Raw genomic sequence first — 72,089 nt, forward strand, 5'->3', positions numbered from 1 at the left:
AAAAAAAAAACTGCTTTCTACTATTTACAGAAATATGTCTGTATACCTGAGATATAATTTGCCCTAATGAACTGCACTGCTGTGAATATTTGTGAGATTATGCAATGCTGTTGCTTTATTTACACCACAACTGTACCCCAAAGTATAACACTGGTATTTTTTATTTATTTTTTATATTTATATATATATATATATATATATATTTTTTTTTTTACTTCATATAAACAAGCACAACAGACTTATTTAAAAAAAAAAAAAAAAAAAAAAAAATTTTATATATATATATATATATAATAATAAAAGAGGATACTGACACAAAACATAACCAATTTAATCTCAGTCACTTAATTCACAAACACCATCTTGAATATTTGTCTTTAAATATGTCTATCTGGTGCAGTGCTATGCAGACATTAAGCATGAGATACGGAGAGATGGACACAACAAGAGAGGAAAGGACATACATCTGACTACATCTGTTCGACAAGATAATTCCAGTCATTTGTCTGTGGAGCAAAAAGGGGTGAACCTGGGCATAATTGAGCTCCAGACCTTTAATAATTTAGTGAGAATCATTCAAATGGTTCAGTGAACAGAGCTTAAGTTATTTTGTGTCTGGGGAGCCTAATTAACTAACAAATTAATTATTAATCAGTTGAAATTTCGCTGTTCTCTGTCTTCTGTTAGTAGTAAAGAGGCAGAGGAAGTGTGAGTGTCAAATGCAGTGATCTTACAGTTCTTTTGTTTGTTTCTGTATTCTGGTATTTTTAAGAATGTCAGAAAAAATTGATCAAGGATCAACAGAATGTACTAGTTAGGTAGTTTAAATATGATGGTTATACAACATTGGTGGATCTCCAGTAGAATCTCAGTCAGGACAGAAAATGTTTAATTAATTAAAGAGCCAAGTGTTGCAATCACCAGCTGGAGTGCCCTTGATAGCCACCAGAGGGCACTCCTCCCTAGACTATTGTTACTCGGTCATGGACTGCATTACCCATCATCCTTTGCCCGGACTCAACACTCATTGCATTCGGCTGCTACCCATTACCTTGTTTACTCACCTTATATAAACCCTGTCTGTTCATTATCTCATTGTGAAGACTCACAGCATTTCCTTGTTTTCCAACACCATGCACCTCGGAACCTGGCCCACCACGATCACCAGCAATCCTGTTTTAATGATCGCTAGCCCTATGCTATATGTACCTTCCTTCCCTGTGGTTCCCACGCCAGAGGCGTTTCACAACATAGCCGCTACACCAGAGCCGTTTCACAGCATGGCTGCCACACCACAGCCAGTTAACAACATGGCTGCCATACTAGAGCCTTCAGCCAAGATGGCCACCATGCCTGAGTCTTCAGCTACGATGGCCGCCATGCCTGAGTCTTCAGCCAAGATGACCGCCACGCCAGTGCCTCTAGCTGTCATGGTCGCCATGCCAGAGCCCGCAGCCGACATGGACGCCATGCTAGAGTCTCCAGCCATCATGGGTGTTATGCCAGAGCGTCAGTGTTCCCGGGCATCATGAACTTTGCACATGAAGCCATTAAGCTAACCCCTAGGCGTTTGAGACTGCCATCTAGCCTAGAAGACACACCACGGATGCAGCTGGTATCTCTGCAGTGGCATCAAGTCTGGAGGTCTCAGAGGTGGTCCCACTGACAACTGTACTCCCTGTTACGTCAATGGCCATTTGGTGTGTTTGGGCCGTGCACTGCACTTCAGTTTAAGAGTCCACTCCAGAGTCCACTTCAGTCCATGAATCCACTCCAGCTACTGTCCCAGAGCCCAGCATTGTGGTCCATGAACTCATTGTCTGCCTTGTACTCCTTGATGCGACCACGGAGGTCGGCCAAGAACTTCCTGTTTGCCCTGATGCGACCATGGAGACCATACACATTCATTTGTACTTGTAAAGAATATATTAAATTTGAATGTTATAGATAGATTCCAACATCACTACCAATATCAGCACACTTCTGTGGTTTAAAATGCTTTCTTTAATAAAAAAAGAAAAAATGACTGTGAATCAATTTTGTAATGGACATTTTAAATAAAAAAATAAGTTTGGTATAAATATGGGTAAATAATGGCTTTTGGTCTATCAGCCACATGGACCATCAGCATGTTACAGAACTTGACCATACAAGAATTGCATAGGCCTAAGGTTCACAGATGGGCCACAACTGTTTTTTTCTGAATTTGCTCACTAGTGGCACAATTATGGCACTGTTTTGGTTCAGTTCTGACTAAAAAGAAGAATTTGTTGACTGCACAGCTTTAAAATTAAGATATTTTGGTACCACATTACAATAAGGTTCATTAGTTAACATTAGTTAATGTATTTACTAACCTGAACTAACAATGAGCCATACATTTGTCACAGTATTTATTAATCTTTGTTAATGTTAGTTAATAAAAATCCAGCTGTTCATTGTTTGTTCATGTTAGTTCACAGTGCATTAACAAATGTTAACAAATACAACCTTTGATTTTAATGATATTAGTAAATGTTGAAATTAATATTATCTAAGATTAATAAATGCTGAAGAAGTATTGTTCATTCTCAGTTCATGTTAATGAACCCGTTTCAAGTCAAAATCACTTAATTTGATCATCTTCTGCCCTCTTGAGGATGAACAGTGCACCTGCATTCCTTTATCTTCCAGTTATGCCAGATTTCCCGAGAAGTTGAGGTACACGTCAGAATGGAACCTGTACTGGTGAGCGGACGTGTACAGTGACCTCAGCAGTTTGTGCGTATCAGCTGACACAAATACAGACGGGAAGACATGGAACGCGGTAAGACCTGCCATGCCGATAAACCACAACCTTTGAATAGAATGGAATCTTTGATTGTAGTCTTAAATCTAGAATCTATAGAATCTATTCTATTCAACGTTTGAATAGAATAGAATGCATTGATTCTATTCTTGAATCTAGAATCATTAGAACCTGTTTTATTCAGATTCTCTGTAGTGCGGACTCCGCGGAGATATAGTCTTTACTTTTGCATTGCACTACGATGCTAAGCGACATCATACAATTAACTACTGTAAAAGCCTAGGCTGCACTGCTGTGTCAAGTAGTCAATAAAGGCACCATGACGATATTTATTATAGAAAACAGTGTATTTGTCTTATTAAAAGTAGCATGTTAGTAAAAAATAGTGGTCAAAACTCAAAATAGTTATGCACAAAGACAAAATTGACAGAGAACTTACTGAACTGAGCTGGACAATGACGTCTGTTTTCTCCAGATAACTATGATTTTTACAACGGAAATGAATCAACTTACTGGACAATGACTTTCTTCAAGAGCTGCTGTACAGCCAAAGCAATCTTTGTTGCATTAATTTCCCGTTATCACTGTAAAGCTGCTTTGAAACAATAGTCTGTATTATATAAAGCGCTAAATAAAGGTGACTTGACACAATATAGAATAATGCATAGGCAATAATTACAGTTGTGTTTCTTTACTAGTTAAAGTCTGTACCATACTATTGGACCAATGATGCATTCAAGTCCTCCTGGGAATTTCGTATTTTATGAGTTAGGAAGTCCTGATTAGGACGTCAGGTGCGTTTAAATTACTTAGCCTACTTACTTATTTACGGAGCAAGATGGCGGTGCACATTCTCTTAATGAACTACACAATTTTAATGTTTTTAATTATAATTTATGGAAGCCACTGTAAAGTTTATATATATATATTATATATATATATATATATATATATATATATATATATATATATATATATATATATTACAATATATTATATTATATTATATTTTGTTATTATATTATAGCCTATATTATATTTTGTGCATAAAGTTCAGGTGATGGCTTTGTGGTCTACGCTACAACATGTGCTTCACACGGTCTGAGTTTGAATCTCAGCTCTACTATCCTCATCATTTTGTTTGTAGTTTAATAGGCTATTTGTCAAAAAAATAAAGACTGCTGAAATGTTCATATTGATTCGAAACACTTTTCGGAGCTTTGTTATTCATTTTCTATTATTTTTATTATTAGGCGTTTGATAACATTGAACCTAGACTATACCTAGCCTACATGCTGTTAACCGATGTTGGCCGACAGCGTTTATGTTTTACCGTTCTTGATGCTTAAATAGGTAACAGATTATTAAAGTCAAGCGTTTTGTTTCATTAATAATGGCACATTACAACATAAATTTGCTACATTCCAGTTGAGCCTCTGTTGCGCTGTACAGACAACAAAACCCGAAGGTGCTGTTGAAGGCAGATTGTCAATTATCAGCCGATCGCACCAGAAAATGAAGATGACGATCCTCGTCTTTAATCTGCTAAATTATTGTTTTGTGAATCATTCACGAAATTGAGATGACTGACAGTGATACCCGGCTTTAGCAACGAAAGAACATTTTCAAAACAGATCCATGCATTGAACAAATCAGGAAAAAAATACTGATTTTGTTTACTTCTACAAAAAATAGCAGACTACCCAGTGGGCAATTGATGTTGAAAAGACATCAAATTGATGTCAAAATCAACGTAAAAAAAAAAAGGTCAAATATGCAAATCAAATTGACGTCAAAACCAATGACATTGATTTGATGTAAACTGAATGTCCAACATATTGACCTACATATACAAACCAATTTCAGTGAGGGTATTAACTTTCTCTTTTCACCTAATTACCACTGGAAGACATTGCCTTTCAAACTGACCTTAAAATGATATGCAGTATCTTGATCAAGTCTTGACTAACTTTTGACGTCAAATTGATATCAAGGTGCCCGCTGGGTATCTAAATAGTATTGCTTTCAATAAAAAAAACAATGAAAATGTAAAAACACTAAAATTAATTCAGTTTAAAACCGCATCGCACATTTCAAGGTTTAAATAAAGAGTCGGGACAGTTTATTAATTTAAAACAAGTCGAGTTTAGCGTTTCCATATGCGAAGCAAAATGAAAAATACAGAACCCTATTCTTGCGACATTTTTTAATATTGCCAAAAAAATGGCAGCTTTGCTGTGTACAATTAAAACAGTAGGCTACAAAATGAAAATAGTACAAAACAACATAAAGTAATATCGGGCGTTTTTCTTTGCCTCTCTCTCGCAGATGCGGTGGTTCTCTTTTTAACAAGTTTATTTTGTCTCCCTCTGCATGCGCTGGGTCTCTATTGCAATTAAATGTTTCAGGGTAGAAACACATCATAGGCCTACAGCTAATAATACTGTATATGGCACTGCATGTCATCCACACCAATTACAAAAAACGACTGTAACAAATTATTTAGACTTTGTTGCTTCAAAGAAAAAAGAATGCCTTGTTGAATTCACCTTAGGCTACAATAAAGTGAGGTTGATCGCAAATTAAAGTGCACTGTATCATTTAGTTGGCATGAACGCGTTTCGTCAACAGTTCATGTTTAAATAAGGCCAGATTGTTGACAATCATACACACTGCTCTAACATTCTAAAACTCTTCAAAACCAGTTGAAACAACTGGATTGAATACTTCAATTGATTTTTTTAAAGGTGCTCTAAGCAATATCACGTGTTTTTTAAGCCAAAACATTTTTTGTCACATACAGCAAACATCTCCTCACCATCCGCTAGCTGCCTGTCCCCTGAACACACTGTAAATAAACGCGGTACGTTTCTGTAGACACTCCAGGCTCCACAAACGGCAAGAAAAACAAACTGGGCTAACCCACACCATGAAACACAACAAACTGTTCCAGCCAATAACGACAAGAAGGATTTGGGGGTGGGGTTTGGGGGGTTAGTGCGTGGATGAGGAGGAGGGAGGGTCTAGCTAGCCTCCGTTTTGTTTGACTATACTTTAAACGTCAACAAGAAGTGACGTCACCCAACATCACTTAGAGCACCTTTAAATGAAAAACCTTTAAATAGCTACATTAGCTGCAATATTTATAATTTAATTCAGATAGGGCATATTTGGACACATCGAGAGATTTATTCTGAAAGGAATTTTCATTTAATTGCATTTCATTGAAATCTAAGTTCTACCACTCAACCCCGAATTTACTAGAGAGCCCAGAAGTGGAGAGAGAATCGCTCTTCATTCGTCTCATTCTTCAATAGAATAGTAAAAATAATCAGCGTCATTGCACTTTATTTTCACTGACTGCGAGATATGATGGTATTTTGGTGTATTTTTTGTTTGTTTGTTTGTTATTGCGCTGCTCCCCCGAGGAATAGGCTTCTGTTGCCCACCAACGTCTACAATATGAAATATAGGCCTCAGCTATATTGTTGTCGTCTCTATTTTTAACTTTTGATTCTATTTTCTGTGCTAAAAGTTTGTTCTATTCGGTTTAAAATTTACTATTACATATAAATTTTTGCTTTCGATAAATTTAACCAAATTCTGTTGTAGCCTATAGGCATAGACTATTTAATTTGTTTTATTTTATTTTTTGTTCTAAAAGTTTGTTTTATTCTGTTTTGTTTGTTTATAAATATATATATATATATATATATATATATATAAATATATAAAATCAGTCTAATTCTTCTGGAAATAATGAAAAAAAGTGTTGTTGTTTTTTGTTTTTGTTTTAAATAAACAGGTAGCCTACAAACAGAGATATAATAGTTCACTGTTCGTTCAAATAATAGTCTATGTTTGTATCGTTTGTTTAAACAACATTAACCAAATTTTCTTTCATTTAATAATAAAATTGGCCTATTACTATAACATGCAGTTTCAACTACACCAAATATTAGGTTGTTTCATTATTGTAGGCTACAGCAAATGTCAATAGCTCTTTTTTTTTTTTTCATGTTTGTTGTAGGCTTATTTGGAAATTACCATATAGTTGTAGTAGTTCATCCTTACTGTTAATTGACATTAGCCCCACTTACATTTCAAAATGCTGCAATTGCAACTGTTTTGCAAAATGTCCCTTTGCGCCACGTGCCGGTCATTTCGCGAACAACTTTGAAATGCGACTGGTTTATTTTTGCCGTGGTGACTTTGGTGACCTATTACGGCAGCTAGCTTGGCGGTAATAGGCATTCTGGTTGACTACCTACTGTATATGTAAATATGCATTACTTTAATTACAAGATAAGGCGATGTAGCTGTTGTGAAATAACTAATAAAGAATACCAGTCACAGCAGCAATCGTTCTCCCCTCCGTCATCTTTAATGTTTATGGCACGCCCAACTTGGGAACTTGGGTATCAAAATGATCCCCGAGCTTCCCAGTGGTAAATATGACATGAGAGGCCGTTGAAATCCAATTTTTAACCTGGAAACTCGTATTTACAATTATTCCGACGTGAAGGAAGCAAAAATCCCTATCTTACCACTCGTACTTGACTGACGGCGTTTATGTGCATTCAACTGGTAAATGCGATGTTTTCTACATGACTTGAGCACACCATAAGAAAAAAAACGTGTACAGACTATAATTGTATCCTCACTTTAATAACAGTGTTACTAAGGTATATTAATGCTGATACAGTATATGGAAGAATATTCACAGATATGCATCTTTCTGTCCATATGCAGGTTTCTCTCTTGCAGGACCTTCTTCTAATCCCCGTAAACGTCAGGTGCGATTTTCAGCACGTCATGACATCCTGCTCCTACGTGAGGTGATAGCACAGAATCCCTTCACTTCTAAAGAGTCAGGCCGGATCTGGGCAAGGGTGGGTGAAATTATTACTGCTACCCTTCAGGACGAGAACTTTGAGGTGGATGGACGCAGATGCAGAGAGAGGACTATGCTACTACTCGATTATTATAAAAAACAGGACTTTGCCAGTCTGCGCAGGTTAGGAGAGGTCAACTTCACTTGTTTACCTGCCTTGAAGCTGCACTAAGTACTTTTTTATATTTTAAATAAGTGAATTGAAGAAAAACCCGACCCGAGACAGACCCGATAAAATTAGGCAGAGTCCGACGGCATTTTATTTCTAACCTGACATGGCATTGACGTGTCCACAGCCTGCAGCGTGTCCTGCTGACTGATTTGGCCGCTGCTCCATTACTTTTATTTATTTATTTACTTATTTATTATTACTTAATATTATTGCCTAACCAATAAATACAAGTTATTTCTGATTTTGGCTTTTAATTGGGACCAGTGGATTGGAAAAATAAAAGTGATAGCGTGATAAAAACTAATTTAGATGACTATTATACTAGTATAATACATAATAACATTAGTGAAACTATTAAAACAGAAGATATAATAAGGTTAAACAGAAAACTAGAGTATGAACTGTCACAAACTAAGCTAGGTAGTTTGTTAGCTTGAGAATACTTGCCCTCAAAGTTGTTGACATAGCTTGAAACATCTGATGTAAAGCCTTTCTCCTTCTTACTAGAGGGTGTGAGAGATGTATGGGGATAAATTGATGCCAAAACCATTGAAAATGGACAGACTAAAATTCACAAATAGATATTACAACTTGTAAACACAAAACACGATCTACAAATAGATTAAAAATCTGCAAACAAAGTCCTCATGATCCGCAAATGTAAAACAAGATCTACAAATAGATACAAAGTCCTCAAACAAACTCTTTGTGATCCACAAATATAAAGCATGATCTACAAAAAGATTAAAAATCCACAAATAAACACATCCTGATTCACAAATAGAAATCAGTGACTTGTACTTGAAAACCAGAATTTGAATGAATGTAAAGTGACTTGTTTGCAGGTGAAGATCATGTTCTGTTTGTAGATTGTGTCACATTTGTTTTCAGAATTCTGACACTATTGTATCGCTGTTGTGACAAAATAATGCCATAATCATTGAAAATGAAGAGACTACGAGTCAAAAATGCATATTACAATTTGTAAACACAAAACAAGATCTACAAATAAATTTAAAATCTGCAAACAAACTCCTCATAATCTGCAAATGTAAAACACAATCTGTAAATAGATTCCAAATCTGTAAACAAACTCCTCATGATCCACAAATGTAAAACAAGATCTACAAATAGATTTAAAATCCGCAAACAAACTCTTTATGATTCACAAATAGAAATCAGGGACTTGTACTTGACAACCAGAATTTGAAAGAATGCTAAGTGATTTGTCTGCGCGTGAGGGTCATTATATGTTTGTAGATTGTGTTGCATTTGTTTTCAGAATTTTGGCACAACTGTTTCGCTGTTTTTTCCCATTAAAAATCTACAAATGCCCTCCTTCACCATTTGCAAACACACACAGTCTAACTTGTATTTTCAAACCACTGTAAAAAGACATTTTTACACATTCTGTGCAAAGCTCAGCATGCAAGTGTTGAATCTGCGTTTGCAGATCACAAGGCATTCACAGATCCCTCTGCACACGTCTACAGATCTTTTTGGCACTATCTTTCCGCAGAGTGTGTGACTACGATCCACACATGTAGTCAGCCAATCAGGGGTATTGCTTCAATGTGATGTCACGCCCCCTCAATAAGCCCTTTTCAAAATAAGAGCTGACACTTCTTGGATGGGTGGGCTGGGCTCACTGCCATTTACCGTTGCAGGTGTTGTACCGAAATCCGACTCCCCGGAAAAATCGCACTCCCCTTCGGGTGCACGCGCAAGCGAGTTTAAATGCACTTCCTTTGCTATATCCATTTATCGATCAATTTTTCACACAGCAAGCACTCAGATCCTGCATGGAAGCTTTGTCTACACTTAAATAAATTAACAGAAAATGAACTAGTGTGGATAAAAGATGCAAAAAACAAACACAAACAAACAAAAAAACATGGCAGATCGATTCAAACTATAAACTTAGACGGGTAAGGAATAAAGCTACCAGCTATCAAAACAAAACTGTTAATTTCACTTAATTTAACTGAACTTATCGTTTGTGTTAAACACGCTGTGGTTCATAGGAAAATATTGTATTACTCTCCCCATTGCACATGAATGCTATTAAAAATAATAATATTTAACCTTTTTTCACGAAGATAGGCTTTAAGAGTTCATCAAATACATATTGTGTATATATATATATATATATATATATATATATATATATATATATATATATATATACAGTGAGGAAAATAAGTATTTGAACACCCTGCTATTTTGCAAGTTCTCCCACTTGGAAATCATGGAGGGGTCTGAAATTGTCATCGTAGGTGCATGTCCACTGTGAGAGACATAATCTAAAAAAAAAAATCCAGAAATCACAATATATGATTTTTTAACTATTTATTTGTATGATACAGCTGCAAATAAGTATTTGAACACCTGTCTATCAGCTAGAATTCTGACCCTCAAAGACCTGTTAGTCTGCCTTTAAAATGTCCACCTCCACTCCATTTATTATCCTAAATTAGATGCCCCTGTTTGAGGTCGTTAACTGCATAAAGACACCTGTCCACCCCATACAATCAGTAAGAATCCAACTACTAACATGGCCAAGACCAAAGAGCTGTCCAAAGACACTAGAGACAAAATTGTACACCTCCACAAGGCTGGAAAGGGCTACGGGGAAATTGCCAAGCAGCTTGGTGAAAAAAGGTCCACTGTTGGAGCAATCATTAGAAAATGGAAGAAGCTAAACATGACTGTCAATCTCCCTCGGACTGGGGCTCCATGCAAGATCTCACCTCGTGGGGTCTCAATGATCCTAAGAAAGGTGAGAAATCAGCCCAGAACTACACGGGAGGAGCTGGTCAATGACCTGAAAAGAGCTGGGACCACCGTTTCCAAGGTTACTGTTGGTAATACACTAAGACGTCATGGTTTGAAATCATGCATGGCTCGGAAGGTTCCCCTGCTTAAACCAGCACATGTCAAGGCCCGTCTTAAGTTTGCCAATGACCATTTGGATGATCCAGAGGAGTCATGGGAGAAAGTCATGTGGTCAGATGAGACCAAAATAGAACTTTTTGGTCATAATTCCACTAAACGTGTTTGGAGGAAGAAGAATGATGAGTACCATCCCAAGAACACCATCCCTACTGTGAAGCATGGGGGTGGTAGCATCATGCTTTGGGGGTGTTTTTCTGCACATGGGACAGGGCGACTGCACTGTATTAAGGAGAGGATGACCGGGGCCATGTATTGCGAGATTTTGGGGAACAACCTCCTTCCCTCAGTTAGAGCATTGAAGATGGGTCGAGGCTGGGTCTTCCAACATGACAATGACCCGAAGCACACAGCCAGGATAACCAAGGAGTGGCTCTGTAAGAAGCATATCAAGGTTCTGGCGTGGCCTAGCCAGTCTCCAGACCTAAACCCAATAGAGAATCTTTGGAGGGAGCTCAAACTCCGTGTTTCTCAGCGACAGCCCAGAAACCTGACTGATCTAGAGAAGATCTGTGTGGAGGAGTGGGCCAAAATCCCTCCTGCAGTGTGTGCAAACCTGGTGAAAAACTACAGGAAACGTTTGACCTCTGTAATTGCAAACAAAGGCTACTGTACCAAATATTAACATTGATTTTCTCAGGTGTTCAAATACTTATTTGCAGCTGTATCATACAAATAAATAGTTAAAAAATCATACATTGTGATTTCTGGATTTTTTTTTTTTAGATTATGTCTCTCACAGTGGACATGCACCTACGATGACAATTTCAGACCCCTCCATGATTTCTAAGTGGGTGAACTTGCAAAATAGCAGGGTGTTCAAATACTTATTTTCCTCACTGTATATATATATGAGGCAAATACCTGTCTTTTAGTTTGTTTTTTGCTTAATTGCGTCTTAAAAATAGAAATAAAACAAATTATTAGTGATAATTGACACTTAAAGCTAAGAATGTAAAGAAACCTTAGACATTTTTTTTTATAAATTAATAGTTATTTTCCAGCACATTAGGGCCTCAAAAAGCATTATTTATTTCATTCATTCTTTCAATTTTACATCTTACATAGCTTATGGATATACAATTAAAAAAGCTGGAGCAATTGCTTTGCGGTCAGGTGCCCTTTTTTAAATAAAAAAAACCTGCTAAAAAACAAGATGGGTTTAGCAGGGGGAGTGGGATTTTCACAGCATTAAAATACGGACATGTGAAATCACACTCCCCTCACCAGCACAGGTGTATAAGGTCATAGACTCACCACACTACTGCCGCTGTCACATCTTGGTTTAGAGATTGTGTGGTGACAAAAGCATTTGATTTTAACTTCATTAAGATGGGTTTAGCAGAGGGAGTGGGATTTTCACAGCATTAAAGGAACACTCCACCGTTTTTTGAAATAGGGCTTATTCATATTCTTTCATACATTTAGATAGGTGGGTAAATGCATTTTTGTCTCAGTGCATGCATTGTTTTAGTTTGACAGGGTCGGCGCTAGCTTAGCTTAGCACAATGAATGGAATCCTTTGTTGCCAGCTAGCATGTCCTGAGTAAAAGTGATAAAAAAAATAAAAAAACCCCACGTAATTACTTCTTGTGGCCTGCGTATTCACAACGAGTATAGCGATGCAGATTAACACTAGGCGATTTCTTAGGCAGATATTGACTTGGGACTATATTATGGGGAAGCACAGGCGAAGCACGGCTACTTAGGCGAAGCACAGCTACTTGGGCGCAGACATATCACGCAACACATGAAATCCCACGACTTCTGTCAACATACCGGTGTGCAAGGAGTCAAAACACAGAAGAACAACACACGTGATCTGCACCGAGTGTCTTCGCTTTTGGATTGTTGTTTTTTTGAGAAGTTACAGCTACAGTTACAGCAAACATGGTAATTATCTGCGTAGCAAAAGGTTGTGAGAACAAGCAAAGGACATACACGAATAATGTTTCACAGAATTTCATCGAATGTGGAACTGAGAAATAAATGGCTAGCTGCTCTGGAGATCTGTACTTCAACGCCTCTTTACAGAATCAAACAGTATCGTGTTTGCAAAGAGCATTTTGCACCGGAAGACTAAGTTACTTTGAAAAAATGGAATATGGGCCCAGAAAGACGGTACTACGTCTGAAACATACGGCTGTCCCCATCCCATCTATTTTCAAAGCACAGGCAGAACAAAGTGCACATGTAAGTTGTCTTTTATTACTCTTCCTTATGTTAATCTGTGTCTTTATTCGGTTGTAAGATAGATGCTGAGAAGCTGTATATTGTGACGGCTGTATACTTTGTATTGTCGTCTTTGCCGTGTTTGGGTGTGTTTTGCTCCTCCTACAGATGCGCTGCGGAGCTGAGGCAATCAGGTGGATTGGGTGCACCGGTGCACAGGTGTGCCTGTCATTAAAAGCTTCCTGTTTGGCGTCCTCATTGAGCGTTCCATTTTGTCACATCGATCCCTGGCCAGGACCGAGATGTTGATCGGCGTTGCGGCGTATTGCGAGAACTTGAGAGACAGTCTGTGTTATGAAGAATGTGAAAATAAAGAGAGTATTGTAACCGGCGTAAACGTTTCCTCCTCCTTCATTGTTGCTCCCTAATAAGGGCGTAACAATTGGGGACTCGAACTAAATTTGTGTTTGGATTCGTGCGAATGATTTTGAAAAAATGTTGTCTTTGAAGGAGGGTAAAAGGTAGGATATTTGAATTGAACATATTTGTATATTATCCGCCTATTTGTAAATTGAAAAGTTGGAACGCTCCATTAATTAGTTAGGCTCTATGACATAATTTGTTGGGAGTATTTAAAGAACAAACCTTCCGGGTAGGTTTAGTGCGTGTCTTTGGGCACGTAGTTTTTTTATTTTTGTTTGTTATTTTTGGTTGGCTCGGGGCTTAGAGCAGTTGTTTCGGGGGCACATCCGAGGTTTGGGGGGCGACTCGGCAATTGGTCGTCTTCCCAAACTTGCGGGATTTAGTGCGTAAGTACCCGGTCTTGGGCCAACTGAAGACTAGGGTTTATTTAGTTTAAATGGATGGTTTAGTTTCTTTAAATAAACCTTGATTTGTCATTTAAAAAAAAAAAAAAAAAAAGAAGTATTTTCTTCTCTCTCTTTGTGCGTAATATTTGATGAGCGTGTGTTTTGTAAGCGTGATTATTGGTAATTATGGCGACCGATGTTATTGAAACATTTGCTCAGACTCCGTCTGAGGAATTGTTAGAGGAAATGACCAAAGAGCAATTGTTAGAGTTAGCTGCGCATTATAAAATCGAGCTAACGTATAATCAAAAAAGGTCAAAAGACGGAATTAAGCTAATCCTTGAAACTGCACTGTGTGATCTTAAAATCTTGAGAAGAAAATCTAAATTGCCTGATTCAGCTGCGTTGCCTGCCTTAAGCACGCCTATTCCAACTACTCTTCCGTTGTCTGCTTTAAGCACTCTTTCATTTGAGCAACAGAAAGAGTTGTTGATGATACAACGTGATACGGAGTGTGAGAAGCGTCGTTTGGAATGTGAGAAGGTCCAAATGGAGCTACAGTTGGAGAAAAGCCGACAAGAGTTAGAGCAACAGCGTTTAGAGATTGAAAGGCGTCGACTAGAGTTACACGAAGAAGGTAAGCCGGTGGGTGCAGGTTTTGATACTGATTCGACAAAACTGAGTGTGGCTCATAACTTACGTTTAGTACCGCCGTTTAATGAGGCTGAGGTGGAGATTTTTTTTTCTCCTGTTTGAGCGAGTCGCAGCAGCGTATAAATGGAGTAATGTTGAACGCGCTATGTTGCTTCATTGCGTTTTAACAGGTAAAGCCCAGCAAGCCTATTCTATGCTATCGGATGCTGACAGCCAGAATTATGAAGCCATTAAAGCGGCGGTGTTAAAAATTAATGAGCGTGTCCCAGAGAGTTATCGGCAAAAGTTCCGTACGTTACAGCGAAAGGTGAATGAAACAAATGTTGAGTTCGTAAGAGAATTTACTGTGCAGTTTGATCGTTGGTGTACAGCGGCAGATAGTACAACAATGGATAAGCTGAGAGAGTTAATTTTATTTGAACAATACAGAAATACACTTCCTGAGATGATAGCTACTTATGTTGCGGAACGTCAGGTTAAAACTGCTTCAGAAGCTGCACTGCTGGTGGATGACTGGGAACTTATTCATAAGCCCCGTGCTGATGAATTCAGGGGGAATTCTTCCGTTGTCCCTATGGGTCCAGTCAGGCGTTTTTAAAAAAAAAAATCAAGTGACTATGATAACTGTAACTACTGTCTGGGTAAAGGACATTGGAAGTCAAATTGTCCAGTGCTTAAATCAAAATTTGTTAGACACGCCCATTCCGTGAAGCCTGCTGTCCTGACTACTTCTGTTCCGGTATCAAATCAGGCCAGTACTTTGAAAGGCATACCGGTGGTAGCACCTAAGAATGTAGAGAATCACCAGCAGTTATTTGAACCATTCATTTCTAATGGTTTTGTGTCGCTTCCAGGTGGTGGTGAGAAAGTAGCAGTGAAAATTCTCCGGGACACGGGGTCATCCGAGTCGTTTATTTTGAAGTCTGTGTTGCCCTTCTCAACTGAGTCGCACACTGGTAGCTCGCTTTTGATTTGTGGCATTGGGCTTAATACATTATCCGTACCCCTGCATAAAGTTGATTTGGCCTGTGAACTAGTGCATGGGGTGGTGGATCTTGGTATACGCCCTATTCTACCTGTTGATGGCGTTTCACTGATCCTCGGAAATAACTTAGCCGGCGGACGCGTTTGGGTTAATCAATCGCCCTCTCTGGTTGTGACTGATGCACCGTCCTGTATTGATGGTTCGGATGACAGTGCGCAACAGTATCCGAAAGTGTTCGTCGCGTGTGCAGTGACTCGTTCTGGTGCTCAACCTAGGGCTGAAGAGAAAATCAGTGACGCTGAATCGTGTTTCGTTTTGAGTGATTATCCCATTGTGGTTTCTCGGGAAGAGTTGTCTATTGAACAGCAAAATGATGAAACATTAAAACCACAATTTGAACAGGTTGTTGACAGCACTGAAATTCGTGACAGAGCGCAAGGCTATTTTATTGAACAGAGTGTTTTACTGAGGAAGTGGTCCCCGCATGCTGTTGATGGTATGGGTGATTCTGTCATTCAGGTTGTGATACCAGTAAAGTTTCGTTCGTTAGTGTTGAAAATGGCTCACGATCAGCTCGCCGGTCATGCTGGTATTCAGAAAACGTATGACAGAATTCTTCGCTACTTTTACTGGCCTCGTATTAAAAAGGACGTTGCCAGTTTTATTAAGACCTGTCATACCTGCCAGCTTACCAGCAAACCGAACCAGTTGTTAAAACCGGCTCCTCTGCGTCCACTTCCGGCTGTATGTCAACCGTTCGAACATCTCATTATTGATTGCGTCGGTCCTCTTCCTCGTTCGAAAGCTGGAAGTGAGTACCTGTTGACAGTGATGTGTCAAGTTACGTGTTTTCCAGCTGCGTACCCATTGCGCTCGATTAATACAAAATCTATTGTGAAAGCGCTTACTCAGTTCGTGTCTATTTTTGGGTTACCAAAATTTATTCAATCGGACCAAGGAAGTAATTTTATTTCGAAATTGTTTGCGGAGGTGCTTTTCGAGCTGGGTATTAAACACAATTTGTCAACCGCGTATCACGCCCAGAGTCAAGGGGCACTCGAACGTTTTCATTCTACGTTAAAATCACTATTGAGAGCCTACTGTCTGGAAATGCAGCGGGACTGGGAAGAGGGTCTTCCGTGGTTGATGTTGGCAGCCAGGGAGGTCACGCAGCAGAGTATTGGGTTTAGCCCAAATGAGCTGGTTTTTGCACACAAAGTCCGGGGGTTATTAGCTGTCTTGCGTGATCAATGGGTTGATTCAGAACCACCGAAAAAATTTTCAGAGTACGTGCTGGGTTTTCGTCGTCGGCTTTCATTAGCTGGGGAGTTAGCTGGGAAATGTTTAAATAAAACACAGGGGGAAATGAAAAAGTTGTTTGACCGTTACACTGAACCTCGGAAGTTTAGTGTTGGAGATCAGGTCCTTGCACTTCTGTCTGTAGTAGATTCCCCGTTCCAGGCCAAATATACTGGGCCGTATGAGATAATACATTGCGGGGCCATGGATAATTACACGATTCTGACGCCAGACCGAAGAAAGAGATCCCAAGTCTGTCATGTAAATCTCCTTAAGCCTTATTATCAGCGAAACCGACTGGTCTCAGTGCCAGTGGCGCCTGTGGTGCTAGTGGACAGCTCCCCTCAGTCAGGTGTTTCACAGGACATGAGTATGCCTGTGGACGAATTAGAATCTCCTGATGACTGCGTGTTACTGGGTCGTTAAAAAAATTCTGAAACGTTGAAAAACCTGTCTTCCAATCTTAAACATTTGGACGCGATGCAAAATCAAGAATTGATTAGTTTCCGGAGCTGTTTTCGGATGTTCCAACCCAAACGACACAGTTAGAGCATGATATTGAGGTGGGCGAGGCTGCTCCTGTCTGTCAGCGTTTTTACAGGGTTCCACTGAATAAACGAGAGGTGTTAGAAAAGGAAGTCCAGGATTTGCTGGATAACGGATTAGCCGAGCCTTCATTTTCCAGCTGGTCCTCGCCGTGTCTGTTAGTTAAAAAAATCTGATGGTACGTTCCGTTTTTGTACAGATTATAGGAAACTAAATTCTGTTACAAGACCAGACTCCTTCCCTCTGCCGAGAATGGAGGACTGTGTCGATCAGGTCGGTGCCGCAAAATTTGTGACAAAATTAGATTTACTTAAAGGCTATTGGCAGATTCCGCTGACAGAGCGCGCGCGCGAGGTTTCATCATTTATAACACCTAACGGATTATTTTCTTACCGGGTTATGAGCTTCGGTCTTCGAAACGCACCTGCGACGTTTCAAAGAATGATGAATAAAGTCATTGCGGGACTAAAAGGCGTGACGGTTTATTTGGATGATACGATCGTGGTAAGTGATACGTGGTCAGAACATCTTAAACGTTTACGTTTACTTTTAGTCCGTCTCTCTCAAGCAAATCTTACATTGAATCTTGCTAAGTACGAGTTTGCAGGAGCGACAGTTTCGTATCTCGGTAAGGTAGTGGGGCAAGGACAGGTGCGTCCAGTGATGGAGAAGGTGAGAGCAATAGATGAATATCCTGTTCCGGTTACTAAAAAGGAGTTAATGAGCTTTCTAGGTCTGGTGGGATTCTACCGCTGTTTCTGTAGGAACTTTTCGACGGTCGTTGCCCCTTTAACGGACTTATTGAAAGCTAAAGCCTTGTTCATTTGGTCTGAGTCTTGCCAGAATGCCTTTGAGGCAGTGAAATCTTTACTAACTACGACACCTGTCCTTATGGCACCTCAGCTGGAGAAAACTTTTAAGATTCAGGTAGATGCCAGTAAAGAGGGAGCAGGGGCAGTGTTAATTCAATAGGATGATGCTGGTATTGAGCGGCCGGTTTGTTTTTTCTCGCGGAAGTTCAATAGTCATCAAAGGAACTACTCCACAATTGAAAAGGAGGCACTTGCGTTAATTTTAGCACTCCAACATTTCGAAGTGTATGTAGGTGGGAACAGCTCAGCAGTAATAGTTTATAGTGACCATAATCCACTTACATTTTTACATTCTCTTAAAAATCCAAATCAACGGCTGATGCGTTGGTGCCTGTTTCTTCAGCCCTTTCATTTAGATGTTAGGCATTTGAAGGGCTCAGAAAATATAGTGGCCGATGCACTGTCTAGGGCACCATTGTAAAACACTTTGTAAGCTGTGCCTTGGATGAAGAGTAACAGGTTTGTTTTTTCTATTTATTATTCTATCCACGTGGGGAAATGTTGTTGATATTGTGTATGTATAGGCCTATACTAAAATTATGGTTGGTGCGGTTATGAATGCTTCTTGTTGGCGGAAACTTATTGGTTTCCTTTTCTTAAGGGGGGGGGGAGTGTGACGGCTGTATACTTTGTATTGTCGTCTTTGCCGTGTTTGGGTGTGTTTTGCTCCTCCTACAGATGCGCTGCGGAGCTGAGGCAATCAGGTGGATTGGGTGCACCGGTGCACAGGTGTGCCTGTCATTAAAAGCTTCCTGTTTGGCGTCCTCATTGAGCGTTCCATTTTGTCACATCGATCCCTGGCCAGGACCGAGATGTTGATCGGCGTTGCGGCGTATTGCGAGAACTTGAGAGACAGTCTGTGTTATGAAGAATGTGAAAATAAAGAGAGTATTGTAACCGCCGTAAACGTTTCCTCCTCCTTCATTGTTGCTCCCTAATAAGGGAGCGTAACAATATAGACTACGGTTCAATCATAAATACTATCAAGTATTTATACCATTGTCATTATTCAAGTTGCTGATGTAGTAGTAGTAGCAGTTAATGTAGTAGTAGTGATTGTAGTAGTAGTTGTGGTTGTAGTTGTAGCAGTTATTGTAGAAGTAGAGATTGTAGTAGTAGTTGTGGTTGTTTAAGTAGTAGTTGTAGTAATAGACGTTGTAGTAGTTTTAGTAGTCACTCCTTACCGCTGATTGATTTCTTTATATTTGTTTTATTTATATCTGTTATTTGTTTTCATATACTGACTTATACATGTTTATGTATGTATGTTTATTTGCATATATATCTTCCTTTTTTTTTTCTCTATCTCTTGTTCTTCAAAGTATGTACTGTGACACGTCCACCCAGTTACCTTTACATGCACACATGCACACACACATCTGTCAGTTCCTGACTGTATTGGTTTTGTTTTGCTTGTTTGTTTGTTTGTTTATTTGTTTTCCCTGTTTGTGATCCCAATTAATGTACATCTTGCATATTCTAATAAAAAAAAAGAAAAAAAAAGACTACGGTTCAAATAACGTTAGCCTCCTCTAGTATAACCTCATGTTGAATTCAACCTGTTTAGCATGAACAACCAAACTAAAATAAAAATCGCTGTTATCGTTACCTGTAAAATGAAATGACTGAGGGCTAAGTTAGCTATATTTCTCTCACCGAGTTAGGCTCAGGAGTTTTAGTATAACTACTATGAGGAGAAGGCTACAAGCAGTTTACTATACATGTGTCATGTTTAAAATAATCACTTACTCTGTGGACAGCTGTCCATTTGGTCCATTCGGCGTGGGGCGTTTTTTCCAGTTCACTTTATCACACCGGAAAAAAAAATCGAGTACTGCCGGATGGATCAGCACCGTGAAATCCTCGGTAGCTGTGACACAACTGCGGGCACGCTCATCTTGATCTGACACGTTGAGCCTGGTTATCGATGGCAGTAACTTGTCCCACTCGCCACAGCACAGACACTCTATTTCAGTCGGCATATTCCCCCACATTCACACCACCAGTTCGTGTTGGCTCTCATCCTCACGTCCTCGGGCTGTTGAGCGATCGCAACCTCCGCCTGTTGTTCTATTTCCACTCATTTTCTGTAAACTCTTGTATATAGGTATGGTTCTGGCTCACACAAAATCAGCCATGTTCATCGCCATTCATGTACTGTAGGGAAAATAGCCAGGCAGCTACTATTCACGCCGGTATGTTGACGGAAGTCGTGGGATTTCATGTGTTGCGTGATATGTCTGCGCCCAAGTAGCCGTGCTTCGCCTGTGCTTCCCCATAATATAGTCCCAAGTCAATATCTGCCTAAGAAATCACATAGTGTTAATCTGCATCGCTATTTGTACTCGTTGTGAATACGCAGGCCACAAGAAGTAATTAAGCTAAGCCAGCGCCGACCCTGTCAAACTAAAACAATGCATGCACTGAGACAAAAATGCATTTACCCACCTATCTAAATGTATGAAAGAATGTGAATAAGCCCTATTTCAAAAAACGGTGGAGTGTTCCTTTAAAATACGGACTGGTGAAATCAGTTGATTGTAACTCATTTTGTGTGAGTGTATACTGTACATGTTATTACATCCAAATAAAATGTATTTAATAATTTTTTGATTATATATTTTTTTCATATCCGATGTATTTTTATTTTTAAATATTTTAATAATAATTAATATACCAATTTAACATTAATTAAAATATAATTATATGTATATAGTTTTACGTAGAAATTAGTTTTATGATATAGTATATTAATATTATATTAATATAAGAAATATAATAATTTAATAATAATTAAAAAATATGGTTTACTTGGAAATTGGTTTTATGATAAATATTATTTTTTATTATATTAGTATTATGATAGATATTTTTTATTTTATTTATTTTGAAAATAGATTTTAATAATATAATATACTCTTATATATTCATTTACGAATAATTAAAAATATACATAATCGAATTCATCTATGGGCGGATGTGCACTTGTGAAAATCGCGCGCGCTAATTCATTCATAGGCATAGCTACTAACTAACGGTACCTTGTTTGCACACTTAATTATCGCGTTGTTTATCCAATGGATCCTGGGATTTACGAAGAATTTTTTTTCCTACAAGTCCCATGGGACATACCCTAATGGGTTGAGCAATACAGAAAATAAATAAATAAATAAATAAAATAATAAAAAAAAAATTAAAAAAAATAATAAAAAAAAAAAAAAAAAAAAAAAAATCGCACAACTTTGAGATTGAAGGTAATATATATATTTTTTTAATTGAAATTTTAACTTGTGATGTGATGTGATTTGTGTGTATATTTGTGTGATTTGTGTGTATATGAAACATTTTATGATATATATATATATATATATATATATATATATATATATATATATGTATATCATAAAATGTTTCATATAAATTTACATTGGCTTCACCCATTCAATATAGGCCTACCGTACACTTTATAGCCTACAGCTCATACACACCGCGTTATCAGGATTTAGTTAAATTATTTAATAGAACAGAATAACAGAATTAAGCTATAATAAAGAATACATAATTTTACTAGTTTTACACTAATACACACAACAAAATATTTTAAAATTATATTTTGTTTAAAATTCAGTAGGCTACTGCAGTGTTTAAAGTTCCAAGTTTTCCAATTTATGTGAATATGTTTATTTACAGATATGCATATGCAGGGGCGGATATACCAGTGGTCAGGGGCCCATATACCAGTGGTCAGAGGCCCCTAGGCTGCTCTTTGTGAAAAAAAAAAAAAAAAAAAAAAAAAAAAAAAACTTTTTATATATTCTAATTTTGTCAAGAATTATAAAAAAAATCGTCAATAAGCTCATAATTTGTGGTAAAATAGTCTAAATGTTTAGTTTTAAAAACGGGTTTGTTCCGATCAGAGCTCATGAGTGGAGAGCGCATTTCTGAATATTCCGCTCGCTCATTCCGCTCAGGGTCTCTCGCTCAGCCCAGAATGGCCTGCTGCCTGGTTCGAAAATATGTGGAATAAGGGCTGCCTCCGACAAAAAAAAATTCTAGTCGACTAGTAGTTGTTCATTTAAGCCATTCGTGGACAAATCGCCTCTAGCCGCACTCAAGCGTACGAACGCATGCATAAAGCTTGCCACAAAGAATCGTTAAAAGTAATGATTATGAATGTGTCTAAAATAGCAAGGAGACATTTAATTGTTTATTAATAAACTGGTGTTTTCTGTGTCACTGCAAAGATGAAGTTGATGATGCGGATTTGCCATAAACGCCAGAGAGAAATGCATATTTCATACGGATTACATATTCAGAGAGTATGCTATTTCTTTTGGTTTTGAATATTTTCTTTTAAAAGTAGACATTTCAAGCTTTCTATAATAGATAGCCTATATTTCTCAAATCTGTGAGGCACAAGCTAAGTTTCAGCGCCCTCCAGTTCACGTGCAATGCAAGTGATCGTGTCGGCGCCTTATTACATTGTCTGCTATATATTTGCTTCTTATTTATTAAATACAGGCAAATGGTTGAAACATTGATCAAAATTAAGATACAATTTATACAAAACGAAAATCTTTTAAAAAGAGACTTTCTACAAAACAAAACAAAAGTGAGGTCAAAAAGTGATCATGTTTTACCCACTCCATGTCTCCAAGATATATTGCGCATCTCAAAATGTATCATATATTTCTGATGCTGCATGCTCATTTTCATAATCAACATTGATTAAATTAAAAAAACAATGACGTCACATATTTTCTAACCCAGCCCTCAGCCCTGTCGCAACCGTCATTGTTTAGGTACCTTAAACGCGCACGTCCACTCTCGGAGTCATCGCTGCAACCAGGAGATGAAGAGAACTGAGATCCACATCACCCAGCACATCTTCATCTCTGCCACCCCAGGATGATAGCGCGGCTAGTGCAGTTGCTAGGAGGGCGTCAGCGCCTCTGCCTCTCAGCGCCTCTGCCTCGCGAGTGGATGATAGCCCTGAAGACGCCTAGCAATGGTATACCTTTAGTGGTAGAATACCTTTAGTTAAGTTATACCTTAAGAGTCTTCGTAGCGCGCTAAGAGACAACGTTATCGGGAAACGCAGCCCAGGTATGATGCGTATGATGCGTAATGGAGATTCCAAAGCGCTCTTCTTTGGTCAGAACCATTGGTCAGAACCATTGCGCTCTTCTTTGGTCAGGACCTATCCGAACGCGGATAGGTCCGTCCTATGCACCGAAACTTTTTACAATGCAACAAAATATTTAAAGAGTATCAAGCTATTAACATATGTATTATGTATACGCACAGATAATATAACAGTAGGCCTATATTAGTCCGTAATTTTTAATAGGTTAAACAGAGATTGGATAACGTTTTTAATTTAGCGTATAATAAGCGTTAAAATAACTATTAATTAAAAAAAAATGTCTAAGGTTTCTTTACATTCTTAGCTTTAAGTGTCAATTATCACTAATAATTTGTTTTATTTCTATTTTTAAGACGCAATTAAGCAAAAAACAAACAAAAAGACAGGTATTTGCCTCATATATATATATATATATATATATATATATATATATACAATATGTATTTGATGAACTCTTAAAGCCTATCTTCGTGAAAAAAGGTTAAATATTATTATTTTTAATAGCATTCATGTGCAATGGGGAGAGTAATACAATATTTTCCTATGAACCACAGCGTGTTTAACACACAAACGATAAGTTCAGTTAAATTAAGTGAAATTAACAGTTTTGTTTTGATAGCTGGTAGCTTTATTCCTTACCCGTCGAAGATTAGTTTGAATCGATCTGCCATGTTTTTTTGTTTGTGTTTGTTTTTTGCATCTTTTATCCACACTAGTTCATTTTCTGTTAATTTATTTAAGTGTAGATAAAGCTTCCATGCAGGATCTGAGTGATTGCTGTGTGAAAAATTGATCGATAAACGGATATAGCAAAGGAAGTGCATTTAAACTCGCTTGCGCGTGCACCCGAAGGGGAGTGCGATTTTTCCGGGGAGTCGGATTTCGGTACAACACCTGCAACGGTAAATGGCAGTGAGCCCAGCCCACCCATCCAACAAAGTGTCACCTCTTATTTTGAAAAGGGCTTATTGAGGGGGCGTGACATCACATTGAAGCAATACCCCTGATTGGCTGACTACACGTGTGGATCGTAGTCACACACTCTGCGGAAAGATAGTGCCAAAAAGATCTGTAGACGTGTGCAGAGGGATCTGTGAATGCCCTGTGATCTGCAAACACAGATTCAACACTTGCATGCTGAGCTTTGCACAGAATGTGTAAAAATGTCTTTTTACAGTGGTTTGAAAATACAAGTTAGACTGTGTGTGTTTGCAAATGGTGAAGGAGGGCATTTGTAGATTTTTAATGGGAAAAAACAGCGAAACAGTTGTGCCAAAATTCTGAAAACAAATGCAACACAATCTACAAACATATAATGACCCTCATGCGCAGACAAATCACTTAGCATTCATTCAAATTCTGGTTGTCAAGTACAAGTCCCTGATTTCTATTTGTGAATCATAAAGAGTTTGTTTGCGGATTTTAAATCTATTTGTAGATCTTGTTTTACATTTGTGGATCATGAGGAGTTTGTTTACAGATTTGGAATCTATTTACAGATTGTGTTTTACATTTGCAGATTATGAGGAGTTTGTTTGCAGATTTTTAATTTATTTGTAGATCTTGTTTTGTGTTTACAAATTGTAATATGCATTTTTGACTCGTAGTCTCTTCATTTTCAATGATTATGGCATTATTTTGTCACAACAGCGATACAATAGTGTCAGAATTCTGAAAACAAATGTGACAATCTACAAACAGAACATGATCTTCACCTGCAAACAAGTCACTTTACATTCATTCAAATTCTGGTTTTCAAGTACAAGTCACTGATTTCTATTTGTGAATCAGGATGTGTTTATTTGTGGATTTTTAATCTTTTTGTAGATCATGCTTTATATTTGTGGATCACAAAGAGTTTGTTTGAGGACTTTGTATCTATTTGTAGATCTTGTTTTACATTTGCGGATCATGAGAACTTTGTTTGCAGATTTTTAATCTATTTGTAGATTGTGTTTTGTGTTTACAAGTTGTAATATCTATTTGTGAATTTTAGTCTGTCCATTTTCAATGGTTTTGGCATCAATTTATCCCCATAGAGATGCCACTTCTATTGACAATGCTCACCGTAATCAGTGGAAGATCTTGCCAGCAGTGATTCTAAAATTCATGCTGACAGCGCCTGTTGAAACAATAGGAAAAAATGTGGAGCAACTCAGTCAAAATGCGGAAGCAATCTTGAGTAGAGTCCATTGCATGTAGAAGCGCAGATTCAGAGAGAACTGAGATTAATGTTGTCATATAATTGTTTTAAATAATAAAATTTTGTTAAATGCCCAATATAGTTATAAAGAATTCGGGTCTATCGAATCCGCCCAGTGTCCAAGGCACTTGTCAAAGTTTTGGACCCGAACCGGGTCGGGTCGGACTTCAGGATTTCGGATCCAAGTGAACCCTTGAAGACCTCAACTGCAAAGTACTGCCTAAGTAAAACAAATTTACAGCATAACCTTTGGTAATTAAAGTGTACCTATAAAGTACGTACGTGCAAGTATAAGGGAACAAAGTGTAAAGTTTGGGGAACTAAAGGGGTAAAAACCAGGAAAATTTAATTATTGATACTGTAAAGTTACAGTATCAATAATTAAATTTTCCTGGTTTTTACCCCTTTAAGTTTAGAGCTAAAGAGTACTTATTCTACTATTATGACAGGCAACAATATTACGTTTGGGAGCAATTTAGCGTGAACTCTGCATACATTTTTGTAATAATTGTGTACCAATACATATACAGTGAGGAAAATAAGTATTTGAACACCCTGCTATTTTGCAAGTTCTCCCACTTGGAAATCATGGAGGGGTCTGAAATTGTCATCGTAGGTGCATGTCCACTGTGAGAGACATAATCTAAAAAAAAAAAAAATCCAGAAATCACAATGTATGATTTTTTAACTATTTATTTGTATGATACAGCTGCAAATAAGTATTTGAACACCTGTCTATCAGCTAGAATTCTGACCCTCAAAGACCTGTTAGTCTGCCTTTAAAATGTCCACCTCCACTCCATTTATTATCCTAAATTAAATGCACCTGTTTGAGGTCGTTAGCTACATAAAGACACCTGTCCACCCCATACAATCAGTAAGAATCCAACTACTAACATGGCCAAGACCAAAGAGCTGTCCAAAGACACTAGAGACAAAATTGTACACCTCCACAAGGCTGGAAAGGGCTACGGGGAAATTGCCAAGCAGCTTGGTGAAAAAAGGTCCACTGTTGGAGCAATCATTAGAAAATGGAAGAAGCTAAACATGACTGTCAATCTCCCTCGGACTGGGGCTCCATGCAAGATCTCACCTCGTGGGGTCTCAATGATCCTAAGAAAGGTGAGAAATCAGCCCAGAACTACACGGGAGGAGCTGGTCAATGACCTGAAAAGAGCTGGGACCACCGTTTCCAAGGTTACTGTTGGTAATACACTAAGACGTCATGGTTTGAAATCATGCATGGCACGGAAGGTTCCCCTGCTTAAACCAGCACATGTCAAGGCCCGTCTTAAGTTTGCCAATGACCATTTGGATGATCCAGAGGAGTCATGGGAGAAAGTCATGTGGTCAGATGAGACCAAAATAGAACTTTTTGGTCATAATTCCACTAAACGTGTTTGGAGGAAAAAGAATGATGAGTACCATCCCAAGAAGAGATTGGCATGGAGTACTTTCCATAAGATCATCTCTCAATGCAAATCAAACCAGCTATTAGGCTAACTGAAATAAAACCATGCCAATCTCTAGGTATGGTGAAGGCTATATGATGATGTGGGGCTATTTTAATTCCAAAGGCCAAGGGAACTTTATCAGGATGCATAGTATCCTGGATCCATGAAGTAACTGCCCTTTAAAAATAAAAATCTGCCTGCCTCTATGGGAATTTAACATAGGGGTGTCCAGACTTATGCACCCTGTATTTTAAGGAAGAACATTTATTTATTTACGATACATTATTCATTCACAAAGATAATAGGTGTCCTTTAAGGTTGGATTTTTCCTATTTTTTTTAATTAAGGCATTAAGTTCAATTTCCAAAAGATGATTTTTTATTCCTCTTTTTAGTCAACTTTAGCATGGGTGTCCAAACTTATGCATAGCACTGTATATATATATATATATATATACATATATATATATTTTTTTTCTTTTCAAAGGTTCAGATGTTCACTTACATCTTACCTTGATGTGATTTTGTAGGCTAGTGTATTCTTTTTATTATGTACAACCCTGTTTGAATATAAAACCCAGTTGAATATAAAAAAGTCCAGTGCAAACGTTACTCCTGCTCATCATCAGCAGCTGTCACAGTTGCCAGGCGACAAGAATAATTCCTCCGTAGGCTAGACCGATCCGAGCGCTTCAGATGCGCCCGATACTTTTTTTCCCTCACAGGACAGCAACACTACAAAATTATGTTCTTTTACAATATGATGCATTGTTTTACATTAAACTACACAAAAGTATATAGTTTAAATGTAACAACCTTGAAAATATTCAGAAGTAAAATGCAACATACGCAGTAATTCAGTAGTAGCATAATATAAATGCAAAACTATCATAAAAACCCTGACAAAGAGGATTTCCAGCAGAATACATACCTTTAGTTTTACTCTTGATACCTTAAGTACATTAGAGTATGCAAGATAATTTTGCTTAACTAAAGTTTGAAATATATGACTAGTAGTTTTTCCCCAATGCGGTATTAGTAGTTATTAAAAGTACTTAATTAAAAAATCTCGAATTGAGTGAACCCTGCAAACCTGTTGGTAGACAACTTGGATAGTGGAAATATGCACTCAAACACTCTGGAAACCATCCCAGATGATGTCCCACCAGCAGAGAGGCCTTACCAGGGTCTCTATTGTGGCCATCCCGGTCCAGCAGCACCACCAGGGTCTCCCTGCTCAGCTGAATAAAAGTCTACATATTTTTTTCTTATTTTATGTACTGTAAATGTTTATGTTGACATAAACATTTACGTAGCCTATAGAACAGGGATAGGCAACTCCGGTCCTGGAGGGCCACTGTCCTGCAGAGTTTAGCTCCAACCCTAATTAAACACACCTGAACAAGGCAATCAGTGTTTTCAGGATTACTAGATAGATACAGGCAGGTGAGTTTTTATCAGGGCTGAAGCTAAACTCTGCAGGACAGTGGCCCTCCAGGACCGGAGTTGCCTATCCCTGCTATAGAACAAATGATTTTCATTTACCAATTTTATTTGAAAAAAAATAAAGGTATAGAAACCTTTACGCATTTAAAGTATGTAATAAATAATGTACAGAATTTTTCATTCCTTTTAAAAAATAAGTGAAAAAAAGTTAAACAAGAATATATAGAAAAAATATATATTTTTCAATCATTCTCTCAAGAAGAGAAAACAGCCTGTCCATCCTCTCCCTACTCTCCTGTGCTCTACTCGCCTCTGCCTCCCTCTGTAGTTGCATGTCTTCTCTGATCAAGTCCAAAAACTCGTCCTCTCTGTCTCGCCGCCTTCGTGCTGCTGCTGGTGCTGGTGCTGGTGCTGCTACCCCTGGCTCCTCCTCACTGTGGGCACCCACTGCTGAACTCGGCTCTGGTGTGTCCTCAGGAATTGAGGCAATGAGGACAGGGGAGTTGGTGCAGTGCCTCTGTCCCAACACCTCATCCATGAGGACAAACCAGGGCCAAGTTTCAGCAGTGGGTTTCCCACTCACACCCTCACATGTCCCAGGACACTTGCAATCCTAAGGCAGAGCAAATTAACCATGGCTTGTTAACAACAACAGCACAATAAATTTCAGCAAAGACTTGTTTGTTTTTTGTTTGTTTTTTGCCTGTATGGCCCAGCAGACCAATTTTCTCCAGAATAGCTCTAAAAAAGCAGAAAAAGGTACTTATGAAAAATATTAACACAGCGGTGCAATCTTAACATTAGTGCACGGTTAACACTGCAAAATATGACACATCAGGATATGCATACAAAATACTTAAGAAATCATATTTCTGGATATTCAAATTTGGTTAAAACCTTTGTAGACATAGCTTGCATGACAGCACTACAAAAACACATAAAAGTGAAACCCCATTGCCTCATCTACTGCTTTTCTTATTGTTGTAGGCTTTATAGGGTGAGTGATTTTTCTTTATAATACACAAGTGAGACAGACTAGTGCAAATATTACAAATAGGTCGTTGTCTTATACCTCCAAGCCACGCTGCCGGAGTTTTTCACCCCCGTAAAGAAATGCTCATTTTCAGACCGCAATTTAATAAATTGAGCTGTCTACTCCTAGCTCCCTGAAACAATTATTAAACTAATATTAGCACAAGTTTTGCCTAAAACCACCTGACAAATGAAGCCACGCACGTGGTGACGATGACGAAGGAATTAAGATGAAGTTTATAAGAAAGAAAAACTTGTGGCTTTTAACTGTGGTTTCGCTAGCTATTTGAGTAAATGAAAACATAATACTTACATTTAAATGTGAATTTGCCGTCCACCACCGAACTCTCGGCCGCAATATTTTAAAATAAAAATGCTGTCGTCACAGACGCGCAACGACTTATGGGGTAGGATAGGCTGCTAAGGATCCATAGGCCCTGTCCCAAATGGCACCCTAAGCACTCATGGTCTTCCTACGAGTCCGCACTTTCGTGATGTAATGCCGCTTTGACTGTCGGGAAGAAGTCTGCTTCAGTGCGGGCTCGGCAAAAGTGCGCAGGGCTCGCGAGTACCCTTCTGAGGCCTAAAATGACAAATGGCACACCTTATGGCAGGGCTATTCAGTTAGCTTCATTCGAGGGCCGGATTATCAAATCGAAAAGTTGAGGTGGGCCGGTGGGTTGGTTTGGGGGTTTCGCTTATTTAGCCTATTGAAACATAACAGTTTTAATAAATAAATAAAAAAGTATGGTATTTACTTGAAAATGTGGTACCCAACAGTATGGAGATATATAAAACCATAATAAATAAAAACTTGATAATTTACAGCTGTGTACAACTATTTTTCTTGGAACAAATAAATTAATTATACAAACTCGTAAATGTTGGTGAGAAATAATAATAATTTTATTTATAATTGTTATGCTTAAATGAAAATATTCTGACAGTGAGACTTGATAACCACAGGCTACTCACTCCAAATGTATAAAAAATGCCAAAACACAAGTTAAAAACTATATGCACCTTTACAAAGAAACTGACATAATTTCATAACAAACATTAATTATATATTCCTCTACCCACCTAATAAATCTAATGCAATATAAATCACTATATTTATTTATTTATTTATTACTACATAGAATTCAATATAAATATTGCACATTTCTGCCCAACCATGGTAAATTACTACAGTGCATTCATGGTAAATGTTTGTAAGGGTGATTAGGGGATTTAAAGTGTTCTAATTTCGTTCATGCCACAATGTTTCAACTGCTTTCCTCATCAGTCTTGTTGGGAATGTTGAGGCCGTTTCATCCGATTTAATACTAGTTAAATCATCGAGTGATTTGTGGTTTGTAACAGAGAGGTTTCTGTCGAACTGAAACGCTTCCCACTGGTTGTCGCAACGCTGTTTGAAATATGTTTTAATAGTGTCCGGGACCGGGAGTAAACGCAACTATTTGTTGTTACTGTACTGACCGAGAAACCGCTTCAGATGATTCAGTGACGGAGCGGTCCAAATGAATCCGAATAGTTTTAGACCGTTACTGACCGGCCACTTTGACGCTCTCGCCGGCAGCGGTGTGAACGCACATGCAAGCGCGTTTAGAAAGAATCGAACCAAAAGAATGATTCATTCACGAGTGATTGGTATCGCTGGTTCAGTCGACATACATTCGGGACACATATAATAGCCTAACTGCTGAAATATTCGCACGTAAAACGTTTCTCAGGTCAATCGGAGCGAGTATCAAACTAAATTAGCCGCACCTCCAGGAAAAGAGGAGGAGGGAGGTTGGTGCCGTCGGGCCGGATGGAGATGATTGGCGGGCCGCATTTGGCCCGCGGGCCGCCAATTTGCGCCTGGTTCACACCGGACGCCGAAGCGACGCGGAACGGAGGCCGCTTCCTTTCGGCGCCCATGTTAACCTATGGTGTCGTTCACACCAGACGCGGAGCGCCGCGGCATGCCGCGGTCGGCCCGCGCCATGCCGCGGTCGGCCCGCGCCGTGAAGCGCCAGTTTCGGCGTCTGGTCTATTTTTTGCGCGACCGCGAGTGATCCGCGTCCATTCCGGCAAGAAAGTCAAACCAAGAAACACGAGACATCCGGTCAATTGTCAAAATATAAGCAATTTTCAAATTAAAATACCGCGAGTGACAAATGCGATCATATTTGTGTATCTAAACAGACTAGAAAGATGAAAACAAACAAAGAAAAAACACAACAAAATAGATTTAATAAATTTGAAGAGAGGATGTATATTTCAACGGTATATACACTATACTGTCTACCATATTCTCTCTCTCTGGCTGCGTGTGTCTCGACAACGGATTAATAAAAGAAGTGTACAAACTTCTTGGTTACAGAAACATGGTGTATTCATTTTATTAGGTTATTTCTTACCCATGATGTAAAAAATAGCTCTGAATAAACAACAACTGAGCAGAAGCGCTTGTCGACCGCCGCGGAGAATACGCGTCTGGTGTGAACAGGCAGGCGCCGGACCGCGCGTGATTTTCCGTTCCGCGTCGCTTCGGCGTCCGGTGTGAACCAGGCGTTAGCCCGGCCCTACGGTCTCACGGACTTAACGGACACGCGCACGCGGCAGCCATTGTAAGTCCACAAGACCGAAAGTGCATATGAAGTGTGCCATTCGGGACAGGGCCAAAGTATCCTTTCTTTCACGGGGAAACAAAGGGGGCATTTGGCGCTGCTTTTGAATCAGGGTAGCCTTCGTCGCTCCGCGATGACGCAACTGGCCTTCGAAGAATGCAGAATTGAATTGGGACATCCTTCATCGCGCCGCGGTGACGCAATCGGCCTTCAAATGCGACCTTCCAAGGGTGCAGCCTTTGAATTAAGACATCCTTCGTCTTGCCGCTGTGACGCAATCGGCTTTCAAATACGGCCTTCGGATGATGCAGCTTTGGCATTGGGACACAGCTATAGCCTAGGCTTTTTTTATTTTTTATTTTTATTTCGGGGTACATAACTACGGAGCCCCTGAAGGGACCTTTGCAAAAATAAAAAAATATACAGACTCTCACGTGCTCACGAGAAACTTTCGAAGACATGAAAATACACATTCCGATCTTAAATGGTTGTAATTCAAGAATGCTTCGGAATATAGACGTAAGATTGTTCTTGTTTTAAAGGAGACATTTGGCAGATTTTTGAAGAAGTGAAATAAATTAAGAAAGTGTAATAGAAAAAAAAAGTTATAGAAGCTTGAGTTTATGAAAATTTAATTATTCATATTTGATATAAAATAGATCTTTTCAAAACAGGTTGGACTCTAAAACTGCAAGAAAATTAAAGCCAAAAATCTGAACAAGTTGTGTTTCAAATTTTAGGTTGATATCTCAAAAAATTAGTTTTCTGTAAGATTTTGTTTGGGTGCAGTACCACACTTTTTCACTAGGTGACAACTATACTCCATTACTGCCCATATAAGGGTGCCTCCATTTCCATATGTGGTTTGAGTGATCTGAACCATATATTTCCACAATTTTTATACAATTTATGAAGTAGACATCCTATTCAGAAGTAGTATGGGAAGTTTGGCAGATTTTGATATGAATTCAACCTCTAATAACACATAAAAAGAACAGGTATGTGCGTTATAGTTCGCTGCCACATCACAAATGGTGAATCTATTATTTTGTTCTTTATATTTAAAACATTTTCAGTTTTGCTACCAACAAAATATTTTTCTAAAAAAAAATTATGGATGTTATCTTTTGAACTCTTGGCATGAAAACAAACTGAGGTTTCTACCATTCTTTCATGATTTTTCATGTTCATCGCTATTTGAAAATAAAGGTCTGAACACGCCTTAGGAGTATGAAAATATTCTTGTTGGAAATTGATAAAATATGGCTCCTCTATAAACAGTTTAGTTTCTAGTTTAGGTTTAGTATAGGATATTACTGTTTTAAATATGTAATGGCTGTGGGCCCACTGGTGGGCCTGTGAAACTTAAGGAATCCCATGTCTCTTGCTATTCTGTATTAAAAGAAAATATGGTACACCCAGAAATGTTCTCATAATTTGTTTTATCTTTTTGCTTCCGACCAACTGCCAGCAAGAGTCTAGTTCACGTTTGATGTAAACGTAAGCATGTTGTGCAGCGCAATGTGAAGCTTGACGTAAGCGCGTTGTGAAACTCGAGCGAAAACTGGTGTCTCTGTCCTTCAGTCTTGTTTGTTTCTCATTGTTATTGTTTGTATTTTGTTGTGAGCATTATTTTTTTTAAAATAAAAACAGACAGCATCCGACTTCCACATGACTTTTCGCGATAGTTTTTGCGATAGTTCTCAGTTTAAAATGGTATGTTTTTTCAGTGGAAAGAAAGAAAATGAAGAGGAACAAGAGGAAGAAGCCAAGCAAGAGAAGAAAAAGGGAGGGGGGAGAGGGGAACAAAACGTGCTACTTTCTGTTAGGACTGTCAGTATTTGAAATGAAATGATGATTTAATTATTTTATTTTTTTTAATTAAACTAATAAGAAGTGTTGTAAGTCTGTTTTGAAATAAGTTGTTTTTTAAATAAAAGTTTCAGAGTCAGTGATATCAGATTGTGTGTATGTATTTTTATTGTACTTACCCTGTAACTTCATGGAACGAGAGGGTAACAAGCGGCATATTAATTTACAGCTCACCGGTCTTGTTTACCTTGCATCTACATCGAACAAGAGGATAACAAGCACCACTACCCTGTAACTACATGGAACAAGAGTATATTTCCCCAGTATTTATTTTTTTTAAAAAATGTTTATAAAAATGTATAAAAAGTTTTAGTTTTACTTGCCTTGAAACACAGAAGACCAAACTTAATCAGTGCACTTTTGTTATCAAAAAGAATACTGTATAAATGCATTGTGTCACATGTATGTTCAGTTTAGTTCAGTTTCTGCCTTGTCTGTATTAGTTCTAGTTAGTCACTATGTTTTCTATTTTTTTACTTGTCAGCTGTTCCTGTTTAGTTACCTCATTTGCCTTGTGTATACTCCCCGTTCTGTTCAGTCCCTTGTCGGTTATTGTTTGTGTGAACATAGTGTGAAGTTTGTCATTGTATTAAAAGACTTTGCATCCATCACCATCTCCTTCGTCGTGCGCCTTTCTACAGCCACCAGACGCATTACAATATGTTCCCCGTAATTAAAAAAAAGGGTTACACTTTATTTTAAGGTGTCATTGTTACAGTGTAATTATATATTTAAGTACTGAGTATTATTAATCAACTACATGTACTTACTATAGGGATAGGGTAGGATTAGGATTTGGTTGAGGGTTAGTTGCATGTAATTATGCATAATTTACTGTTATTACTATGGTAAGTACATGTAACATACAGTGAGGAAAATAAGTATTTGAACACCCTGCTATTTTGCAAGTTCTCCCACTTAGAAATCATGGAGGGGTCTGAAATTGTCATCGTAGGTGCATGTCCACTGTGAGAGACATAATCTAAAAAAAAAAATCCAGAAATCACAATGTATGATTTTTTAACTATTTATTTGTATGATACAGCTGCAAATAAGTATTTGAACACCTGAGAAAATCCATGTTAATATTTGGTACAGTAGACTTTGTTTGCAATTACAGAGGTCAAACGTTTCCTGTAGTTTTTCACCAGGTTTGCACACACTGCAGGAGGGATTTTGGCCCACTCCTCCACACAGATCTTCTCTAGATCAGTCAGGTTTCTGGGCTGTCACTGAGAAACACGGAGTTTGAGCTCCCTCCAAAGATTCTCTATTGGGTTTAGGTCTGGAGACTGGCTAGGCCACGCCAGAACCTTGATATGCTTCTTACAGAGCCACTCCTTGGTTATCCTGGCTGTGTGCTTCGGGTCATTGTCATGTTGGAAGACCCAGCCTCGACCCATCTTCAATGCTCTAACTGAGGGAAGGAGGTTGTTCCCCAAAATCTCGCAAATACATGGCCCCGGTCATCCTCTCCTTAATACAGTGCAGTCGCCCTGTCCCATGTGCAGAAAAACACCCCCAAAGCATGATGCTACCACCCCCAAGCTTCACAGTAGGGATGGTGTTCTTGGGATGGTACTCATCATTCTTCTTCCTCCAAACACGTTTAGTGGAATTATGACCAAAAAGTTCTATTTTGGTCTCATCTGACCACATGACTTTCTCCCATGACTCCTCTGGATCATCCAAATGGTCATTGGCAAACTTAAGACGGGCCTTGACATGTGCTGGTTTAAGCAGGGGAACCTTCCGTGCCATGCATGATTTCAAACCATGACGTCTTAGTGTATTACCAACAGTAACCTTGGAAACGGTGGTCCCAGCTCTTTTCAGGTCATTGACCAGCTCCTCCCGTGTAGTTCTGGGCTGATTTCTCACCTTTCTTAGGATCATTGAGACCCCACGAGGTGAGATCTTGCATGGAGCCCCAGTCCGAGGGAGATTGACAGTCATGTTTAGCTTCTTCCATTTTCTAATGATTGCTCCAACAGTGGACCTTTTTTCACCAAGCTGCTTGGCAATTTCCCCGTAGCCCTTTCCAGCCTTGTGGAGGTGTACAATTTTGTCTCTAGTGTCTTTGGACAGCTCTTTGGTCTTGGCCATGTTAGTAGTTGGATTCTTACTGATTGTATGGGGTGGACAGGTGTCTTTATGTAGCTAACGACCTCAAACAGGTGCATATAATTTAGGATAATAAATGGAGTGGAGGTGGACATTTTAAAGGCAGACTAACAGGTCTTTGAGGGTCAGAATTCTAGCTGATAGACAGGTGTTCAAATACTTATTTGCAGCTGTATCATACAAATAAATAGTTAAAAAATCATATATTGTGATTTCTGGATTTTTTTTTTAGATTATGTCTCTCACAGTGGACATGCACCTACGATGACAATTTCAGACCCCTCCATGATTTCCAAGTGGGAGAACTTGCAAAATAGCAGGGTGTTCAAATACTTATTTTCCTCACTGTATGTAACAAGGACACTGTAAAATAAAGTGTTACAAAAAAAAGCCTTTATGTATTGGTATACTATTATTACAAAAAGCTATGCAGTGTATGTTCTCACTAAATTGCTCCTAAACGTAAGATTGTTGCCTATCATAATAGTAGAATAAGTACCTCTTAGTTCTAAAATACTTACAGTATAAATAATTTGTTAATTTTCCTGCTTCCTTTATTCCTCAAACTTTACATATTTTTCCCATCTATCTATAAATTACAGGAACGTATTTCTGTCTGTCTGTGTCTGTTATTCGCATATCTCTCGAACCATTAGTCCGATGGATTTCAAACTTGACAGGTGTCTTGCTACGGGCACAAGTTAAGTGCAGTGCCAAGTTTGACGTTGTTTGGATTGGAAATGCAAAATATATCGGTAAAAGAAGCACATAATGGCTTTTGTCGCTCCAATCATGACGGCAAATCCCCATCTTTCCAGTGTAAGCAATCCTTACTTTTCATCATTGAAACAACCAAGTTAGCTGTTTATGTGTTCTCCTTTGTTGTGCTTAACATTGTTTTATCGGTCGTTAACTGGATAGTAGTCAACAAGTCAAACATAGCCTAATCTCAATGCTAAAACTGGCTATTATGCTCTTAACTATTAACTGATTTTGCACGGGCACTGCACTAGTATACCTAAACGTACGAACTTTATAGGTACACTATAATTACTGAAAGTTATGTTGTAAATTAATTTTACTCACGCAGTACTTTGCGGGCTGTAATCTAAAGCTTTACCAATTCCAGTAATATCAGTTGCCTAAAAAAGCTATTTTATTCTACATAAAGGTGGGCTCCCTTCATGGTGGCTGCCATGTCGAGATCAGGTTTTGGACATTTGGTTGTGAAACAACATGGATGTTAAACAGGATTTTCTAAAATGACATTGGTCAGCTGAACACATTTGCTTTTGCTTGATGTTGCAAGTGTCAGAATGAAGTCCAAAAACACACCTGTTTCAGACAGTGAAACAAACAGTATTACTTAGTGCACCTTTAACTGTGAGATAGTTATACATGATGTCATTAACTGTATTTCAAGATTCCTTATTAACTGAGGCATTAGAGTATGAAGCCTTGTTTATACTTTTATCTGGCTCCGCAATGCACGGCAAGCCTCTTCTGACTGCGATCCTGCCCAAACGGACGAGGCGTTTATAATTGACGCGCTCGCCACTGTTCTATTCTTTGAAACGACAGTGGGCAACTCAGAGTAATTGTCCTCCAAACCACCATGAAGTAGTGGTGAGAAGACGTAAGGTACACACGTGAAGATGTTTGTTTTTATTACACTTCACCAAACCCACGCTACAAAAGAACCAAAGAATTGTGTGAAACCCAGTAAACCTTGAGACTATTACTTGTGGCATTAGAACAAAATATATGGACATGAGAATATATGTACATGTATAAAACTAAATCAAACAACATTCTCTGAAATATTTTCAAATTTCATTAAACATTTTCATTTAATTTCATGAACATTTTTATTAAACATGGACCTTTATTTTCATCAAAAAGGCTTATTTCTGCTTTTGAAGGGTAACTTTGTAAATGTAGAGAAGCGCAAACTGGGTGCTGGTATAGATGACGGTGCAGACGTACCTGCTCGAAATTGGGCATCTTCGGAAGCTGAGCCACATAAAAGTTAGAAAAAATGTCATGCACACCACCACGCAAAATTAGTTCACTCAACGCGCACGACTGCCCACACTGCGATGACATCTTTTTTTGTTGTGTACACCTTCATGCTTGTGCGGATGCGGTCAGTATAAACCAGGCTTTACATTGGTCAGTTATCTTTTTTGTGCACATCAAAGTGCTTTTAAAAGCTGGGGTCAGGAATTACCAGAAAGCTTAATTGAAATGCTTATAACATTTTAAGAAAAAAAGATTCAAGTTTAATCTGAGTGGCTTTTGTGCATACCAAAGTTATTAGATATGAGTTTTTGATGTCCAGGTTTGGTACAGAGCGCCTATATGCACAGAAAGAAGACCTATTGCATGAAGTGCTGGAGCTGGAAGCCGAGAAGAATCTTCTAGCGAGTGGGGAAAATAAATACCAGGATGAAGAGCTCAGGAAGAGAGCACTGGAAGAATTCTCATCACTTGAGCCTGACAAATCCACTGTGCTGTCAGTAACAACAGCTCCACCTGCTGGTAAGGAGCTTTTAGTTTGGAAATGATTATAACTACATGTATCATTAAACAAAATACAGCCTGAAGATAATTGTTTTTATTGCATCTAATTTAAACACATTTGTGTAATTTTAACAGTGGTAGCAAGCCCAGAACCTGAAGAGCAGGAGGAGGCTGAGCTCACAGCTCCTACAGCCAAAAGGCCATGTCAGTGCTGCTGCCAAACCTATTCAGAGATCCTGAGCTTTCTAGAAAAGCGCTTTGAAGCAGAGCAGAGTCTGCGAGAGGAGGAGATGGCACTGAGAAGAGAGGAGCTAGAAATCCAGAGGAGTAAGATTGCCCTGGATCGAGAGCGTCTTGGAGCAGAGAGAAAAGAGCGGGAACGACGGTTTGAGCTGGAGAGTCAGGAAAGGCAGGTCATACTGGACTTGTTGAAAGAGAAGGTTCTAAAGAATGAACGGAACTCTGACTGAAATTAGAAGTTTTTCTTTTCAGTCTTTGATGTTGAACTCTCCTTCCAACCAATGCTGGCATTTCACTTTCCCTGTTTAATTTGATCTCCTTAAAGTATGAAAATAATATAAACCTATAATAATATAGTATATATAGCATTTAATGCAATGGGTAAATGTCTTGAGATATGGTTGCATTCTATAAATCACCTGAGAGAACACTGACCCCAGGTTTCAAAGACAAGGCTTAAGCCTAGTCCCAGACAAAAATGCATATTTGAGCAGGTTAACTGAAAGCAATTTGCACTTACATATTTTAAAGGGCACCTATTATGCAAAATTCCCTTTTACATGGTGTTTGAACATAAATGTGTGTTGGCAGTGTGTGTACACAACCACCCTATAATGATAAAAATCCACCCAGTGCTTTTTTTTTAAATCCCCATATTTCATAAGCACTGTCTCAGAACGAGCTGTTCTCAGATTTGGGGCAATGTGACGTCACTTTGCACAGGCCCCTCCCAAGACTGTTGATTGACACTGCAGTTTTAATGTAGACCCGCCCTGAGTGAGCTGGACACAGTCCGCCATTGTTTCCACGCTGGAACAGCTGTAGACAAGAATGTCTTCTAAGCGATTGAGGTGTTTTGTTGTTGGATGTCAGAATGAGCATCAGTCTTCATTTACTCCCGTTGTTACTCGAGGATGGATCTCACCAACTGTTCGTGATCAAGCTTACACTCTCCGGAGCGACAGGCCTAACGTTACTGATCACGGCAGAAATGAAAGTGAGAGCGTGCACTTTATCACAGCTCATTGAGTCGTTTTACAGATATACAGTTTACCAGTTTTTAAGCACCCACTGAAAAGGTGTGTATATTTGTTTACTGTTAGTTGTAACGAGTGTTTTGTGTACTTCGCTGTGTATGTTCCATGCTAATGAAAGAGAGAGAGAGAGTTTATGGATAAGACTTTAATGCGCACTTCTTATACTGTGTTTATTCAGCTCTTACAGTGATTTTCTGGAGTAAAACTAACGCTTCATCTTTTTTGTGATGTACAATAAACTTCATTGAACTCATCAGTATATTTTGGTCATCATTCGGACGGGGTCTGCTACAGCAGGCTTGTAATAGTGGATAAAAGCAGATGACAAATAAGTTATAACCGTAATTAAACTAAACTCTACCTATTCTATCTCCATACAGCATATATTCTCTGGCTCTGTGTGCATTATTGTCCGACTCCGGGTCGAAATGAACGCCACTACTGAGAGTTTCTGTTTTGATTGTCCTGGCTCTGAGCGCGAGCTCGTGAGGCTCCGCCCTATGGGCCGGCAACAGACGTTTATTTGCATTTAAAGGGAAACACACTAAAACGGCGCATTTTTCTGAGCGCCAAAAAATGACAATTTATACATGCTGTAAAAAATTATCTGTTGGGTATTTTGAGCTAAAACTTCACATACACACTCTGGGGACATCAGAGACTTATTTTACATCTTGTGAAAAGGAGCATAATAGATGCCCTTTAAAATAGGTCAGTGCCATTGTTTTGTCTCAAGATGCACACCAGTTATGTTTTTCTAAGGTACATTTATAAAAGGTACTTAAATCTCCTAATTGAACTAAGGCCTAATCCTGTCTTAATCTAAGCTGTAATGAATGGACTTAATCCAAAAATGCTCTAGACATCATAAAACCTTCCCCCTCTCCCCTGTTGTCATCGACCCTCAAACCAGTTCTCTTCAAAGACCGTTATCACCTCTACTCTCCTGAACGATCTCAGCAAGAGACTGTATCTGCAACCCTCAAAAGATAGCACACCAGACCAGATGGCACGAGCCAGTTGGTCAAAGACTAGAGACAAACTTCCAATACACAAAGGACATTTACTCCATTCTTACCCACAAACTTTCCCAAATGTTTATAGTATTTCTCCTGTGTTTTATGCATGTCCCTATGGTTTATTAGTTATGACTAGTTATGATTCTTTAGTTATGTTAGAGTAACTTCAAATGTTGATATCCAAAGATGATGTATCACTGCTTTAATGTCTTCAAATCCCCTTTCTTGGTATCAAAAGAATCCTCTTTTGATTTTATAATCAATGGTGTACAACAGGTTATGATAAATTGCATCATAAATGTTTGTACCATACTTTTGTGTAAAGACTGCACAAATTCTCCATGCCACCATGAACATGCAAATGGAAATAAGATAGAACAAAGACTTTCTCCCGGTCATCTTTGATTGGTCACCTCACCAAATGGTTGTGAACTACTATGACCTTTAAGAGTGTCTGATTATTTCAGATCTTTGTTCAATCTCTTTGAGACAACATTTTCCTGTCTCCTTCCGGCAACTTAATCTTCAAGTTAACTTCTTTGGATTCAACGTGGACCAAGTTAATTTCTTTGGATTCAACGTGGACCACCCCAAGAACCCAAATGAACGCTTTTCAGCACACTCCTGGCAAAATCATCAAGAATCTCAAGAATCTCCTGCATCTGGACTTGTTCAGCAACCAAAGTCAATGCAAGTACCCGTTCGCAGCCTTTAGATGCGTTTCTAAGTTATTGTGCCCCTTTAAGGTGACCCTGATTCTTTGATGTTTCTCGTAGGTTGTGGTTAACTGATTGTAATCTTGCCATTCTATTTTCTTCTCTCTCTTTCTTCACTTTTCTTTACTTTCTTGATTCTGTATACAATCTTTGCTTAGTTTAGTTGTGTGTGTAGCAGTTTCGTTTATTAAACCATTATATCCACGCTTTATTGTCTCTGTGTTTGCCACTCACAAAAAGATCAAAGTCACTTAAACATCTTGATCTAGCTGTACCTATGCTATTACCCTGCTAGTATTTTATTTACTTTAGTTGGAAAAGGTTATTCTTTCTTGGCGAGGAAGATCATTTATTTCCTAGAATTGATAATTGATTATACTTTCCGTTCAATGGATGAACTGATTAAATAATGAATTCTGCTACAGTCAATTCTATAACTAATTAAAATATTTATAATTAATTAATAATAAAATTTGTTAGGATTATTTATATATATATATATATATATATATATATAAATATATATCTTTTGAGCTAATTTGCTACAAAGCCCTGTCAGTGAAACCAGGCCTGAATTTAGTAATTGCTGTAATTGCTTAATTTTAGATGCAGTAATGGCATGATTAGATCATTGGGCTGATAATTGAGATAATTGCTTATTCTGGATTTGCACAGTTGCACTATTGTGCCTTTATAGAGCCATTATGGAACTAAACTGTTCAAGGTGTTATATACAAAATATATTATGTTTCTTTTGTATCAGGACAGGTATGTCCTGAAAATTCCTCAGGTTCCTCAAAATTGAGCTTGCAAAAGAATGAGAGCTTTTCACACTGATATTTTATTCACTTGCCTACACTGGCCGCATTCCCAGCTAACAGGGAACGTTCTCAGAACATTGGCTAACGTTCTCTGAAAGTTCTCTAAAAGTTATCAAAAACGTTCTTGCTGTAACGTTATTATAACGTTGTGCCAACGTTATATGTCATTGATAAACGTTCTAAAAACGTTAGCATTAAAACGTTATTCTTACGTTGTTAGTGGAACGTTTTAAAAACGTTATTATGTTAAAAAATATATATTAAGAGAAAAGTTCTCTCAAAGTTACCAAAGTAACGTTGTGCCAACATGTCATTGATAAACGTTATAAAAACTTTATTATGTTAAAAAATATATATTAGTCATTACAAATTAGTTATACAGCTTTTTATTCTGCAAATCAGCTTCAGAAACATAATTTGTAAATCCAGTGACACAACTAATGACACAATGCACTGACATTATATTATATTAGAATATTAAATAATTATGTACAGGAAAATAGCAGTATTCATTTAAGTTGAGTGCATTTTGCTTGTTGTATGAATTAGACACTTTTATCACAATGCTGATTAACTTAGATAAAAGTTCTCTCAAAGTTACCAAAGTAACGTTGTGCCAACATGTCATTGATAAACGTTATTTTTACTTGTTAGTGGAACATTTTAAAAACGTTACTAAATTAAAACAAATATTAGTAATTACAAATTAGTCATACAGCTTTTATCTTCTGCAAAAAAACTTCAGAAACATAATTTGTATATACAGTGACACAATGCACTGAAATTATTTTTTTGGGTTAAAATATTTATTAAAATATTATTATTAGAAAAAAATCCCAGATATAAAATAATTATTTATTCAACAGGAAATAATTCAAAAACTACAGTCAATTATAAATTTGGTTTTACCTCTTAAAAAAAAAAAAAAAAAAAAAAAAAATTACAACTAGCGTTTTTAATAACTTTTGCAATTACAGTCAAAGAGAAAACAGGGAATGTGTTATATCCATAGACTGTAGTTTTATCTGACCATTCCCCACATCCAAACGACCTATTACCTAAAGCCCTATTCGCACGGGATTAGTATTACCTATAGGGACCTCCGGTAATTTGTAATAATCGCAGAGGTCGTCTGTGATTTTTATCCCGTGCGAATCTGCCATGTATGTAAAAATGTCTGTAAAAATTCCCCCGAAAATTACCTACCGTATTTCGGCCAACACAGGGGTCCTCTGATAATACCAGTCCCGTGCGAATCCCCATGTCTGTGATTTGGGCTGTTTTTCTGTGAGCCTATATCGTTTCCTAAAGAACGTAATAACCATTGTGGGCTGTTTAACAGTCCATTTTACGTCTGTATTAAAACTATATTAACAATAAAATCTCTCGATACCCAGCTAACAAGGGACGTCCCCCGGACTTTTCGAACGTCCCCTTAGGTCCGCATTTGGTCTGCTTTGTAACGTTCACTGACGGACGTTCTGAGGACGTGCACTGACGTTCGCATTTGGTCCGCTTTGTAACGTTCGCTGACGGACATTCCGATGACGTTCGCATTTGGTCCGCTTTGTAACGTTCGCTGACGGACATTCCGATGACGTTCGCATTTGGTCCGCTTTGTAACGTTCGCTGACGGACATTCCGATGACGTTCGCATTTGGTCCACTTTGTAACGTTCGCTGACGGACATTCCGATGACGTTCGCATTTGGTCCACTTTGTAACGTTCGCTGACGGACGTTCTGAGGACATTTGTCCGGGCCAGTTTACGAACGTCCCTTTTTCGTCCCTCACCTGCCATGACAACACTTGCAAAATCCAGTCACCCATGCGTTTGCTTTTATCATCAGACCTGACACCTTGCAACTCAGACAAAAAGAATAATTATAGTAAACATATTATTTGAATTAATTGTAAAATTAAGTTCATGTTAAAAATGTTAGTGTTTTAATGTTAATGTTAAGATAATAACTTAATGCTACTTAGTAACTTCTATCACTAATTAAAGATGTAATCAAATCACGAGTCTGTTTTCAGCGTTAATTTAAACATCAAAAACATGATACTTGATTCTTGAATATAAGCTACAATTTACATTCATGCATGAAGAAAATAAGGTTGAATCCCAGGACAGAACTCTAAAAGAATGCATCGACTTCAGAAAACATGAAGAATGGAAAAGTACATTTCTGGGAAGAAAGTGGAAAATAACACAGGTAAGACAAATAAAATTATCCTAACTGTCCTATATCCTATCCTAAATTATCAAACTGTTGGTCAGGCGAAGGTGACGGGTTTTATTCAAAAGAAGTTATTTTAGGAAAAATATTATTCCACTTATTGCACTTAAGACTGACAGCACATGCAGCTCAAATAACAAAAAAAAGTGTAATATAGCTACACTGGGAGAAACAAGCAAGTGACGATCAAGTGCACCTAAGCGAGTGACGTCATTCCTTATGTTATGGTACGCAGCATGTATCCATGGCAACGCTCAGCTGCGTAGTGACAGTTGACGATGCAGCCTTGCGTTTTCTCTTTCGTCTGTCTAAAAGGTATTTTTAATTTTTAGATTAGTATAGTTACCGTAACCACTGTCCATCTTTAAATTATATGAAAATGTTACCTTTTAAAGCGTTTGCTCAGTTTTCCGCCGTATACCGCTGCTAACCGTTATGCTAACACTACGAAGCTAACGTTATCTGTTAAGATGAGATGAGATCATGGGCGCACGCTGTAAAGTCCGTAAACTCGAGCCCAGCTAGAAATGTTACGTTCCCAGGACGTTCTCAGAACGTCCCCACTGGTGTCAAGGACGTCGCCTAGTAACGTTCCGGGAACGTTCTGAGACGGTCATGATGTGGAGTTCTTTAAAGGGTCGGAGGACGTTATTTTGCGGACCTTCACGGAACATTCGGGACGTTCTCGGGACGTTTAGGGGACCATGTTTTATTTGGAAATGTAATGTTTCCAGGACGTTCTCAGAACGTCCCCACTGGTGTCAAAGACGTCGCCTAGTAACGTTCCGGGAACGTTCGGAGACGGTCATGATGTGGAGTTCTTTAAAGGGTCGGGGGACGTTATTTTGCGGACCTCCACGGAACATTCGTGACGTTATCGGAACGTTTAGGGGACCATGTTTTATTTGGAAATGTGATGTTCCCAGAACGTTCTCAGAACGTCCCCACTGGTGTCAAAGACCTGTAGGGACCTATAGGGAACCAAACTAGAATACACTTGTTCTTGCAGAACCTTAATCAGGAATAAGCATGCACGTTTAACACATTCAAAGATAAAACACAAAGCAGGGATCCGTCATTTATTTATTTTGTGTGAACAAAAACAGATAAATTATATATTATATATAATTATATATATATATATATATATATATTTATTATTTAAATAATATATATATTTATAATTATAAATTAATATTAATGTGGTCATGCATAGGAAGCATATACACGGGTTTCTTGTATACAAACAATACCGGATGCGCGCGCATCCAGGAGGCAAAAAAACGCTATGTTATGCCGAGTTCTGTAATAAAAGAATAAAAGAACATTGTAATTAACGTAGATTTCGCATTGTTTGTAATTTTTTGTTGACTCAATAATAAACTGCAATTTCAGAGTTGGATCTGTTTGTTTGTGTTTCATATTAATATAACATTATGTAAAATGTCCAACTGTTTACGAATCAAAATCCGGACATACTGTGATGCATGTATGAATTATCATGTTAGACTAAGTTAGTAATGTATTAGTCAATGTTAGCAGTGCAGCATCGCCCGAATTTGCTTTTATATAAGTTAACCTTGTTTACGTTACTTTACGACCTGCAACATTTCATGACTGCACACATATAACGTTACTTACTGTAAATCAAAGATTTGACGATGGATTATGTGCTGTCATGAGCACATACTAGAGTTTAACTGCTCAGCCAGTTATGAACTGTGAAAAAAATACGTTTATTTTTTCAAACAGCTATTTAGATCGCAAATTTGACATTTAGTATACCAAGTGTGTAGTATACTACAAGAAAACATTCAAATAAATGCTGTTCTTTTGAATTTTCTATTCATCAAAGAATCCTAAATAAAATATGTCACAAAAATAAGAAGCTGCATAACTGTTTTCAACATTGATAATTATCAGAAATGTTTCTTGAGCATCAAATCATCATATTAGAATGATTTCTGAAGGATCATGTGACACTGAAGACTGGAGTAATGATGCTGAAAATTCAGCTTTGATAAATTACACTTTTTCTTTTTGAATGCATTTTAAAATGTATGTTCCAATAATATTTCATAATATTCCTGCTTTACAGTATTTTTGAGCACAAGAGACTGCTTTCAAAAACAAAAAAATCTTACCAACCCCAAACTTTTGAACAGTAGGCTATACATGGATTTCGAATAAGATATTTATATATATCAGGCCATACAATTGCTGGCCACTTGTCATCCACAATCCAAAGATCGTCATGTATTGCGTAGGGATCCGGCAAGATCTCACCATTGCTGAGAGTAAGTTTTATAATATAATCGCCACGTTATATGTGTGTGTGCAGTCATGAAATGTTGCAGGTCGTAAAGTAACGTAAACAAGGTTAAATTATATAAAAGCAAATTCGGGCTCTATAGATGCTGCACTGCTAACATTGGCTGTTACATTACTAACTTAGTCTAACATGATAATTAGCATTTTGACTTAGCGACAACACCACCACTATGCTACTAGACTACCCTAAACCCTTTACTCTGGTACGAAGACCGCGGGTCTTTTCTGCCTCCTGGTTGCGTGCGCAAGCAGTGATGACGTCGCCGAGAAATCCATGTATAGGCCAGTAGGTTACAGTCCAGCTTTCGTTTGGTTCTGTCTTGACCATCACCCCAAAATGGACTCAGGAGCTGAAATTAGAAGAATACACACCACAAAGGGATATAACTCCAGACACTGAATTCAATCTTAAATGCATAAATAATAGTGGTAATAAATCGCGCGTATTCTGTGTATAGTGAGCAGTGGTGCTGAGCACATTCATACAAGAAGTGACGACACCCAACATCACTTAGAGCACCTTTAAAAGTATAACATTTAAAGCCCCTTAAATTAACGAAATGACTTGAAAAAAAGATTTGTTCATTTTGATGAACGAGAACAAACAAGAGAGTCAGTAAAATGATCCGGACTTCCCATCACTAAGACTAAGCTGCACAGGTTGTTGCTGGGATCCTCTTCCACTCCTCCATAATGACATCACAGATTTGCTGGCTGTTAGACACATGGCGCTTCTCCACCTTCTGCATCTGGAAGCCCCACAGTTGCTCATTAGGGTTCAGATCTGGAGACATACTGGCCACTCCATCACCTACACCTTTATCAAGGCAGTTGTCATCTTGGCGGTGTGTTTGGTGTCGTTATCATGCCGTTAATACCAATACTGTATGTTTGACATTAGTTGAAAGTTTTACTTACAAGTCATAGGGTTCACAGCGCCATAGAGATGTTGATCTGCTCCAACTCTGCTACTGTGCAGGCCATCAGCATGGAAGGATCTAGGAACACAACAAACCGCTTGCCAGGTTTATTTAAAGGCAAGGAAAATAGAAAGAATAAATTAGCATAACAGAATTTATGTTTTTAGGTTTACTTATTCATATTGCTCCAACAGTGTCACTTACGTTTGGATGTCAAAACCTTCTCAAAATAAATTAAACAAATAAAATAAATAAGAAAACAGATGCATGGTGATATAATGTTAGGTGGAAAACATTGTGAGAAAATGGATTTAAAGTTATTTAATGGGCTTCCTCAGTTTACCTGTGTCTTTCTCTGGCAGCAGCTTTCTTCAGCAATGTTGCAATAGTAGAGCTTCCCCTCTGTTGTTATTTTGTTGCTGCTGAAATCACAGATCATTTGTTTATCAATATTTGTTTACCATTGCGCTAGTTTCAGCCAATTTTAGCGCTCCATGTAAGTGACGTCACCGATTAACAGCACATATGTTTCTGTTAAATAATACATACGTTTATGTTAAATAAATTAGCTCACTTCCAAGCAAAACCCTTAACAAAACTATTAAAAACATCTAATCTACATATAAGATGTGATTAAAACCCCAAACTTTCATAAACAAAAGCTCAAGCTAGTTAGCCTACGTTACCTTTTCTGAAAACGGTTGAGATGCTAACGGATTTTTTTTCCAAGACAATAAAGCATTTCTATAAGTAAAAATTCAACAGAAGCGTGTCAATTACAAATAAGATAAATGTCAAGCAAACTTGTGTGTATTATTCGTGTGATTTAAGAAACTAAACTCACCTGAAAGTAATAAAAACACCACGAGAGAGGGTTTAGCTGCTCGTCAGTTGCAGTGGTGGCCCGCCGTTTCCATGGTGACTCTACGCCGCTCCAGTGTTTGAAAAAGCGTCTCGGACGTTCACGAGCACGCGCATTAAAACACATCAAAGTCACGCAGCATTTACAAACATAAACATCTAGAATTAGAACATTACATAAATACAATTCGTATAAAAAAAATTATTAAAAAAATATATATTATTATTTAAAAAAAAATGTAAGCGTAATTATAACAACATAAATTGATTTTGCACTAAATCCTAATTGTAATCGTATTGCCCATATAAAAGAGTTGTTTTTAATTTTCTATACTGATACTGCCTCGTTCAAACTCCTTTTTTGGTTCTGTTAACGTCCCGAATGTCCTCTTTGTAACGTTGTTGTGTGACCATATAATAACCAATATCGAACGTCCCCCTAAAGCAATAAAGGGAACGTTATTATATGACCAACAGAGGACCATACGAGAACGTTCTGTTAACGTCCCGAATGTCCTCTTTGTAACGTTGTTGTGTGACCATATAATAACCAATATCGAACGTCCCCCTAAAGTAATAACGGGAACGTTATTATATGACCAACTGAGAACCGTATGGGAACGTTCTGTTAACGTCCCGAATATACTCTTTGTAACGTTGTTGTGTGACCATATAATAACCAATATGGAACGTTCCCCTAAAGTCACATTGGGAACGTTATTATATGACCAACAGAGGACCATGCGAGAACGTTCTGTTAACGTCCCGAATGTCCTCTTTGTAACGTTTGTTATGTGACCATAAAATACCCCAAATAGAACGCCCCCCTAAAGTCATATAAGGAACCTTGAACTGCAGCACTTTCATAACCAAAAGAGGACGTTCTATGAACGTCCCTAATGTTCTGTAAAGGTTCGGAACTTTCGTTACCTTTAGACAACTTTTAGGGAACGTTCCACAAGGTCGCGAGAACGTCCCCTCCTACGTGGGAGGGAATTACGAACATTTATTTGCCCGTGTGAATGAGCCACCAAAAACACAGACGTCAGGGGTAATTTCTTAATTACAGAGGTCCAGGGGTAATACTAATCCCGTGCGAATAGGGCTTAAGATGTGGTTTTGCAGCGCGGCACGACCCGTCAATCAAACACAGCGTCAGCGGGACAAGACGTCAGACACGGAGACGACAGCTTTTAGGTAAGTTGGTTGAATTTTGCGTGTTGTTATTGTATGAATCAAATACTTGTATCAGTGCTAATTAACTTAGTTCTGCAGCAGTTGCTACTGTTTTAATAAAGTTAACTAGATCATCAGTTTGCATGAACTGTCTTGAGTAATGTAAACTGCTCAAGCAGTCCACAGAGCAGTTAACAACACTACACAAATATGTAGTTAAAACTGAAGAATAAACGCGAAATTACATTGATGTCTTTATTTAGATTCACCTTTTCCAGTGTCCTTGTTCGCTTTTTCAATAATAGCTAAACTGATTTTAATTTGAACGCGTTCTTGAGATTCCAAAGTTAATCGGCTAATGTTAGCTCAATTAGCTTAGCTATGGTCCAGGTATTTCCCCCTCCAGTTATCTGTTTAATGTGTCAAGTTCGTCATATTGAAATCTGTAACTTATTTGTAATTTTATCGTGTAAGTTGTCCACAGTGTTTGCAGTTTTACAGGTTATAACAAGCTCCTATGTGACATTTAAAAAAGGAAGGATATCCCCAGGCTCCTCTTAAATTTGATATTTGGATAGAGCACTTGACAACAGTAATGGACCCTTTTCACAGACTGTAATTACGTGTTTTAACAATCATCAGTATCGTAAATTGTGCTAATTTATAATATACAGTGTATGGAAGGCCATATTTTCAATTCCTCCAGGCAGCTATTTTTGGGAAAGTACTATCTATTTGAATTGGGGAATACTGAAATCTCAAAAACTGCTTAACAAACTCAGTTAAATAACATATTTCACTGAGAACAACACTGTTTGCCTCTCTTGCTCAAATTGCATTCAAATTTGTTGAAAACAGTTGTAGGCGTGAGTTTCTATGGTAAACGGCGCCTCTGGCGTTGCAGTGATGCAGAGCCGTTGAAAGAGAGTTGCGCACAACTTTGATCTCGTGGTCACGTGGTTCATGTAGCTCTCAAAAGAGAGCCTAAGTCCCTCCCCTTTCGGTGGAATACCATGGGACCTTAATTTGGAAAAATATTGTATGGTAGCCAATGGCGAGACAACAAATATTTTGATCTCGTTTGAATTGTGCCCTGAATTACACATATGATGTTTGTCAGATACATTTTAAAGTCAAGAAAGTCGCAGTTTGATGTAAAACTGTTGAGGTATAAGACTGTGAAAATACGTAATTACAAAGACTACAAACCCAAAAGGCGCACATGTGACGTCATACCTTTTCGCTCAATGAATGAAGCTAACTTTACTGAAGCTAACGACTGTAATTTTTTCTATAGTCTTGCATTATAATCGTAACGTTACGCCATCATGCCTGAGTGTTTTGTACCAGACTGCACACATACAAGCAACGGTGACGTACATAGTGCGAGACGAGAGATGTAGTTCATTGAGCGATTTTCACCATTATCTTTTAAATTGACGTGTAATTCAGGGCACAGTTCAGACGGAATAAAAAGATAAGTTGTCTCTCGTCATTGACTACCATGCATATTTTTTCCGAAATAAGGTCCCATGAGCCGGAAGCGGAGGGGAGGGACTTAGGCTCTCTATTGTGCGAAACAACTGCGCTCAATCTTTTTAAATGGTTTAAGCAGGATAGACAGCAGTTTCATTATATTCGCAGCAATTTCTCCTAAATATTAACGCATAATATGCATTGATTACTAAGAGGACCACATTAACTGGGGCATTTTATTCTGGGGAGTGATGGAGAGACAACATTAATGTTTTTCTTGAGTTTAACCCTCGTGCTTTCCTATATGATAATTGGGTCACACACTTAAGTGACCAAACACCGTAAGTGTACCTTTTCATCAATTCAATGAATGTACTATATTTTAGTTCAATAATTCTTTAATATTTTAAGCTTTTTGTTACTTAATAATATTTGTGCAATAATTATGATCCATTAATGACCATTTAAAATATTTTTGATTTAAGTAAAGTTATCATTAGATTGCAGTTTTGGGGTGTGGCACGGCTCATTAATGCAATTTAAACTTTAAGAGTGCGTTAAAATAGAAACAATACAAAGTCCTTGAGCATGAAAAGCAATATAAATTTAGTAGCATCTGGCTTAGGGACAAGAGCAGAGAGCTTGTCTCGTATCTTCATGTTTTCTCCCAATATTCCATAGCAGATTAAACTTTTTGTAAATTGTCAGAAAATCTAATTAGATATTCTGCATGAGCAAGTACAGCATCCCAGTGCTTTTATACTAATCTCACCACACTTTAATACAACACTGTTTTATTTTCTCCTTGCAGTGTCTCCGGAGATCCTCTCAGGGTTCAGTCCAGTCCAGTCCGATGTGCCGTAAGTGGAAGCTGATGTGATTGTGGATAATGTCATTTAAAATGTTTTTTTTATTTTTTTATTTTTTGCTTGCTGATAGGTTAGGGTTAGGTAAAGAGGCAGTTTTAGTTTTGTTTCATTATTTTGAAGTTTAATCAGTTTGTTCTATGTTTTAGTCCAGGTTTATTTTCATGTTAATTTCATATTTCAATTTAACCCAAGTCTGTTTTAATTGTATCTGTATCTTGAAATAAACTACACTTTGGTTCACTTCAGCTCGCCTTCAGTGGACTACATTACACATAGACATGATTCATGGGTCTTTTTGATTTTAATTATCTTTCTAGATCTTTTGTCTTAATTTTAAAATCTGAAAGTTCTTAATAAGGTGCTTTCATAAAATGATTGTCATATATACATTATATGCAAAAACATTGAGAATGTTTAAATGTTTAAACAAGTGAATGGAATGTTTTAAGAACGTTTTTCATAATCTTAGAAAAACATTAAGAGAACGTTTATATAACGGGAGAATTGAACGTTCTTATAACCAAGGAAAAACGTTAATACAACGTTTATGTAACAAGATAATTGAACGTTCTAATAAGGTTTTGAATAACGTTCTCATAACCAAGCAATAACATTAATACAACGTTTCATAACAAGATAATTAACGTTTTCATAACTTAATGGGAACGTTATGGAAACATTCTTATAACCTAAGAATTGAACGTTCTAATAACGTTTAAATAACGTTCTTATAACCAAGCAAGAACGTTAATAAAATGTTTATATAACAGGAGAATTGAACGTTCTAATAACGTTTTGAATAATGTTCTTATAACTAAGAAATAACGTTAATACAACGTCTAAAAAACTGGACGCTTTGAACGTTTCTAGAACATTCAGAAATAACGTTTTTATAACTTAATGGGAACGTTATGGAAACATTCTTATAACCTAAGAATTGAACGTTCTAATAACATTTAAATAACGTTCTTATAACCAAGCAAGAACGTTAATACAATGTTCATATAACAGGAGAATTGAACGTTCTAATAACGTTTTGAATAACGTTCTTATAACTAAGAAATAACGTTAATACAACGTCTAAAAAACTGGATGCTTTGAACGTTCCTAGAACATTCAGAAATAACCTTTTTATAACTTAATGGGAACGTTATGGAAATGTTCTTATAACCTAAGAATTGAATGTTCCAATAACGTTTGATCAACGTTCTTATAACCAAGCAAGAACGTTAATACAATGTTCATATAACAGGAGAATTGAACGTTATAATAACGTTTTCAATAACGTTCTTATAACTAAGAAATAACGTTAATACAACGTCTAAAAAACTGGATGCTTTGAACGTTCCTAGAACATTCAGAAATAACCTTTTTATAACTTAATGGGAACGTTATGGAAATGTTCTTATAACCTAAGAATTGAATGTTCCAATAACGTTTGATCAACGTTCTTATAACCAAGCAAGAACGTTAATACAATGTTTATATAACAGGAGAATTGAACGTTATAATAACGTTTTCAATAACGTTCTTATAACTAAGAAATAATGTTAATACAACGTCTAAAAAACTGGATGCTTTGAACGTTTCTAGAACATTCAGAAATAACGTTTTTATAACTTAATGGGAATGTTACGGAAACGTTCTTATAACCTAAAATTGTTAGCTGGGATTGTACTTAAAGCTGTGTGTAATTGAAGCTATTACAATTGTGATATACCAATGAATACAGAGGCTGTTGCAGAACATTTGCATTTACATTTCATCAGAACAAGTTTTTTTGGTAAAATGTTTGCAGACCTTTATCACTTAACCATAAAACTAAAGCTAATTTACAGTTTAAGCTCTTGTAACATTTATTCTCCTTATAAGAGGGGGTAAGTGATTGTGTTATTATTATTTTTTCTTCCAAGTAACCAGAGATAATAATTAATGCCACTTTTGGTTTATGTGTAGACCATTTTGGCTTTCTTCTGCATTTAAATCTTTGTTGTGTAATGTTGCAAAGTTGTGTAAGTATAGTTTAACTTTATTAAAATGTCACCTTTAGTTCGAATTGTGCTAATTGTGTTTAATATACAAGGGAAGTAAACAGGGGAAAAGGACAGACAAAGCTACATACAGTTCTTCAATGTTATTAGTTTCATCCACTTTTTTACGAAAAAGCGTAATGGTTGACTTGGACCGTGTGTGCCTTGGTAACAAATCACATTAAAGCCTTGATGTCATTGAATTTTGTTCAGAGTTGTGTGACATTAGGCAATGTATCAGATTTTTAAATGTGAACAACTCTACATATTTAGTTTCTGCAGTATATGAAGATTTGATGGTGCAAATGGTTGCTGTCAGTGAAAAGGTTTACAACCAGTGTTTGTGAAAAAAGATCCTGGAGGCAGCTTTTGGGGTAGAAACAAATGAAGGCATGGACCCGGAAGCAGTATTCCTTACATCACGACTTATGGTCCGGTCACTTTAAGTATGTTCGACTCACTGACTTCCTTCCACTAGTGGAACCTTCACATTTGGTTAAACTTGATGTGGCGCTGCGCAGACTGATCAGTGTATGACATAAAAGTATGGCAAGAACATTTTGAAAGCATATGGCGCCGTCTGCTCTCTAATTGCTCGCTCTGTGCTTTGAAGTCATTCGCCGATCGGTCTGTGAAGCGCTGCTTAAAGTCGAGGGCAAACTCCATTCATTCCAATATAAATCCATATGATCTGGAATTTCTTATGAGGTCGAAAGATTTCCCAATGCAGATTTTACTATGGCCCTGTTTACACCTGGGGCCTAGCTATAGCATGATCGTAGTTAAACAAACTCAGGATTAGTTTCAAGTTGACAAAACCAAACCAATTAAATCAGGCTTTGTTTGTACCATGACGCCGATCATCAACTTTCTCTGTCAACTCAGGCTTTGATCCTGAGTTCATGGAGCACGTGCACATGAAAGTGTGACATCAGTAGCGAACAACCAATCGCATGCCTTGAAACATAGAGAAACTGCAATTCAGTTCTTGTGAGAGAATCATTGAGATTCATTTCTCTCTTCTGCTGAAGATTAAAGGGGACATCGTATGAAATATTCACATTTACATGGCAAAATTTACATGGTTTGAATATAAATGTGTAAAAATTCATTCACTCCTTTTTTTAATCCCCCAAAAACCTAAACAGTCTCAATTATCAAGCCTCGGTGACATCTCAGTAATTACACAGCTCTGTGGAATACTTGATTCTGATTGATCATCCAGCGGTATGTTATTCCTCAATAACAACCACCCCCATACTAATTTATGTGGCGAAATGCTGTGTAATAAGTGGTAAGACTGTACCATATCCCTTAAATGTCCATCTAGTTTGAACTTGCCGCTTGCTAGCAACTGCTCTCTCCACGGAATCTTTCGGTTTAAAGACATATTAAAATATCCCGACTCATATCAATATTTCGTGTCTAATTATTTACTTATGTGGCAAGTAGCCTTGTAATAAGCTCCGCTTCGCGTCGGAGTCCTCATCAACCTGTCTGGGTTATTCTGAAATAACAACCAACTGGATGTACATTATACCTTAATTATATTGCTAGTAAATGTACATTAGGGTCTGCATTGTTTGTGGAATGTGTTTTACTGCGGAAAAAGAGCACAAATATCTCTATTAACTGCAAAATTCTAGTCACTGCAGGGTGTATAAAACTACATTTAAGATTACACTAATGTTAGGGGATTTACATTTAAACGAGTCAATATTTCATTTCTGGAAGCCAGGGTAAATGAGCAAGCACTGTTACTGCATTCCTGGCATGGGCCAGACCCTTCAGTCACCTCTCAGATATTTAATACAGACATTAAAGAATACATGAGAAGAACATTTCAGTAATCACACTGTCAACTTCTATAACAAAGTAAAATCGCACAAGCCTAGAGAAGTCATTCAACTCATTTGATATTTAGAAGGAAAAATATTGATTAATACCTTGATTATAATCACTCATTAGATATACATTAAAGCAGCTGTGGATTCCAGAATCCACCCCTTCACTAAAAACTTAATTGTAATATAATACATATTTAATTCATAAAAAAAATATTTTTTAACATTCATTAAAAAGCGTTATATCATCATCATTAGGCACACAGCAGTCATAAATCATTACAATACAAGACTAAACTGGCAGCGATAGAAAGAACACTTTATTTTTTATTTTCAATAAACAACATACAATGTAACACAATATTTATAATTAAATGATTAATTATCTCTTTATTCATTAAAATGCATACAATAGTCATTACAATTCAAGTCTTATCATAACTGGTAAAACCTGAAAGCTAAAGAAAGTAAACTTAAGTTTTTTTTTTGTTTTTTTTTTACAATATATTTATTAAATGTTTTACCCTGTTCTCCCTGTTTTTTACCCTGTTATCATTAGGTATTAGGAATGTTATCATTAAACTTGTGCAACTTAACAGGAGTTATGTATGTCCGCATCAGCCATTTGTACTGTATGAGTTTCAAGCTACTGTTGACTGTCTTCATCTGAGCCTCATGCCTCATTCCAATCTTCTAGAGATATTTCATCATCTATATCTTCTTTCCATAATCTTAGTTTTGATTCTGAGGCTTCATCAGAACCAAACACAAACAAGTCATACAAAGATGAAATTAAAACTTTATCATAACAATGTCCTATAATTACTGCCTATAACGGGGAAATGACAGGAATATCTAATGAATGGTTTTGAGATGAGGATATAAAGCTTCTAAGCTGAAGATATTAAAAACACTTTCCTTAACCCTTGTTGAGCCCATACACAAAATCCAGCATCACATTTCCCTGGTTTAAAATTAACATTACCCCCAAATAGGACTGAAACGTGACCAAGAGGGGTTTAAATTCAAATATTTACAGGGTTGCCAACTTTGGGACTTTGGCTGGAGTGAGACTCTGTAAAACATCAGTGCGCGCGCGTAACCCAACCCTAATTTTAAAAATGTCAGTCCTTTTTTACTTAGTATAAACCCTGATTTATGAAGAAAAAAAAAGTTTTTTCAAAATGTACAATTTATTGATTGCACTATAAAAAAAATAAAGATAGAGGTGATTAAATAACAAACATGTAAAACAACAACATCAAAACAATAAAAAATCTCAAAACAAAAGGGACACATAATAGTTACTCCACCTCCCCAGAAAACCACAACACAAGTTTCACACATTAGGCCTGTTGTAGCCTATGCCACAGTGGCAGAGTTGGCCTGCTTCACTACCTCTGCAGGAGGCTCGTATCTGAAGCAGGGTTCAATCCGTTTCATGAACGTTCATTGCGTCTGTCACGTGACAAATGAACGAAAGACTCGGAAGGTAAAGTAATTATTTATGTTCCCTGTAAATTATTTTTGACTGCATTATAATGATTTCTTAATTCATAATATGCTAAAGACTGCATAGGTGGATGTGTTCGGGGAATTTGGCTGTTAAAAGTATAACATTTAAAGCCCCTTAAATGAACGAAATGACTCGAAAAAAGATTTGTTCATTTTAATGAACGAGATCGAACAAGCGAATCAGTAAAATGATCCGAACTTCCCATCACTCACAGGGTGCCATCAAGGGACAGTCTGTTCCTGGTGTCAATCTTGTTTAGGCCAATAACTGAAAAGGTTCGCTCAGCATCCGCATTTGAGTGTGGCAGGCTCAAAACAATCTGGGCAACCTTTGATCATTTGGGGAATTTTAAAATGCCACTTGCCCGATTTGCCAAAACGTAATTTGTACCATGAGCCTATTTTTATTGAGCAATTTAGCTAGCCCACATAACGCACGTCAGAGCTGTTAGAGTCTGTCTATGGATCAGTTGAAGATGGCGACGAGTTATTGGCAAAATTTATGACGTTGTTGCAAAACCAAGGGGAGAAACCCTCTAGCTACCTGCATCGGCTGCAAGTCATGCTAAGTGCGGCAGTGTGGAGGGAAGGCATTCCAGAAGCAGAGCGTGACCGCAGCTTATTAAAGCAGTTTTGTAGAGGGTGTTGGGATAACCGGTTGCTTGCAAATTTGCGTCTTGAAGAAAGAAAGCTTAATCCCCCTTCGTTTGCTGAATTGGTAATGTCTGTTAGGGCTGAGGAGGACAAGCAAGCTTCCAAAGAGGAGCACATGTGAAGCCATTTGGGGATGAACAGACTCAGCTCACACCCTTTTAAATCAAAAGCTGCTCTACATCAGTTGTCCCCTCATGTTACTGAGTTAGGAGGTGAAGCAATTGCTCAAATAGATCAGGCAAAAAGAACAATGTCAGGTATTCAAACACAGTTAACTCCTCAGAAGATTACAGGTTTTAAGAAGGGGCAGGCTGATTGCCAGGAAGCTGTAGAATTCTCGAAATCAAAAGCAGAAGTAAAAGAGTTGAGAGCGCAAGTCCAGGCTATGGAGTCAGCTGTGCCTAAAAAAACATTGTACGCTGACTCAAGTACTTCAGAACTTGCAGAGCTGAGGAAGCAAGTAGCTGCATTAAAAGCTCAAATGGTTACAATGGAAGCACAGAAAAATCGAACACCTAACCAGTTAAGGTCCCGTGGAAACTTTGAAAAGGCATGGCCTAGACAGGTTGAGTCAAATGAGAGTGGGACAGGATTGCCCCGACCTCGTCCAGGGTATTGTTTTCGCTGCGGCGAAGATGGGCACATGGTTGCCAACTGTGAAAATGACCCAGACCCTTCCAAAGTGGCCAGGAAACGGTGTTTGTTGAAAGAGAAGCAAGCCCAATGGGACTTGCAGAACCAAGTGAAATCGCAGCAAGTAAACTCCAGGCCGTTTCTGCAGTAGGGCATGCAGAGAACGGCACTGAGTTTCAATGCCCTAAAAAGAGCAGGAAAGCCTTTGACACTTGTTCAAAAGGCAGAATGTCAGGAAGGTTGCCAAAAGGATTAGTTGGGACAAAGTGCACTGCCCAGTTGTGCATTGATGGAATACAGGTGAATTGTTTATTGGACACTGGGTCCCAAGTGACCACGGTTCCGTCCTCATTCCACAAGGCACATTTAGCAGATCATCCAGTGAAGCCGTTAGATGCCTTGTTGGAGGTAGAGGGGGCCAACGGGCAGTCTGTGCCCTATTTAGGGTATGTAGAACTAACTTTAACCTTTCCTAAAGAATTTTTGGGGTTAGTGTCACATGCCTGTCCTGTCTTGTGCTGCACATGGGTGTTTTGTTATTTTGGGCCATGTGCTCGTGTTATTGTCTGATCCCTCCCCCTTGTTATCTGATTATTGTTTGAGTTCATCCACCTGTTCCCTCCTGATTAGTTTCCCTTTATTAGTTCCCTCTTGTTTGCAGTCTGTGTCGGTACGTTGTCTTTTGTTTCCTGTTCCCCGAGATCTTCCAGAGTGTTCTTAGTCTGTTATTATTTTTGTATTTACTTAGTTCTGTTTTCCCCCTCGTGGGTTTTGTTTTGTGTTTTTGTTAATAAATACTTATTTTCTCCAGCGTTTGAGTCCTCACACCTTTTGTTCTTAGTCTGCCGTGACAGTTAGAGGCCGAAATTGATACTCTAGCCTTAGTGGTTCCTGACTTGGTGGGAGTGCAACAGATATTAGTGCGAACAAACTCTTTGGATACCTTGTATGATACTCATGCTCAAGGAGGAGATGTTGAGCTCAACCCAGCTTTCAGTGGGTATCGAGCTGTGCTTAACCCTCTGGGGTCTGAGGTGTTTTCTGGCCCTGGAGGTGTTCTGACATGCTCTGACATTTGTGCTTATTTCTGTTACTTGTGACATTTTCATGGCTAAAGTCTGATTACACTGTATTCAGCACAAACTCTGCTACAATAATATATCAGCAGCATGTATGTAAAAGTTTGTAGTTTTGAGATAATGACATTTATGCGTGGTTTGTGAAAATACAAAAAAAAATTGTCACTGAAATAAGGTCATGAAACCCATATTGATTATTTCTTCACAAGACTTTTGAAAATTGTATCACGTAGCCTAGAATATTTGCTCCAAAACTATGTGAAAATCATCCTGACTGCTCATTCAGATAAGACAATATATTGATTTAAAATTAGTAAGACGTGTTTTGTGTAAGAAAGCTTTATGCGAAGATGGCTTTTCACACCTGAGAAAGACAAAGACCCTCCCCTAATGGCCCTATTAGGAGCTATCAGGCCCTATCATTCTGAGCAACCTTGCACAAAGAATGAGGAGATTTAAAAAAAGAATGGCTTTTTGATTGTTTGATTTTATTTACAACACAACATAATACAAAAATACACAACAAATGACAAAAAAGCACACTATTGAAAACAATGATCCAAAGACAGAGACCTTTGTGCCATTCCTAAAAACATTGTACATACCTTTAATTTTCAAGGTGTTTGATTTTCACTTTACCATGTTCATGTACAGAGACTAATGTGAATGTTGAAGTCAGCAGGACTCCGTGGCATCTTGTCCCTGTAAAAAAAAACAAAAAAACCTGTGACCATGCTGATATCAAGAGAAACTATAGGGCTTCACAATTTTGGGAATAGATTTTAGATTTTTCTGGTTAAAATTGCTTTTTAAAATTTACAGAATACACACACAAATGTTTCCAAAAATATATAATGAACACCAGGTTTGTTGTACCTTGTAGGCATAGGCTACGCTCAGTGCTACATAAAATAATAATAACAATAACCTATAGCAGCCTATAAATCTTTCAAAAGGATCACTTCAGTAACAACTACGCTAGAGAAAAATATATTGATTATCATATGTTACTTCAAATGTTTCCATTCGTTATGATGATATGAAATGAGATTGGAGTAAAAACATATGTTTGCCTAATGTTTGGTGCGTTTTGCTTTTCAAATGCACAGCGCGTTTTGAAAATGAAACATTCAAACGCACGTGTGGACGATTTGCATGTCAATCTCTTTTGCCCGCATGGGCGTGGTCAAATTAAAAATAATGAGCAAGCGTTTGAGAAACTGGACATCTTGTTGGTTTTATACAAATTACTTAAACAGAGAATATTTGTTTTCAGTTTGAATCCGATAATTTAAAAGTACACACTTAAATGTTTATAAAGATATATGGCTCATAAATGTGTGACAAGTATTCACTGAGTTTTGTTTCAGTTTATAGACGTGCTCAAGAAAAAAAAGTTCACCGAGACGGAGAGGCAGATAGCACACCCTGTTTATTTTCTTTATTTTACAAAAGCACAATGTTTTGATTTGATTGTAAGTGGACACGCACAAAAGTAGACATCTCACAGATTCCTTTTTCATATTTCTTTTTTCTGTATGACCACAAATGACGGAGTAATTTAAGTTTATTGTGCTACAATGTGAAGAAAATCCAGCAAAACGCACCGGCGCCGGTGCCTGAGGGTGGTAGTGCAGTGTTTGATGGTGTTGTTTATCTGAACAGTTGCCTCCCAGAGAACTTGGCAGTCATTGGGCCTTCCGAATTGTCTAACTTGCCAGGTGGTTTAGTCATTGCCAGTGGTTTACACACCCTGCCCAGCAGACGTTCCGTTCGTGTGCCTGTGTTGGTTAGAAATGAAACCCATGCTGACATTGTGATTCCTCCTAAGACAGTGTTAGCTGGAATTTATTCAGTTCAGCAAGTGATGGAGGCTCCCCAGAAAACTGATTCCCCACAGGCCCGAGCAGAATCACCAGAAACGCAGATACACATTGATTTTGGTGACTCACCTTTGCCAACAGAATGGAAGAGTCGGATCTCTGCCTTGCTGAGTGTGATGCCTGAAGTTTTCACTTTGCATGATTTGGATTATGGCCATACCGACAAGGTGAAACATCGCATTAGGCTCAGTGATGAGACCCCTTTCAAACATAGACCCAGACCGATTCATCCTCATGATGTTAGTGCAGTTAGGAAACACTTGCAGGAGTTGTTAGACGCTGGAGTTAATAGGGAGTCTGAATCCCCTTTCGCCTCTCCCATTATTGTGGTTAGAAAAAAAGATAACTCTGTACGGTTTTGTATCGATTTCAGGAAGTTGAACGCGCAGACCATTAAAGACGCCTATGCCCTTCCAAATCTTGAGGAGGCGTTTTCGATGCTTACGGGCTCCAAATGGTTCTCCGTTCTCGACCTGAAATCTGGATACTATCAGATTGAGATGGGCGAGCAGGATAAGGAAAAGACGGCCTTTGTGTGTCCCTTGGGGTTCTGGGAGTTTAATCGGATGCCCCAGGGTATAACAAATGCCCCAAGTACTTTTCAGCGCCTCATGGAATGTTGCATGGGGAGCTTGAATCGAAGTGAGGTTCTGGTCTTCATCGATGACCTGATTGTGTTCTCAGAGACCCTTGAGGAGCATGAATGCCGTCTACTACATGTCCTTAACCGGTTGAAAGAGTATGGCTTAAAACTTTCTCCCGACAAGTGCAAATTTTTTCAGACGTCTGTACGGTATCTGGGTCATGTTGTGTCCCAACATGGTGTGAGTACTGACCCAAGTAAAATAGAAGCCGTAAAAACCTGGCCGAGACCACAAAATCTTAGAGAGTTGAAATCCTTTTTAGGATTTGCCGGGTATTACCGTAGATTCGTACAGGACTTTTCCAAGATTGTTAAACCCCTTAATAATCTCACAGCCGGGTATCCCCCAGTTAGGTGGAGAACAAAGTGTAAGGAAGTAAATCAGCCCTCCTTCAACCCAAAAGAGCCGTTAGGGGATAGATGGACTGTTGAATGCCTACAAGCGTTTGAAACCACGGTGAACAAATTGACAACTGCTCCAATTCTAGGTTATGCTGATCCCAAGCTACCTTATGATCCCACCACCGGCTCGGTGCTGCTTTGTATCAAGAGCAGGAGGGCCAGCTAAGGGTCATTGCGTATGCCAGTCGGGGTTTGACTCGCAGTGAAGCTAAGTATCCAGCTCATAAGCTAGAGTTCTCTTACGAGAGTACTCTCGTGTTGCGTAAGTTTAGCTTATGCTACGGGAAAACTCCTTTTCTCGAGAATACTGAAGCAAAAAATTATCCTTAATTTTTAGAATGTAAAACGCATTTGCTGCAGCAGGCAGACATAGTCGAGGCAGCTCGCGCGCCTATTGGCTGCTCTGCGGCAACTGCTGCAACCTATCAGTGCGTCAGGCATGACGTCAGCGCCAGTGAGAGGCTCGCCTCGTGCTGTCGTCATGGCCTGCCAAAAGGGGTTTGGCTTCAGCCTATAAAAACTCGCCCAGGTTGCACAAATGATTTCGTCTCCTTTCAGCGAAGGACTTCGCTTGATCTTCGAGAGAGAAGCAACGCCGTGGAACAGCATCTCAGCAGGACAAGCTCGAGTCAAGGACACCGGCTGGATATTCGCCACCTTCGCTCGCCGTACCTGCTGCGCTATCCGGCGCTCATATCCTTTCACTGCTCTGTGTGTGTCACACATTCACTGCACCGCTGTGACACTCACATTCTCTCACCTAAAAGAGCAAAAGGCATTTTTCAATGCCCACCATGTCCTGCGGCTCGTGCCGAGCCATTCTCAGCGACGGGGACCGCCACGAGTTGTGCGCTTCCTGCCTGGGAAAAGAACACGCAGACCACGCGCTCGCCGACGGCGGCTGCCGTGAATGCAAATCTTTGCCTCTCTCGACCCTGTGGGCTCGACAGGCTTTGTTCGCCATCAAGTCCGCTTTATCTACGCCTCCTGCTGGGCCGTGCCGTAAAAAGCGCCACTCACAGAGGCCACCAGAAGTCTCTGTGAAAGAGCACTCGCCTGCGGTGTCCCCGCAAGCCTCTTTCTCTGAGTCCCCCGTCTCATTCCTCGACGGCCAACGCCCCGCTGCCGCGGCGGCCGAAGAGATGGAGCGGGATGCCGTGGAGGACGACAGCTGTTCGATCCTTGCGTCCGGGAGCCGTCCCTGACCCAGCCCCGTCAACTCAGGAATCCAGCGTGAGGGCTTCCGTCGACGCTGAGCTTTTCCGCCTCCTCACAAAGGCCGTGGAGGACCTTGGCCTTGACTGGTCTATGCCCAAGGAGCCCGTGCCTAACAGGTTGGATGGCTGTTTCCTGCCAGGACGCCGCTCTGCACCTGTCTCGAGGCCCGCTCCCTTCCTCCCAGAGCTGCATGATGAGCTCTCCAGGTCGTGGGGAGCCCCGTTTTCGGCCAGGCTGAGATCCTCTGTCTCTTCGACGCTCTCCGCAGTTGACGGCGTGAAAGACCTCCTGTCGAGGAAGCTGTAGCGACGCACTTGTGTCCGCCCTCTGCGGAATGGCGGTCCAAGTCGAAGCTGCCTACCAAACCCTGCCGGACTACTTCGACGCTGTAGAACCCGACAGCAGCAACACTAAAGACATTTTAGTCATCACTGATCACTTTACGGAGTACGCTGTCGCTATTCCCACTCAAAATCAAAAAGCTCAGACAGTTCCTAAGTGCCTCTGGGACCAATTTCTAGTACATTATGGGTTTCCAGAGAAGATACACAGCGACCAAGAGCCAGATTTCGAGTCCCATACCATCCGGGAATTGTGTAAGATCGCCGGCATTTGCAAAGTAAGAACAATGCCATACCACCCTAGAGGAAACCCAGTAGAGCGGTTTAATAGAACTTTGCTGCAGATGCTGGGTACTCTAGAGAACAAACAGAAGGCTCATTGGAAAGAGTATGTCAAACCGCTGGTGCACGCGTACAATTGCACCAGAAACTATGTTACCGGCTACTCACCCTATGAGATCATGTTTGGAAGGCAGCCTCGTTTGCCGCTGGACATTGCTTTTGGCATCCTGAACAATGAATCTTGTCAATTCCATTCAAAGTATGTAACCTTTCTAAAAAGTATGCTAGAAGAAAGCTACAAATTGGCTTTGGAGAACAGCATGAAAGTAGCCGAACGGAATAAAAAGAGGTTTGACAGAAATATAGTGGCTTCCAGTTTGGAAGTGGGTGATAGGGTTTTAGTTAGGAATGTCCGGTTGAGAGGCAAACAGAAATTGGCAGACAAATGGGAACCAGATGTTTACTTTGTGTTGAAGAAAGCACAAGATGTTCCTGTGTACACTGTTTGTCCTGAAGGGAAAGAAGGTCCTGTCCGTACTCTGCACCGAGACCTGCTCTTACCTTGTGGGTTCTTACCTTGTGTGGAGGCAGACGAGACAATCTTACCCAAAGTGCGTCAAAGATGTCGAGCAAGGCCTCAGTTGGGTACGGAAAATGCTGATGAGGCAGGAAATTCAAACGATGAGGAGAATTCTGAGAATGAATCTCCTAATTGTTTTGTACCCAGAGAATTAGAAGTGGTTACACGCTACATCCCACCTGAGATTTCTTCCTATCATTTGGGGAATCTTCCAATCACAGACACTGTTGAGGTTGAGTTAGTGGGAACCAGTCAGACAAATGTTGATTCCCTGAAAGAAAAACAGCTTGAAGTTAGCGAAGTAAACGAACAAGTGTGTGAAGTGAATGAGAACTTACCTGTGAGTAATGGAGTGGAATCTGAGAATATGGAAGTTGATCCTGGAGAATGTAGAGCAGATGACACTGTCTTAGTGTCTGGGGAGGAGGATTGCATTAACTGTGGGTTGGTGAATGAGTCACTGGAGGATGAAGTGCTGAATCTAGTTGAAGATATGAGGGTTGTTCAGGATGAGGGTAATGGTCCTAGACCTGAGATAGTCCCTGAAGAAGGTATGCCAAGCGAAGGGGTGTCAGAGGAAGAAGACCCACAGTCTGATGGTGTTAGACATTCTGCAAGGCAAATCAAACCCCCAAAGAAATTTCACTATCCTCAATTAGGCAATCCTTTAATCTCAGTGGTTCAGTCCTTATTACAAGGACTAAGTACTGCTTTTGCTCAGTCTGAAGAAAATTCAGATTTGATCTGGGGTAAATGTGTCATGGTACCGGGCGACCCTTTGTCAGTGTTGACAAAACCGCCATATGCATGCCCGAGGACGTGCATAAGATCAATGGGGGAGGGTGTAACCCAGGTTACAAAAATAAAATAAAAAGCATTAACACATGAATGAGCAGAATATTTTTCTTTTCATTTAATTAGTTATTTTTGTGTGTTTTAGAAAAGCCAATTAAAGCAACAACAAGTAACTTTTGCTCTCTGGGTCCCCCTACAGTTGGGAAACAGTATTGTCTTCTACTACTGTCGTAAAATCTGTCATGGTTACACCAGGGGATACACATGCATTTGTTGACAAGCCGATACCCCCGAACTCTGCAGGAGTTCTCACGTCTTGGGCAGACTGCCTGCGTTGCGTGTGAAATGTCTTCATCCCAGGTACAGTGGCATATATTTTAGCATGTCATATGAATATAATTTCATGGGTTGTATTTTTTCATCGAAAACTAGCATGTTAGCGTTTACTAGCTACCAGATTGATAATTCGCTCCTCTACTAGCATTATTTGATTCATGAAGATAAATGGAGGACCAGATAGCTTCCGTAACATAGCCAGGCAGACAACAAATTCGAAAAACTAGAGATAGTATGCAAGCAATATACTTACTAGTCCAACAGCATGACGGCCAAGTCAGCATCGGTCGGGCACACCTCCTCCTCTTTTAGCTCACGCCAGCGAGCGAACACTGGACCAATATTGATCCTCGTCCGGTGAAGCAGTCGATTCTGTTCCCTACCGGAATTCCTGTTCCCTTTACGCAATCATACTACAAATCATGCGTAGTTGCCGAGTTACCATACGTACCATTAGAACTGAATACGAGAAAGAAGCACAACTGGATGTATGGGAAGCCAAAAGGTTAAAAAAGGATTGGTATTTTTTCCTGAAATTTAAGCGTTTTTTTATTGTTTTTTTTATTTTTTATTAGAAGCGAGTTTTTCCCCATCTGTCAATTCAATCCAGATTATTTCTTTTCAAATTTAAAACGTTATTACCAATTTCAATGTAATGTTTATTAAGGCTTTGACGCATGCGCTGTCAGCAGACACGGCTCGTTGAGGGGGAACGGGAATTCCGGTAGGGAACAGAATCGACTTCTTCACCGGTCTTTGATTTTGTCACTTTCCTTTTTTCTCTTCCTAGTCTCCTCCGACAAAACCTTTGCCTTCTTCGGTTTCGTTGCTGCTTCGGCCATGACAACAACATACACATGCTATACCACACGCTATACGTCTGAATTTGAGGAAATGGGGGATGGGGATGGTAGGGGAAGTGAGGTATGCCGTAAAGCAGTCAAATTTTGTAGTTCTTTTTGTGCTCGGGTTACTACCCGAACCCCGAAGTTCCGTAGTGCCAGTAAAAACGATACAGACCCCGTCAGGCTATGGCAGACGTGTCATTCAACCTATTGTAAGTCGATGTACCATCACAAGGGGCTTTGAAATATATTATGAAGGTTGAAAAACTGAGTATTTCTTTATTTTCAGATTTTTATTTTCGAAAACTGATTACTATTGAAGTTAAATGTGTCCAGAGACGATGTAGCGAAAGAGAATTGAAAATTTATGTGAAAGAGACTGTCAAATCGATGTGTGACGCAGTTGCGGAGAAGCAGCCTTGTTAACGCATAGTGCGTTCACATATCAAAGAGATCATTAATTAGAATCAATTTTTTGCGAGAATGATGAGCAAAAGATCGAGTGGTAACAGAGTTCCTCGACCTAAAACAGATTATATGTTCAAGTTCATCTGGTCTTGGTGAGTTACACTTTTATTTCATCTGGGTGAAATGTTCATGAAATGCTCATATGTGCTCATATAAGTGAAATATAAATGAGAAATCTGTTGAGTTATTTTATTAATGTATTTTTCTTTATGACCACATGATGAACGAATGCTAGCATGTTGTATGTAAAACGTGATCGCCATTTTGATACTGTTACAAACAATGGTAAATGTGTATGTTATGGAGAAAACTAACGAGTATTTTTTTTGTGACCTTGTATTCAAGGTCAGGTTTTTTCTTTTCCCTGTTTCTCTTATTTTTTTTTTTTTTCTGATTATTTCATCATCCTGAGTGCTGGCTGTGAATCGATGCTTTCTGGATTGGAGTTCCTGGATTCCTGTTTTTTGTTCTAACTCTCGTGTTCGCGGAGGGAGTCAGGACTGGCGAGCCGCACGGACCTAACAGCGAGTCGTGATTGCGTGAAACTGAGTATCGTTGCCGATTTGGATGGTAGGAAATTGAACTAACAGCACTTAGTCTTTTCACTGTTCACAAGGTTGTGAATATAACTTGAGAGACTGTGAGACCGAACTCGTTTTGAAAACAGAGGTTAAATCCCTGTGAAGGGAATTTAATGTGAATTTGGGGGTTTATTTGTTGTTGTTTTTTTTGTTTTTTTTCTATATTTTGTTTTGAAAATTAGAAGCAAGGTATCAAATGAGGAATTTAACTTTAATTGATTATATTCTAACTTAAGATTTTCAGCCATAAGGTGAATTCAGCGTTACTGGTGGTGACTAAATTTGAATTTTCTTCTTCTTTTTTTTCAAAGAAAGAGTTTTTTTTAAATAATTTATATATTTTTGTTTGAGAAGTACAAATTGTATTTTTTCCCCCTGTATTTTCTTCTTTTTTTGTCTTTTTTTTGTTTTGTTTTTTGTCTTATACAATTTTTTGTTTTTTTTACTTTTTTAATTCAACACAAACATAATACAATCAGTTAAATATATGAAGAGTTCAGATGCAAAAGCCTCTAAGTGCCATCTGAAATTTTCTTCTAGAATGATAATTTTTATGCAGCTTGTATATTTAAGTTCAGTAATTTCACTTAAATGGCAATGAAAATTACCTATTCATTGCCATTTAAGTGAAATTACTAAACTTAAATATACGAGCTTGATAAAAATGATCATTCTAGAAGAACTTAGAGGCTTTTGCATCTGAACTCTTCATATATACCTTGTGTGAGTGGCTCATTGTTGTGACATCCAAATTGAGTGAAGGGTTACATTCGTGTTCTGAAATTCTAGGAATATTTAGGTTGTTTAAGAATTGTGACTGCTTATCGAGACTGGGGGTACTCTCAGAACTATAAAGTTTCTCATGAAATAGCCTGAAGGCCTCATTCATTTCTGTAGGGTCTACTATAGTTATACCGTTTGGATCTTCAATACAGTTAATAGACCTTTCTGTTTGTTGTTGTTTAATACGCTATGCTAAACGTTTCCCAGGTTTTTCCCCCTGGTCATAGTAGGATTGTTTAAGTCTCATTAAATTAATTGCTGCTTTGTTAGCTGACAATTCATTGCAGTGTGATCTAAGTAGGAGTAATTGTGCATGTGCATCTATAGAGTCAGGTTTGTTATTATAGAGATCTGTTTCAAGTTTCTTTTATATTCTCATCTAATGTCTTTATTTCCAATTGTGTACTTTTTTTTACATTTTTTTTTATTTTTACTGGTAAAGCTAATTATTTGACCCCTAATAAAGGCCTTAAATGCCTCACATCGTATGGTAGCAGATTTTGAGAAGTGTTACATACAAAATACATGTCAATTTGTTTTCCTAAAAAATCTATAAATGTGGGGTCTGTAAGCCATCCTGATTGAAGGCGCCATTTCAGGGGATAACTCACAAGTTTAGTATCTGTATAGAAGAGTGATATATCTGCATGGTCAGATATTACTATACTACTATACAGACATTCATACATTTTTTAAACAAGTTGTGCTGAGACCAGAAAATAGTCAATACATGAGTGAGTTTTATAAGTGCTGGAATAACAAGAGAATTCTACTGCATTGGGTTTACACTGTCTCCATATATCCAATAAAATAGTTTATTGTCTTCCTTGATCTAGTGTGAGTATTATCTAAGCCTGATGATCTATCTCTTACTGGATCTAATGTACAATTAAAGTGGCCACTGTGATGGATTTTTTAATTAATCATAACTAACATTTATTTTTCTTGCAGGAACAACATTCATATGCTTTTGAATTTTAAATGTATGTTTCCCCTTTGGCTAAAACTTGTGACTTTGAGTGTAAAGATAACAAATATGGGAAACAAAACTAGACAGATGTCTGGGTTTGAAACTTGTGATTATGAAGTAATGATTAAAACAGAGTTTGCTTCTACCTAGTAACAGAAGGGTTTGCATATGAAGAACCAATCAAATTGTAGGGAAATTATGTAATGTATCGTCATTTTCGCCATGCTCTTATATAAAAACTGTTGTATTCCTGTTTACTGGTGGGATTCTCTCTGAAATTTGAGATCCTCCGGCCATGATTAATTCTTCTTCTTGGGTGAGATTCTCTGAGAATTGCTCGAGTACTCTTCCGGCCGTGATTAAAGCATTTAAAGGACATTTGCTGTTTATTATTGCTGCGCAGCAAGTTAGTTAGGGGAACAAGTTCGAGTATAGGATTAGACCACTCAGCCGACGTCGATGTGTAGACACACTAGGGTATAGGATTAGACCACTCAGCCAACGTTGATGTGTAGACGCGCTAGGGTATAGGGTTAGACTCGGCCGACGTCAATGTGTAAATATTATAGGAAACTAACGTCGACTGTAGACGTTCGGGACGTCGATTGTAGACGAGACCCAGGTAGACTTAGGTCAGGTGCGAAATAGGGAAAAAATCTACCACACCACCCATTATGTATTGTCCAGGGAGATTTAAGACAGTCAGAAACAAATTATTATAAAATTTAGGGTCATCTTCATTTGGGCCATACACATTTATCAGATTCATATTTTCAGATAATAGCCTACCCTGAATTATGATATAACTACCAGCAGGGTCCTTAATGATATTTTTGATTTGTAGTGGGACAGATTTATGAATTAACATCATTACCCCTCTAGCATGGGTGGTATAGAGAGCAGACAACACCTGACCCTGCCATCTTCTACTTATTTTAGAAATATCCCCACAGAATTGTTTCCTGTTCATCACTCATTTAACCTTTGTAATTTTGTTTAAACCCCTACAGTTCCATGAGGTAGCTAAATTTCACCTTCAGACTACTAGACATTAGTTATATAATATATCCTAAAGATTAGTTTTGATAAAATAAAAAACATTGATGGAAACCTGTGTACAAAAAAACAAAACAAAAATATAGCTGCGAGCAGTGATTACGGGCCCAAGCCGTAATATATATATAAAAGACAGAAAATATTACTTGACTTTATTCTGATTTTATGATACACTCAAAATATTCCACAATAAATGCTTTAAATTTAATGTAAAAATTAAGTGTTGGGCTCACGTAACCCTCTCATTAGAATTAAAATGTTTCAACATTTGCAATGTATTTGGATGCTAAACTATTCTTTATCATAGGCTTTGTACTTCACTCACGTTCCAATATCGACGAAAAAAATCATCCTCTTCACACGCGCAAAAATGTGCTTGGAAACATCACAGTGGAGCGGTGCTTACTGTGAATGATACGAATTGTACTAATGACTATTTAAACAGAGCAGTGTAATTTTTATATGTTAGGTTGACTATTTTATTTTTATATATTTTATTAAGGCTATAATGAACAGGCTGCAATGTCAAGTTTGCAATGCTGGAATGTGTGCGTGATTTAACAGTAGACACATAAAAACATACTCCGTAATTTTGTTAATTCAGGACATCATTCAAACTGCAAAGTGTTTACTTATATTTATGTACACTCTCAATAAAACACAACATTGTGCTTTTGTAAAATAAATTCCAGCAATCTGCCCCCGAAATGGCGTTAATTTTCAAATTGAACTAAAAGCCCATGGCTTAACAGGCATTAATAACTGTGCGCGCCCACGGCGAGGAACGAGCAGAACAGAGCGAACGTTTTTTAGTTCATTCCTACTTCCATAGGAATTAATTGAAAATGCTCGCTCTACTCAGCACCATTATTAAAGTCTGTGCAGA

The 72,089-nt window shown here is 38.4% G+C and overlaps 1 protein-coding gene and 1 long non-coding RNA gene across 4 annotated transcripts; one reads left to right on the top strand and one right to left on the bottom strand.

The window, feature by feature from the left end:
• The first annotated feature begins 2,724 nt into the window (after nucleotides 1-2,724).
• Nucleotides 2,725-40,089, top strand: LOC311092953 (uncharacterized protein). Its single transcript, XM_084129987.1, has 4 exons — nucleotides 2,725-2,806; nucleotides 7,541-7,805; nucleotides 38,379-38,578; nucleotides 38,696-40,089. The coding sequence occupies exons 1-4, from the start codon at nucleotides 2,797-2,799 to the stop codon at nucleotides 39,028-39,030; spliced, it is 810 nt and encodes a 269-aa protein (XP_083986113.1). The 5' UTR covers nucleotides 2,725-2,796; the 3' UTR covers nucleotides 39,031-40,089.
• A 5,750-nt stretch (nucleotides 40,090-45,839) lies between these two features.
• LOC311091952 lies at nucleotides 45,840-49,275 on the bottom strand. 3 transcript variants are annotated; one of them, XR_014608186.1, is made up of 5 exons: nucleotides 48,728-49,275; nucleotides 48,570-48,627; nucleotides 48,227-48,305; nucleotides 47,882-47,961; nucleotides 45,840-47,313 (listed from the first exon to the last, which is right to left on the bottom strand). It is a non-coding gene; the product is annotated as an uncharacterized lncRNA (long non-coding RNA). The 3 variants fall into 3 exon arrangements; XR_014608188.1 differs by adding an exon at nucleotides 48,088-48,103 and having other exon boundaries at nucleotides 48,570-49,275; XR_014608187.1 differs by having other exon boundaries at nucleotides 48,570-49,275.
• Between the last annotated feature and the right edge of the window lie 22,814 nt (nucleotides 49,276-72,089).

Source organism: Abramis brama (genome assembly GCF_963993115.1).
Source record: "Abramis brama genome assembly, chromosome: 11".
Taxonomy (NCBI): domain Eukaryota; kingdom Metazoa; phylum Chordata; class Actinopteri; order Cypriniformes; family Leuciscidae; genus Abramis; species Abramis brama.

Bases quoted from the DNA above. Each gene is read 5' to 3' on its own strand.
- LOC311092953 (XM_084129987.1), top strand. The intron at 7,806-38,378 runs GTTAGGAGAGGT...TTTGATGTCCAG, and splicing joins GACTTTGCCAGTCTGCGCAG to GTTTGGTACAGAGCGCCTAT. The intron at 38,579-38,695 runs GTAAGGAGCTTT...TAATTTTAACAG, and splicing joins AACAACAGCTCCACCTGCTG to TGGTAGCAAGCCCAGAACCT.